At 38.9% G+C, this 57205-nt stretch overlaps 1 protein-coding gene across 12 annotated transcripts; it reads left to right on the top strand.

Moving 5' to 3' along the window:
- Window positions 1-806: 806 nt before the first annotated feature.
- TCAF1 (TRPM8 channel associated factor 1) lies at window positions 807-52425 on the top strand. Of its 12 annotated transcripts, none has more exons than XM_015135165.3 (10): window positions 807-1022; window positions 20685-20855; window positions 26114-26747; window positions 40134-41128; window positions 41417-41514; window positions 42645-42858; window positions 43510-43749; window positions 44606-44943; window positions 46421-46671; window positions 49634-52425. In XM_015135165.3, exons 3-10 carry the CDS (start codon window positions 26128-26130, stop codon window positions 49641-49643), a joined length of 2766 nt encoding a protein of 921 aa, XP_014990651.2. In that variant the 5' UTR covers window positions 807-1022; window positions 20685-20855; window positions 26114-26127; the 3' UTR covers window positions 49644-52425. The 12 variants fall into 12 exon arrangements, with proteins under 12 accessions (XP_014990651.2, XP_077853739.1, XP_014990650.2 ...); XM_077997613.1 differs by having other exon boundaries at window positions 46421-46697; window positions 49634-50909; XM_015135167.3 differs by lacking the exon at window positions 807-1022 and adding an exon at window positions 17178-17291.
- The last annotated feature ends 4780 nt before the right edge of the window (window positions 52426-57205 follow it).

Here is a 57205-nt window from a genome sequence, read left to right as displayed (position 1 = left end):
TAAAAAAACAATTCAGTGGTTGTGAAAGTAAGAATCAACAGACAATTTCTCCACCGTTAGCCCCGCCTCTTACATAAGCACATGCAGCATGTCTTCTTCATACAAGAATTTAATGCTAAAGCTGGTGCGGTGGCTCAGGCCTGCTATCCCAGCACTTTGGGATGCCGAGGCAGGAGGATCACTTGAGCCCTGGTGTTCGAGACCAGCCTGGGCAACAAAGTGAAACCCCCTCTCTAACAAAAAATCAAAAACTTAGCTGGGCGCGGTGGCGGAGCACTTGTGGTCCCAGCCACTGAGGAGGTGGAAGGATCGCTTGAGCCTGGGAGGTTGAGGCTGCAGTGAGCTATGACTGCACCACTGCACTCCAGCCTGGGTGGCAGAACCAGACCCAGCCCCCGAAGAAAAAAAAAAAAAAAGGAAATTAAGAAAGAAAGAAAGAAAGAAAGAGATCCTACTCTCAATTTTAATACAACTTGCTTTTTTAATTAAAAAATATATCTAGAACCGATAGATTTTACTCGTCCTTAAAAACAGTCGTGTATTATTTTATATAAACATCTCTCGCTATTTATCAAGGCCCTCACTTGTTCAGAAATAGTCTCACTTTTGTTTTGTTTTCAACAATTTACTCCCTATATTCCTGGGCGGGCGCCTAGGCCTGCATCCGGGATTCGGAGCCACATCTGGGGGCAGGGCCTCTGATGTCTAGGGGTGGGGCGGCAACGCCCAAGCCCCGCCCCCGTGCGCATCGACCAATCAGCTCCCGGGACGGCACCTCCTCGCCACCCCCCGCCCCCGCAGTCTCCGCCTACGGTTTTCCACATCCTGCAGTCTCCAGCCCGCCGCCCTGTCACTCCTGGGCAGAGAAGCTGCTTCCTCCTGGGAACAACTGCCTGCCGCTCCTAGCAGGTTCCTACTGCCCCGAACCCGCGCTGCAGGGAACAGCGGGGCAAACAGTGAGTGGGGTTCAGCGTAGACTCTGGACCAGGAGAGGCCCGCGGTGACCAAGGCCTGGGCTCCGGGTTAGTGTCCGGGGCGGGGAGCGGTGAGCGGGGTGCGATGCTGAGCGTCTGGGGAGGGCCGGGCGTAGACTGCGGCCTCTCCGCGCTCCCCCAGGTGATAGAGCCGTTCCACCGAGGATCCCTTCCTTAGTCTCTACCCCGTTGATGATTTTTCTCTGCAGCTCGGTCCCTATTTCATCTCGCCGCATTGTTATGCCCTCTGCTGGGCGGGAGGCGATGACCCTCCCTATTTTCGTAGGATTTGTTTTTTGCTCCCAAGAAGCCATTAAGATCTAGATCTGAGCTAGCAGGCACCCTCGAGGCGATTTGATCTCGCCTGCTGGGGGCTTGCATTCTTCTAGGCTAGCTTGTCTCTGTTAAGCCCAGGTGGAAGTTCTTATCCACCCCAGTGCTCTAGGCGCCCACGGGCTGGCTGTGGGTTTGTGGTGGGGGAAGGGACCTGGGGAGGGGTTGCGGTGAGAGCCGCGCGGGGATTCAGGCTGAATGTTAGTCTGGAATGCATTTGGCCTGAAGCAGCAAGTGCTGGATGATACAGTTCGCTGGTAAACAGCCGACAGCTGGCCGCTGGTTTGGCCCAACCTGCAACGGAAGAAGGCCTTGAGTACAGGAGAAAAAGATCTTTGCGAATTGGATAATCATGGAAATTTAGAAGAAGTACAGCTCGAACTAGACATAAAGGACATAATGTGTCTGTCTAGCTGACCAGCCAACCATCGGTCCATCACTTTCATCTTCCAAACTAGTGATTTGTTGATGAATTGGTTTCAATACTTGGTTTTTAAAATGTTTAATAAAAAGTACATGAAACATCTCAGAATGGTCTAAAAATAATGAAACGAATGCCTGACCATCTCCTTGGGTCAGGAAATAGGGTGCCACAGTACCTTAGAAGCCCATGAGTCCAAACTGATGCCCATTCTCCTCCCTTCTCTGAGATGTGACATCTTTCGTGATTTTTGTCTTAATGATTCCCTTGCTTTTCTTTTTAGTTTTACCATATTTGTGTGTGTATTCCTAAAACATACGTGTTTGCTTTCTCAATTTTGTACTTTTATATCAATGACATTATCCTGTACGTATTCCTAAGTTTTATAGATTCATCTTTCATGCTTCCTTCCATTTTCGTCGTTTATGGTGTAAGTGTACATAATTTATCCATTCTACTGCTGATGGACATTGGATTGTTTCTAGTTTTGGAGGTGTATGAATTATCTATAAGCTATGTAACAAATTACCGCAACACCTAGCAGCTTCAAACCAAAGCGAACAAGCAAAATAAATCATGTTACCTCCTATCTTACAGTTTCTGTGATTAGGAATCCAGGAGGGGCTTAGCTGGGAGTCTCTGACTCAGGGTCTCTCACAGGCTGTATCAACAATCAAGGTATTGACTGGGCCTCAGTCATTTCAAGACTAGGTGTAGGGTCGAGGACCTCGCCCAGGCTTACTCACGTGATTGCTGGCAGGCCGATTGGCCTCAATGACCCTGGCTGGATACATCAGTTCTTTGCCACATGGGCCTCTGTGTAAAGAATGGTTGCAACATGGCAGCTTACTCCCCCCAGGGTGAAGGCTCCCACAGAGAAAAAGAGAAGACAGAAGTCAGATTCTTTTTGTAACCTTAGAAGCGACATTCCATTATTTTTGCCATTTTTTATCCATTAGAAGTGAGTCCCTAGGTCCATCTCACACTGAAGGGAAGGGGGTGATACAAGGACATGAACACGTGGAGGCAGGGATTATTGGGGCCACTTTAAAGCCTGCCCACGTCCTCTAATATTCAAGTACACTTGCGTGGGAGCTTCCCTAGAGTATACAGCTGGGAGTAGAATTGCTGAATTATAAGATTTATGTATATTCAATTTTATTAGGTCATTTCTAAACTGTTTCCAAAGTGTTAAACCAGTTTGCACTCCCTCCAGCAGTGGATGAACGTTTGTTGCTTTACATACTTGCCATAGCTTGGTCTTGTAAAATTTCATTTTTTGTCAGTCTGGCAGGTATGAAATAACATTTCACTGTGATTTTAATTAGCATTTTCCCATAACTAATGAGATTGGCTGTCTTTTTATATGTTGATCAGTTTTTGTGCTCTTTGTGAAATTTTGATTCCTGTCTCGTATTCATTTTTATATTGGATTGTTTACCTTTTTTATTGACTCATTGGAATGCTTTCTTTATATAATCTAGGTACTAAACAATAATTGTTAGCTATATATGCCACAGACATCTTTCCGAATTGCTTTTGAGGTTTTTTTTTTCTCTGTCTTTATGTCAGTTTCTTTCTCTGTCTCTATCAATGAATCTAAGTTTTGAATTTAATTTCAAGTTAGTAGTACTTTCTTTTATAGCTTGTCTTGTTTGATAATTATTTTCTCAAGATCATAGATTAATTTTAGTGTATCGTTTTCTAAAAGTGTTATGGTTTTGCCTTTGGCTGTTAGACTTAATTCACATGGAAACTGATTTTTATGTTGTTTATTCCATATGGATAATCAATTGCCCCAGCACCAGTGATTTGCATGAATCAGGATTTCCATATAAGCATGAATTTGTTTTAAGCCCATTCTTATTTTCTATTTGTCTAACTCTGCCTCAATACTAATAATTTTTAACCACTATAGTTTTATTAAAAGCCTTGAAATTTGGTAGGAAAAGTCCTATCACCTGTTTTTTCTTCGTTAAGAGTGTTTTAGTTTTACTTGGACCTTTGACCTTCCATATAAATATTTAAATAAACTTATCAAGTTCTCCAAAACAAGAAACAAACAAGCAAATAAACCTGCTGGAATTCTGATTGATATTGGATCAACTCTGTGTCTTAGTCTGTTTTGCGCTACCGTAGCAAAATACCTGAGACTGAGTAATGTATAAGAAACTGAAATTTATCAGCTCACAGTTCTGGAGGCTGGGAAGTCCAAGATTGACTGGCTGGCATCTGGCAGGAGCCTTCTTACTGTGTCATCATGGCATAAAGGCAGAAAAAGGGCGAAAGAAAGTAAAAGGAGGGTGAACGCCGCCTTTTATAATGAACTCACTCCCGTAGTGACGGCATTAATTCATACACTCTGCCGTCATGGCCTGATGGCCTCTCATTAAGCCCACCTCTCAACACGGTTACATTGGGGATTAAGTTTCCAACACCTGCTTTTTGAGGGACACATTCAAACCATTGCGCTATAAATCATTTTGGGAAGAAATTACTTCTAAGACATTGGCTCTCTTCCTCAATGATCATGGTTTATGACACTATTTATGTCATCTTCAATGTTTTGTACTATTTTTTATTGTTTTCTTTTGGCTCAGTTTTTGTTAAATTTCTAGGCACGTTATATTTTTACTGCTATTGTAAGTATTTCCTTTTGTAAAAGTTATATTTTGTAGCTTATTGTTGCTGGCATACAGAAATTCAGTTGCCTTTTATATATTATATATCAGTCAAACTTGAAAATTAATAATTCTAAATTTACCTGTAGCTTCTTTCAGATTTGCAACATAGGCAATCATCTGAAAATAAGGATAATTTTGTTTATTCCTTTCCAATTCTTATACCTTTAATTTCTTTTTTCTGTCTTATGACAATGACTAGGAGCTCCAGTACACTGTTGAATGAAAGTAGTAAAGGGCATCTTGTTTTGTCCTTAAGATAATAAAGAGAAATATTTCACTATATCAACTTAAAAATGGCATTTGCTATAGTTACTTTGTAACCATCTTCCCCATGATAAGAAAGTTCTGTTCTTCTTTTGGTAAGCACTTTTATTATAAATGGATGTTTTTTCAAATGGTTTTCCTGTAGCTGTTGAGAATATATATACTTTTTTCCTTTAACTATATTAAGAACATAGTATAGTATTTAATTTCTGATATTAAACCAATTTTGTATTCTTGGAATAAACCTTTCCTGGTAAATATGTAGTAACTTCTGTATGTGGATATAGATACAAAGGTAAACATTAGATATTTATATTTATATGTGTGATTTAAGATTGGCATGTAATTATACTTTTCTGTACTATCCTTTTCTGATATTGGTATTATCATAAAATAATATGAATAGTATTCTCCCTTATGCTATTCTTTGGAAGAATTTGTGCAAGATTGGGATTATCTGGTCCTTGAATATTTCCTTGAATCACCTGTAAAATCATCTGCGTTTGGAGTGTTTTTTGTCAGAAGATTTTAATGATTGTAGAACTACTTAGGTTTCCCTATGGAGTCAGTAGTGATAAATTGTATTTTCCAAGATATGTAACAATTTCACATATACATGAGTGTATTAGTATACATATATGTTTATGTTTATTCAATATATAAAAATACATTTGACCATTGAAGAATGCAGTAGTTGGGATACTGACCCCTGTCAGAATTGAAAATTTGTATATAACTTTTGAGTCCTCTAAAACTCAATACTAATAGGCTACTGGTGAGTGGAAGTCTTACTGTTAACGTAAGCAGTTGATTAACACATATTTTATATGTTATATTCTTAACCAGAGAAAAGAGAATGTTATTAAGAAAATCATAAGGAAGAGAAACATATTTCTCGTTCATTAAGTAAAAGTGAATCATCATGAAGGTCTTCCTTGTCATCTTCACATTGAGTGGGCTGAGGATGAGGAGGAAGGGGAGGGATTGGTGTTGCTGTCTCTGGGGTGGCAGAGATAGAAGAAAATCCAGATATAAGTGGACCAAGGCAGTTCAAACCTGCATTGTTCAAGGGTCAAATGTATATACATGAATATATATATTCAAGATCAATAAAATTGTTTATAATATCCTCTTATTCTGTTTATAAATCTTTCCATTATCTGTTGATATGGCCACTTTTTTATTATTAGTATGTGTATATTTTCTTTCTCTTTTTGTTTTATTTTTTCCAGAACTTGGTCTACTTTATTAGTTGTTCAAACAGCAACATAAAAGCTTTATGTCTTTTTCATATTTTTACTTATTTTATTACTTCTTCCTTCTTTCTTGGAATTTTTTCTATGATTTATATTCTAAGCTTTTATATGCTTAGCTCATTAATGTTGAGCTTTTCTTCATATGTAAGTTTTTAAAGCTATAAATTTCTATCACTACTTTTTAGCTACATCTTACAAGTTTTGATATGATTATTTTTGATCATGTAGCTTTAATTATAATTTTCCTTATAGTCTCTTCTTTCAGACATGAATTTTTTAGATAAGTACCTTTTAAATTCCGTTTGGCCATTTGAAGTTTCTTTTGTTATCTTGTGGCTGTAGTTGCCTAATTTATATCGTAGTCAGAGATTGCATGGTACCAATTCTTTTAAATTCACTGAAGCTAGCTTTAAAACCCAGTAAGTTTTCTTTGTGTGCGTAAAAAGAATGTGTCGCCTGTAATTACATGATGCTCTGTGTATATCTTTAAAACAACTTTTAATTATACAGCCCAATCTTACATATCTTTAATTTTTTATTTGCTTGAATCGTCAATTACAGAAATAGGTATGTTAAATATTCTCACTATGATGGTGGATTTGACAATTTCTCATTAATCTATATATTTTTGCTTCATATATTTTGAGGCTATGTTATCAGTGAGTTGTTGTAAATTGAACATTTTATAATATGGGGACCTTACATTATGATACCTGTTAATGATTTTTGTTTTAAAATCCTATTTTTTTTTCAAAGATCAAATCAAGGTTTCTTTGGTTTTTGCCTCATTTATCTCTCTTTTATCATTTGGCTCTAAATCTTCTGAATCTATGTTTCAAGTATATATGTAGTAAACTTACTTGCATTTTTTTAAAGTTTGGATTTTAAAAATATTGTTTGACAATTTATAACTTGTCATTGAATAATTCATGTATATTTATTGTGACTAGTAATACATTTAGATTTATTTCTACCATCTTATTATTTGCTTTTTATTTTTCCTGCCTTTTATGTTTCTTTTTTCTTCCTCTCCCCACCTTTTCTTCTAACTTTCTTTGTTTGCCCATTTTTTCCTTTCTATTATTTGGACGTTACATGTTTTAGTTCTGATGTTTTAATTTTATAATATATTTAACCCATATAATTCCTATTTTTTAAGATGTTTAACTAGTTTTATAACAGATTTAATTTAGCATACTTAAGTTAAATTGATCCTTAGTACTTTGTCTCTTACCCTGCAAGTATCAAATGTTGATTGTTATTTAATACCATCAGTGTATTAAATATGTGTTTACCAATGTGTGTTTACAGATTTTTCTTTTTACAAAAAAGCCCAAGGTATAACGTAGAGTAAGGTTGACAAATACTAAGTGTACAGCTCAATAAGTTTTAAATATGTATATGGTCAGATCAAGATATAGAATATTTACAGCACTTCGGAAGACTTTGATTTTCCCTACTCCAGGTAATTTTCACTCTCAGAAATAACCACTATTCAGAACTCTGTCATGATATTGGTCCAATCTTGATCTTCACATAAATTGAGTCATAAATAGGTATCCTTTTGTGTTTGTTTTATGCAGCATTAGTTCGATGAAGATTCTTCCATATAGTGGCATATAGCAGTACTTTTTTCTATAGTAATGTATGGTTATTTATCCATTCTACTGTTGATGGACTTTTATTTTTTCCAGTTTTTGACTATTACAAATAAATCTCATTTGAACATATCTTTGGTAGACATAAAAACTTACTTTTCATGAACATACATCTAATCAGCCTAAGTAATGTCAAACAGTTTAGCCACATAGCTGTATCAGTTTACACTCCCATCAGAAATATATATAAGTCCCATCAGCTCCAGATCCTTATCACCATTTGATATTGTCACTATAATTAATTTTAGCCACCTGGAATGGATATAGGTATCTTACTATGGTTTTAATTTGCATTGTTTTGATGACTAATTAAGCATCATTTTTGTATGCTTACTGGCCATTTGAATGCCATATTTTGTGATGCACCTGTAGATGTATTTTGTCCATTTGGGGGTAAAGGGATAGTTTCTTTTTTAAATCAATTTCGTGAGTGTGTTAAATTATATTCTGGATAGGCATATACGTTTTTTCTTGTATCAGCGATTTGCAGATATCCTCTTCCAATCTTTGACTTGCCTTTTCACATTGGCAATTATGTCTTTTAATGAAAATAACCTCTTTATTTAATTTTTATAATATCTAATTTTTTTGTTAGTAAACCCAAACATTTATGCTTAGGACTTGAGTTGTATTGAAGAGAATTTTGCCTACCTCTAGATCACAAAAAGATTCCCTATGCTTAATAGTTCTGTCATTCACATTTTGTTTTATAATTTAGATTATTTTTTGTATATGATATGAGGGATGGGTTAGAGTTCATTGGTTTTTATACAGACATCCAATCGATCAAGAATTACTTATTGAAAGGCCTTTCACACCATTAGACTTTTTGAATCTATGTTCATTGAGTAATATTCGTCTCTAGCTTTTTGTTCTTGTAATGTACATATGTGATTTTGCTATCAAAGTTATGCTGGGTGTAATAAAAATGAGTTGGGAAGGATTTCTTTGTTTACTATTCTCTGGAAGAAGTTTTATAATATTAGTATTATATTTTTCTCAAGTGTTTAGGAAAATTCGCCATAAAAATCCTTTTGGGCCCAAACTCTTTTGCGGAATGTTTTGATTTTGGACTACATTTTTTTGATGTATAGGATTATTTATACTTTGTTTCTTCTTGCCATTTTGGATAAATTATGTTGTTTAAGGAATTTGAAAATTCATCTGAATTTGTTAAATTTATTGGCATATGGTTACTCATAATAGCACTTTGTTATATTTTTAATGTCTTTTGGGATTGTAATAACATCCCCTGATAATTATAATGGATTCACTCTCTGTGTCTCTTTATTGATCATTCTTAGTTTGGTTCATTAAAACCAACTTTTGGTTTTACTGAATTTCTAAATATTTTTGAATTTGATTCTTGCTTTTATGTTTATTATATTCTTTGATTTACTTCAAATTTGTTGTTCTTTTTCTAATATTTTGAAATAGTTTACTTTCAGTCTTTCCCTTTTACTAATGTAGGCATTTAGAGCTATATAGTTTTCCTTTATTAAGTAATTGCTCTTGCTGCCTCCCACAAATTTTGATAAATTGTATTTTAATTATTATTTAATTAAAATATTTTCTAATTTCTCTTGTGATTTCTTATCTGACCTTAGGAGTGTTCAGAAGTGTACTCCTTAATTTCCAAACATGGGAATTTTCTAATTAACTTAGGGTTATTTATTTCTGGTTTAATTCCATTAAGATCAGAGAATATATTCTACACCTTTTTGAGTTTCTTGAGACTTGCTTCATGCCAATATATGTTTTATTTGAGAAAATGTTTGACATACACTAAAAATCAAGTATATTCTGTTGTTGGTGGGTGTATATGTACCATATGTGTCAACAGGGTCAAATTTGTTAATTATGTCATTCAAATCCTGTATATCCTTACTGATTTTTTATGCACATGTTTTATCAGATTACTGAGAAAGATGTACTTAAATCTTCAACTATGCTTGTGGACTTGTCTGTTACTTCTTTTATTATTGTCAACTTTGCTTTATAAATTTTGAAGTTGTATTATTAGGGATACAAATTTAAAATTTTTGTATTGCTGTACTGAATTGATCCTTTTATCATTATGAAATGTGTTTTATATCTATAGTAACACTTGTTGACAGTAATGTTTACTTTGCCCATTGTACATCTAGCCATACTAGCTTTCTTTTGGTTAACGTTTGCATGGTATACCTTTTTCCATCCTTTTACTTTCAATATTTCTCTTCTAAATGAACTCTTTTTCTAATTGGATTTTTTAATCCATTTATATTTAGTATAATTATTTACATAGTTGGTATCTTAGTCGTTTCGGGCTGCTGTGACACAAATGTGACAGACTGGTAGTTAAACAAAAAACATTTAAAGATAAACCAGCAGATTTAATGTCTGGTGAGGGCTGGCCTCCTAGCTTATAGACAGCTACCTTTCTCACTGTATTTTCACATGGCCAAGAGAGGGAGCTCTAGTCACTTTCTCTTCTTAGAAAGATACTAATCCCATCATGAGTGTTTCACACTAATTACCTACATCTAATTACCTCCCAAAGGCCCACTTCCTAATACCATTCCACTGGGGGTTAGAATTTCAACATACAAATTTTGGAGGGACACAAACATGCAATCTATAAAAATTGGGTTTAAGCAAGGTTGCAGTGAGCAAAGATCGTACCACTGCACTCTAGCCTGGCAACAGAGCGACACGCTGTCTCAAAAAAAAAAAAAAAAAAAAAATTGGGTTCAAGTCTACCAATTTGCACAGTTTTCTCTTTGTCCAATCTCTTCTTTCTTATTTTCTCTTTTCTTGATTTCTTTTGAATTCAACACCTTCTATTAATTTTTCTTCTATATTTTGAATTATAAATTTTTTTATTATTTTATTGGTTACTTGAGATATTACAGTTCACCTTACTGATTTGTTATGACCTACTTTAAATTATTACTTCTGTGTACTCTCAATGTAAAATTTTAAAAGTTTATCTCCATCTTGCAGCTGTACTGATTTCTGTTTTTTTTTATATGCTTCTATATTCCATAAGGAATTATATTTGTTTATTTAAACAGTCAGTATTCATTTATATTTGCCTGTGTATTTACTCTTTTCAGTGTTCTCTATTAATTCCTAAAGCACTGTGCTTCTATGAGGAATAATTGTCCTTAATCATGAAAAAATAGTTTTAGTTGTTATATTCTGCTGGGAATACATTCTTTCAGCTTTGGTATATCTAAAATTATCTTTACATTGCCTTTATTTTGGGGGAATATTTTTCTTATGTATAGAATTTTAGGTTGGCAGATTTTTCTTTTTCTGCTTTTAGGAATTCTGTTGTGTTCTCATTTTCATCGTTGTTTTGAAAACTTAGCTGTATTTTTTGTTCATTTAAATGAGAAGTATCCTTTATCTCTGGCAGCTTTTCAGATTTTCTCTATGAATTTGGTTTTCAGCAGTTTGAATGTGATGTGTCTGAATGTAGTTTTCTTTCTGTTTATTCTGCTTGGGAAACGTAAAGTTTCTTCAGCTTGTGGTTTGATATTTTTCAAATCATTAATTAATAACATTTTGCTTGTTTTATTATCTCTCTCCTTTCCTTCTGGGACTCTGATTACTCATATGTCACAACTTTTCACCCTGTCTTGTAATCCTGTTACACTCTTTCTGTATCTTTTGATCTCTTTGTATATCATGTTTTCTTTCCTCTTATGTATGAATACTTTCTACTTACCTTTGCTATACTTCATGAATTCTCTGGTCTTTTGTGTTTAATATGCTATTAAAGCAATCTATCAAGTACCAATTTTAATTATTATTTTTCTTTTTTAATTTTTTATTTTACTTTTTTATGAGTTTTATTTCTGTGCTGAAATTCCACAGCCTTGTTTCTATAGAATTTCTTAACATATTTATCCCAGTTGCTTTGAACCACTTATGCCCATGTCTGTTTTCTGTTCTCTTGAGTTATTGGCAATTTATTCTGTTTTTTAACCTCTTTCTTAATTTTTGATTGAATGCAGAATATTGTGGATGAAAAAATATTAAGGTTTTGGTTGATGTTATTTTCTTTCAAGGGGATTTTTTGGGGAAGTGGGCAGATAAAGTACCAGCAGATTACTTTGATGCTATCAAAGATTAGTTTTAGGCTTTGTTAGGACTAGCCCATTTAAGGTTTGATCTTTCTCCAAGAACATAGTCCTTAAACCATAAGATATGCTTCTTCTTCATATGTCAGGGATTTTCTTATGTGTCAACTGAAATCATGGAGTGTTTATAAGAACCTTTCTTTTTGTTGGGGCATAAACTCCATTGCTTTTCTCAGAACAATATAACCACTGAAATGACTGCTCAAATGTTTAGCTTTTTGGCCACTATTTCCTACAAGTAGCCCTGAGGTCTCTCCTCTTGCATGTATAGCTTAGGAATAAGCCAGTGACATTAGGAGAATTCATATATAAAATTTTATATTAACTTCTCTGGTTTCTTCATGTCTGAAACTTTGCCCTTTGAGCTCCAACTGGTTTGATAGTCTTGAACCAGTAAGACTGACACTTCCTGTTCAGCCTCAGTAACCCTGCACTGTAAAATGGAAAATGTCCCAAAGTAAAAAGCCATAGCAAATATACAACTCATGTCCTGTTTTGTGTTCATCAAGGATTATAGTCCTCTTGTCCTGTTTATGTTGTTTACTTTTCCGAGTCTTCAGTTGTTTCCTATATTTTGTTAAGATTTTATTATTGTTTCCAATGGGAGGATTGTTCCAAAGATATGAGGGAATTTCAAGAAGTTTGTGGAAAAAATGGAATTAAACAATTAAAAAAAATGTTGCCTCAACATAAGCCCTTTCAAGTTCAAGACACTTTTATAAGCAGTGATAAAAGCAATTTCATCCCTCACTAAGAAACTGAAGGTCTGGGAATTTAGCCATGTAGATACAGTCTTTTTACATTATTAACTAAAGAAAAATGGGTGCCCTTCACAGATTTTTTAAGATAAGGAAACAAAAGTCAGAAGGAGCCAAATCAGGATTCTAAGGTGGATGCCTAGTGATTCCCCATTGAAACTCTTTCAAAATTGCCCTTACTTGATGAGAGGAATGGGCAAAGTCATTGCCATGGTGGAGGAGGACTGTCTGGTGAAGCTTTCATGGGTGTTTTCCTGCTAAAGCTATGGCTGACTTTCTCAGAGCACTACAGTAATAAGCAGATGTTATCATTCTTTGGTCTTCCAGAAAGTCAACAAGCAAAACACCTCGAGCATCTCAAAAAACTGTCGCCATGGCCTTTGCTTTTGACCAATCTGCTTTTGCTTTGACTGGACCACTTCTGCCTCTTGGTAGCCATTGCTTTGATTCTGCTTTGTCTTCAGGATCACACTGGTAAAGCCGTGTTTCCTCTCCTGTTACAGTTCTTTGAGGATATGCTTCAGAATCTTGATCTTACTTGTTTAAAATCTCCATTGAAAGTTCTTCTCTTTTCTGCAGCTGATCTTGATGCATCCCCTCAAGTGGAGAATTTGCTCAACTTTCATTTTTCAGTCAGAATTGTGTAAGCTGAACCAATTGAGATGTCTTTGGTGTCTTCTCTTCTTTGATTCACTACAAATATTTAGATGAGTATTTCTTTTTATCATTTTAGGATTTGTTAGACTCCCTGGATCTGAGGATTGGTGTCTTTCAAGATCTCTGGAAAATTCAATCTTTTATTTCAATAATAGCTCTCCCACAATCTTTCTGTTCCATCTCTTTGAACCTCAGATCAGATGTGTCTTAGGTCTTCTCACTATACGTTCTATGTCATCTATCCTTTTTCATATTTTCCATCATTTTTTCGATTTTAGACTAAATTATGGATAATTTCCTCTACTCCAGATCCAGCTCGGTAATTCTTTCTTCAACTTTAATCTTCTATTTAGTCTCTTCAATAATTTTTTTGAATTATTTTATTTCAATTATTTTTTATTTCTAGTTTTATTTGATTCTTTTTATAAATACAATTATTTTCTGTTCAAGTTTCTAGTTTCTATTTTATTTTTCAAATGTACAAAACATAGCTATTCTATATTCTGTGACTAGTAATTCATGCGTTTCTGATTCTCTTGTTTGTAATGGCTCTCTTTCATTGTGCTTTATTTCCTGAGTGTTATGTGATTTTAAAAATTATTAATGTGAGCTTCTCCTTTCATGTGAATTTTTGTCCTAGAAATTATTTCTAGACATATTAAAGTTAAATTTCTCTAGAAAAGATATGCATGTGCATCTTCCAATTGAATACATTAGCAAATCGGGACCACCTCAAATTATTTGCTTAGGGTTTTTCAATCCACAGACGTAGCATGAATTAATATTGCAAACCTACATGGAAAACTGGTTTGTGGTTATTCATTCTCATTGATCTTTTTCCCCTTCATCTTTCATCAGGGTCAGGACAAGCAAATTGCATCGATTTCTTGTGTGATACAAATTTACTTACTATTTACCTTTACCCTGTTGGAATACCCCTTTGGTGTCTGAGCTTTGTGCCGGGATGTCACTTTAAATTAAATTCTTTATGTGAGCTTGGTCCTAATGTCCTAGGCTGGAAACTCCATAGAGTCACTCCCCATACATTCTCCAGGGTTTTGTGGAAGCATTGTGGTGACAGCCAGCTTTCATGCTTGCTTCCTTCAATGTTTCCTGCTTTTAGTTTGTTTCTGGCTTTGTGTACTCTTCAATATCATCTCAGTGATGAATTTATAATATTTTGTGTATATATGTTGTTTGCATCGGTAGTATGTTTTGGGACATTTATCTACATTTCTAGAACTAAAACATTATTTTTAACACCTTATTAAAGTTAGATATTTGCATGTGTGGTTATATATCAGTATATCATAAATGTACAGCTTGATACATTTTTACAAACTGAACACGACCTTGGGCCAGCACCTAAATTGATTAAGAGAACATTACCAGTGACCCAGAAGTCTCCTTTGTGTTCCTCTCTAGTCACTACCTGGCCCAAGAGTAAATATTATTCTGAGTCTTAGTATCAAATATTAGTTTCACCTGTTTTTATATTTATGTAAATATAACAATATAGTATGTACTCTCTTGTTTCTGGCTTAGTTCACTACAATATGTTGGTGAGATTCAGCTATATTGTGAAAAATGCAAATCATTCATTCTCATTGCTGTACCATATTTCATTGTGAATATGCCACAATTTATTTAAACATTCTACTGTTGATGGTACCCAGCTGATAGAGAGCAGGGTGGATTAGAGCTGAGAAAGCAGGGAGGGTAGGATTTGAGTAGTTTCCAGTTTTAGACTATATTGGATGGTGACGCTTTGAGGATTCCATTGTCCTTCAGTAAAAATGTGTATATTGGGTGCACACCTAAGAGTGGTATTACTGAATAGTCTTATTTTGCGTTTCAAAATGATACTTGTAACATTTTCAAAATACGAAGTGTCTAAAGAAAAAAATTACTGCTCAACCCTCCCCCACTTTCTGAAGCAGCGAAATTTGTCCTTATGTTTTCTGTGCTTAGGTAAACAGAAACACGCAATTACAGTTTTTTCCCCTGCAAAAAGTAGGGTCATACTTTTATTGCTGAAAATATACATTAAGACAATTTCTCAAGGTATGAATTGAGCTCATTTTAAAGAATTGCATAATATTTTTAATATGGATTTTTAGTTGTTCATTTATTCACATGTTGTGGAATATTTACCAAACTTAGTATCTCAAAAGTTATTTGAATACTTTCAGGATTTCATGGCAGTCTTCATTACTCAGAGCTACTCCAAGCAGAACATTAGAAAGGAGAAAAAACTCAAGGGGAAGTAGAAATAAGAAAGGATCCAGGATTTAAAATTGAGCTTGTAATGTGGTGTCTGAGACTGAGAAAGAGGAGATGGAACCAGCTCAATTTGAGGAAGCAGACAGACAGGGTGGCTTATACCTGTAATCCCAGTACTTTGGGAGGGGAAGCAGGAGGATCACTTGAGCCCAGGACTTCAAGACCAGCCTGGGCAACAAAGTGAGACCCCATCTCTACAAAAAAAAAAAAAAAAAAAAAAAAACTCCCTGGGCATGATGGCACAGGCATCTGTAGTCCCAACTACTGGGGAGGCTGAGGTGGGCGGATCGATTGACCCGAGAGGTGGAGGTTGCTGTGAGCCTCGCTCCATTGCACTCCAGCACAAGACCCTGTCTCAAAAAAAAAAAAAAAAAAAAAAAAAGTAAAATTTGAGGAAGCATTAAAACAAAAGAGCATGAAGGAAGGAGAAAACTTACAGCACAAGAAGTTTGTAGTTTGATCCATTTTGTGCGTTAGGCTGCTGTTTGTTTTGTTGAGGAATGATTCTAAGGATTTTCTTACTCCATTTCATCCATCCATCCAGTGGACATTACAGAGCACCTGTTTGTGATCTAGGTGAAGTGGGGGAATAGAAAGAATAAAATCCAGTTCTTAACCTATGCTTCTCTAGTTGGTGCAGTTGAAATGAAACCGTTAATTTATACGGGATGTCGTACCCCATCCTCTTCACCTCTAAAGCCACCTTCCCCTGGAAGGTCCACTCTGGACACTACACTTTTGTAGTAGGGGAGAAGGCTTTGTGATGGTCTCTTCCTGAGAACAGTTTGGTCCCAGGACAACCCTTCCTTAGGTACCCAGCAAACAGGGGCCAGGGCAGTGAGGGGTGAGGAATCTGGAGACAGGACAGGGGCCATGCAAATCTCCCTGGGTCCCTGGGGACCAGCCATAAGAAGAGACTCCAGGTTTTACAGTTGAGCTCTGCAGGTTAGATAAGCAGATGCGAGTGCAGGACCTGGTCAGGCATAAAGCCAGTTCCTGGTTCCATGGTAAGGTCTCCTGTTCCACTCAAATAACATGGATCAGAATTAGGAACAAAGTTCAAGAACCCTTTCCACAGAGAGAAATCTTATTTGTTGAGAAGCTGCTGCCAGCCGCTTGTGCGAGGATATTTCATGTCGTGTTTTAGTTGATTAAATTTATTTTTATTACAAAATAATACGTGTGACTGTTGAAACGCTAATGAGGTGTATCAAGAAAAAAATAACAAGTAATCCACTTTCCTGTTTGAAGTAACTGGTTCAAGTAGTCTATCTTCCATACAATTTCTGTGTTTATATAAGTACATATGAACAGTTTTGAAGTTTTTTTACACAAAATGGAACGTTTTTTACTATGTTAAATGTTTATTTTAAAAATAGTATATAAACATATATATATATAGATAGAGGCAATATATAAGTAGATTTATGTAAGTAGATTTAACCCATCCTTGGAAATAGTTGCATATTATTTTATATAGAGATCGTCATTATTTATCTATCGCTCCCTTGTTAATAGTCTCAACGATTTACTTTGAAACAAATGGTCCTGCCGCACCCTCGGGGCGGGCGCCTGGGCCTCCATCCCGGATCTGGGGCTGCATCTTGAGGTAGAAACTGACACAAAGCGGGGCCTCAGCGCTCCGGGGGCGGCGGCCAAGCTCCGCCCCCACCCGCGGCAGCCAATCAGCTCCCGGGGACGCTCCCACCCCCACAGTCTGCACTGCAGCCCACCTCCCCCCACACGCCGCTTCCCAGCCACTTCACTACCAATTTGCAAATCCCCAAGGCGTCTGCCCGGGCGCCTTCCCCTACCTCTGTGGAAGACTCCCCTGCTCCGAAGTAGCCCGGTGTGGAAATTGCTGGACGAAAGGGTGAGTCTCGTCCAAAGCTGGTTTCTGGGACTAGAGCAGGCCCGGGCACACGGACCAATTCAGGGGCGGCTCCCGATGCAGTCCGCTGAGGTGCGGGTGGGAGGAGGAGGCACTCGGTCGGGCTCCCTGGGGAGTGGCAGCTGGGCTGCCAAAGTGGTCGCGTTTTGGGCCTGAGACTCGTTGGGTTTTGGGTCCAGGGAGATAGATGTCTTTCAAAGAGGGTTCCCTACGCTTCTCCATTGCTGTTTCTGTTTCAGCTTCTTTCTACCCGTCTCTTATTTCTTTCGTACTGCATTTCTTCTCCAGGAACCTAACCAGCAAGTCTGCCCCTTATAAACATGTTTTATTGTGAAATATATTTCAAAGCTACGCACAGAAGATAATATGACAGATTTATTATATGCTGACATTTTATCACCTTTGCTTCAGCACTCCCTCTCTTCCTCCACCCCCCTTTCTTTCTAAGAAATAAAACAATTAAAACCTCTTCCCCCCCGCCAAATCTCATGCCCCTATCCTCCGAGGTAAGTTAGCTTGCATCCCTTCCCTTGTATATTTCGTCCTTTATAAATAATGTTTATTTTTAGGTAACCAATATATGCGTTTTTGTTCTGAATTTAAAATTTTTGCACGAGATTCAGTATTACAGGGTTTTAACCTGTGGTGCTGTTAGTCCTGACATTGCAGACCCGGAAGGGACTTAGTGGGTGCCAGTCACCAGCCCATCTCATTTAGCTGAAAAATCTGAACGCTGAAGAAGATAAAAGATGTGTTCACTGTCTCTCAGGTGGCCCGTGACTTGGCAGGATCCTGAATTCAGGTTCTCTTGATATCTCTCCCTGCCATTTCTTTTACATAAAACCTGCCGCTGACTTGTTCCTAATGATCCAATTTGGAGAAAAGGAGTTGAAGGAAGATGGGGAAAGGGAGTATGGCTTGGGTTGGGACTCAAACCCTAGTCAGGATTAAAAGGTATGCATTTTCCTGAAATATGGAATATTGAATCTTAGGATGATTTGAATATTTATCAGGCACTCATCCAGTTTTACCGTATACCAAACTTTTTTTTTTTTTTTTTTTTTTTTGAGACGGAGTCTCGCTTGTCGCCCAGGCTGGAGTGCAGTGGCACGATCTCAGCTCACTGCAAGCTCCGCCTCCCGGGTTCGCGCCATTCTCCTGCCTCAGCCTCCAGAGTAGCTGGGACTACAGGTGCCGCCACCACGCCCGACTAATTTTTTGTATTTTTAGTAGAGACGGGGTTTCACCGTGTTAGCCAGGATGGTCTCGATCTCCTGACCTCATGATCCGCCCGCCTCGACCGCCCAAAGTGCTGGGATTACAGGCATGAGCCACCGCGCCCGGCCCGTATACCAAACATTGATTCAAGAACTTTACAAGCATAAACTCACCTAACTGAAGCCTTATAATAAGGCTTAGTATAGGTATTGATTTTTTTTATCCCCGTTGTGTAGGTAATAGCACTGAGGCACTGAGGAATTAGGTAACTTGCCCAAAGTCACACCGTTGGTAAAGTGTAGCTCTGGGATTTGAATCCAGTCCACCTAGTCTGGGTCCCTGTCACCACCCTGCATTTCCCATGCTGGAGCCAGCACCTGTGAAAGGTGAAGTGGCCACACACACAAGAGAGAGGAGCAGCTCTCAGCTGATATCAGAAAGGAAAGAAATGGGGAGCGGGTGTGATGGCTCACACCTGTAATCCCAACATTTTGGGAGGCCGAAGCGGGCGGATCATTCGAGGTCAGCAATTTGAGACCAGCCTGGCCAACTTGGTGAAATCCCGTCTCTACAAAAATACAAAAATTAGCCAGGCGTGATGGCGGGCGCCTGTAATCCCAGCTATTTCGGAGACTGAGGCAGGAGAATCTCTTGAACTCGGAAGGCGGAGGTTGCAGAGAGCGGAGATCGCGCCGTTGCACTCCAGCCTGGGCGACAGAGCGAGACTCCGTCTCCAAAGAAAAAGAAAAAAAGGAAACAGGAAAGAAAGAAATGCGATTTGAACTGTACACCGAAGAATACATTTTAGTTAACTATTGTTTGAACTGTATATTATTTTTAATTTACAGAAGTAACACGTAACTGCAAACAGTGCAGTTATATAAAAAGTTGCACCTCTCTTATTTCTCAAGTTAAACAATACTAACGGGTAGAAATAGCCTTGCGTTCTCCCCACCATAATACAAATATATACAGGGTTTGTTTTTCTTATAAAAACAAAAGCATATTCAACAATTTCTACAATTTGTATTTTCCCTTTGGCAATATATCACTGTGTATTCACCGACTAAATGGAGATTCAGGCTCTTCCTAAGAACTGAATAATACTAAGCATAATGTTTGTCCCACAATTTGCTCAGCCTTTCCCTTACTAATGGAGAGTCCGAGAAGTTTGTATCTTTAATGAAACGGCCATCCACACTGCCAGGATGGGGTCGCCAGGCGTCCCTAAGCCGCAGCAATACCAAGCCACCAGGGCCGGCGACACAAAGAAGCGCTGTCCCCCGCCAAGCGCCGCCCTCTCGAGGTCCCACTCCAGCCTGGGAGGAAGTGGGGAGGAGGGGACTCCAGTGGAAACCCCTCCTCTCCTCCTGCTCCGGTCTCCTCCCCGCTCCCAAATCCCGGCTCGGTCGCCCAGTCACTGTGGTACAGGGAAGCCTCTTCCCTGTGCGACCGTCTCTACGCCAGGCTGCCCGCTCCCACCTGCCCCCGTGGAAATCGCAGGGTAACCTGGTGAGTGGCCCTCTCCAAAAGCCTCGCAGGCTGGAGAAGGGGCCAGCGATGGTGGACTCGGCCTGGGTGCTTGGGGAGGGTGGTGCGGGAGGCCGGGGCGGGGGTGCGGGGCGCGATCGGCGCGCTGTGGGTCTGGGTGTGCTGAAGTCGGGGACAGAGAATCCCCTTTGTGTCCGTGTTTCTGCTGGTGATTTTCCTCTGCACTCGGGCCCTGCATCCCCCTGCCGCATTGCTCCTCCCCTCCAGGTTCTGACATCTGATGTTTGTGTGTGCTTGCTTTGTGTGGTTGAGTTACCTAAGGGCCTGACCTAGAGAACTGCGTCTAATCCGCTGTTTTGTCGGATGAGAATGCCCGGAGCTTGAGCAGGGTCGCGGGTAGCTGGGACAGAGCATCGCTTGTGGCCTACTGTCCTACTGCCCTTTGATCTTTGTGAACACTATCTTCGGGACTGAGATCTGTCCCCCACTGGCACTGGCCCCTGGAGACTGGAGTGAGCGTTCGTGTGTGTGTGTGTGTGTGTGTGTGTGTGCGCGTGTGTGTGTGTGTGTGTTTACGCGCACGGAGGAGCGCCCCTCCTCCCTGCCGGCTGCCCCCCACTCCCCAGCCCTCTCCCTCCTCAGACGTCACCGTTGTGCTCTTTGCAGACTGGCTTTGGGCCTGGGAGGAAAAGAGTGGAGCCCCGCCAGACTCCAAGCTGAGTGCTGACAGCCCCTGGGAGTTTAGAACATCCCTTCTCACACACCGTGCATTGGATAGAACACTCCCTGAGGCACGCAGATCCACAGCTGGGGGAGGCAGCACCCACATTTAAAAAGGTAGTAATACCCAGGTCTTCTCACTCCTGGGCTTTTGCTCCTCAATTATGTCATCCTCTTGAGTGACCTGGGAGGGAAGTGAGCGAATAGGAGTGAAAGCAGAGCCTCCGGGGAACTCGAGAATTAAGTAGGCAGTTTGGTAAGGTAGAAATAGAGGACTAGAAGAAGCAAAGACCCCAACCCTGCTTACTCCTATGGGGATAGTGGAGGGGCTGAATGGGGAGGATCACCGAAGGGGCTTCAAAGATGGTGGTAAAAGTCTATTTTTTAAGCTGAATGGTAGGTATATGGGAGTTTAATTTTTCAGATTGTTTTATTGTTATTTTACCATCTATATCCCTCCACATGTATTATATACTCTTACAGATGTATGAATTAAACAATCTTAAGTGAAAAATAAATAAGACTGAGCTGGGAATGTCTAGGACAGAATTCAAAAAAGGAGTTGAACTAGCCCCCAATATCTTGGAAAAGATACTGGATGTAGAAAGAAAAAGAAACAGAAGGTTCATGAGAAAACAAAACAAAACAAAACAAAAAAACATGGAGGAGAGAAGACCCATAGAATTGAATGTCTGTAATAAAAACCAATTTTCAAGGTCAGGTTAGCCATTTGCTGAAAAAATGATCCTGGGTTTACCCTTATACCCTCATCTGTCATGTAATCATCCAGACATGGAATATCTATTCATCCAAAGAATACAATGTATACTCTGGCCTCACACACTTACTCTAGGTTCAGGATTTGAAATCACACTACCATACGGGACATGGGTGGCGCAGCATCCAGCAGGGCCCTCCGTCCACCTGCCCTTCCACGCATTTCTCAAAGGGAAACCAGGTTTACGAGCCATGGCGCTGCTCTGTGGTAGGAGTGGAAGCTCTGCTCTCTCCCTGAGTTACAGGTTGTGCCTTTAATACCTTCTGCTTTGGCAGTGGCTTTGTTTCCAGCAAGCTAAAAGGGGCCAGAGGTGGGCCCAGGAGAAAGAAAGCAGGAACCATGGGAGGGGTTAGGGAGAGAAATAAAAGGACATTTCTTCCAGGTTTTATTCATTTGAGCTTACCAAGATTGAAGGACAAATATGGATTCGGGCATAAAGAGGGGGCATTTGGTTCAAAAATCAAGTGATGAAGTCACTGATAGCTGGTTAAAGTGGGGACACAACCAGCTGCAGAGTTCAAGGAACCCCCGTAGGGGAGGAAATCAAATTCATAGGTGGGCAGATGCACAACCCGATCAGAGATGAAGGAAGACCTTTTAGGTCCAGTGAGCCAGGATCAGTTGATCAGTCTACCTCATCATGTAAAAACTGTATCTAATATTTTAATGTGTGTTTACATGCTTTGACTAAATTTGTATTAACTCGGTGTTGTTTCTCGTTGTAGTAGCAATACAATTTAAAGGATGCAGATTTGTATAAAGGCAGAGAGAATGGTTCACCTCTCTTCCTAATGTAATCAATGTGATTATGTTGAAATGTGGCCTCCATAGATTTTCAATGCCTATAAAGCCTGGTATGTAACAGATACTTTTGTATTCCTGGTGCTTGAGAGTATGGACTCCAGCACTGGGTTTCCTGGATTTGAATCCTAGATCCACCACCACTTACCACCTGTGTGATTTTGAGCAAATAACTAATTCTCTGGGCATTATGATTTTGGAGTTTTTGTTTTGCCCATCCATAAAATGGGGATAGTGATAGTAAATACCTCATAGGTTTATTGTCAGCATTAAATAAGTTACAGAAATCACGTGTAGTAATGCCAGGAACCTGGTAAGCATTGTGTTGTTACTACTACTAATAATAATTATACTACTGCTACTAATTACTACTACTACTATTATTATCTTTGCCCATACAAAAATGACTTCATGTTCTGCATATCATAGTGACTTGAAATTTTCACTTAAAATGTATCTAGGACATTCTTCTAGGTGGATGTAAAATTTATTCAACTCATCCTTGAACTAGCTCAGAAAACAAGTAGTGAGACAGATATGTGAGGTCTCTGTTCTGGTTGTACTTGTGCCAGCACTAGAGGCAGCAGAGGCTGAGGGAGAAGGGTTCTAATGGGCAACTCTTTAGGGGGTGTGTATGGGTAGATGATTGGGGGCAGTGCTACAGGGTCTTATGCTGTGTACAATGGGATATCTGGGGGCTATGTGAAAGCTGGATAGGTGTGGGTTTGGGTTAGAGATGCTGCACCCACAAGAATCAAAAATGGTTCTAGGAAACATTCTTTGTCATTAGTCTATCTATCTGTACTTCTAGGTTTTCATTTATCTCCATTTGTAATTTGGTGTAGCAGTAAGCATCCCTGTACATATATCTTTGATACTGTCCTTATTTCTGTAAGAAGGGTTATTAGAAGAAGGGTTGTTGGGTCTAAATATAGGCACACCTTTGAAGCCAAGTAGGCACCATAAAATTGTTTTTGAAAAAGAGTGCAGACATTCTCCGTCGTTCTTGCAGATTGTGATGGTCTTTCAGTATTGAACATTATTAGCCTTTCAAATATTAAACCTTATTAGCCACCTTTGTCATCTTCATCTTCATTTTCTTCCCCTTCTCCTCCTCCACTTTCTCCTAGAAAGGAGTATTGTCTTTTTTGACAATATTATGAGCAACACACAATATATTTTCCATTACTTGACTACTAGTGAGATTGAGCATCTTTTCCACAGAAGTGGCCATTTAAATTTTCTTTTCTGTGCCATATCTGCTCTTGGAAGGATAGTATTTCCATAGATAGAAAGATTTGGGAGAGGGAACGGAATGGAAAGAGAATGGGAAGATCATCTAAAATGAAAGCAGGGCATGTCCAGGGGCACCTGGCGACTGGATGCTGCAGGGAGACAGGCAGCAGGAGAAAAGGCAGGAGAAGCCAGGGAGTGGCCAGCTCTGCAGGCAGTCCACACCAGAAGGCAGTAGATTGTCCCTAGAGACCAAGATGGAGCTTTGAGAGTAAATAACATGGTTAGAGTGGTTTTAGAAAAGTAAAGGGTGGGAACAGGTCCTGGTAACTTTGAAATTGGGTCAGTTGAGTCCAGGCATGAATTACTAAGGACCTAAACTAGGTTAATGGCAGTGTGATTGGAAACCATGAACAAGGACATTGATAAGACTTGTGACCAGCTGGATATGGGAGCAGCAGGGAGAAGGGACATACGGTGACACTGTGCGCTTTGCTGTCCTGATTATTTATGAGCACCAGGAGGAGCAGGGAAGAGACAAGCTTCTTGCTTACCAAATGTTCATGTCAGTATCTTCTCAATAGTTCCCTGAGATAGGTAGGTTATTAATGCTTCTGTTTAACTACTAGAAACATTGAGCTTATGTCATTTGCCTTAAAAGAGCTCCCTTAGAGGGAAATTAATAAATTTAAGACTTTTTTAGTTTAGAGACTGGCTATAAATGGCCAGTGGGGTCTTGAACTCGTTACCTCAAGACTGGGGCTATTTTATCCTGGCTTGCGGAAGGCATATAGAGATACATGAGAAATGAATGTAATAGTAGTTAGCATTAGTGTTAGTATTAATATTGGTAACAAAGTATGAAAACTATTAAATCAGAATCAGTACATGCTCAATTCAGTGCTTATAAAACCTATGTTAGGTTAAATTCTTTTTCCACTTTGCAAGAATTCTCTATTACTCACATACTTAAATGGTTTATTCTTAACCAAATAATTATAAGCATATATGAGTATGCATATATAAATAATTGAATACTTATGAAAAGGCATTTAACCTATGTTATTTCCTTTAATCCTCAGGACAAGCTTATATGGCAGATATTATAATTCCTATTTAATTAACAAGGAAACTAAATCTGAGATGTGTTGTCTAAGTCTCACAATTGTTAAGTAGCAGAGCTGAAATTCAAACTCAGACTGCCATAAGTCCAAAGCCCAAGTTTATAACCATGTTGCGTATTATGTTGAGAGTGAGCATGTTATCTGACAAGGGAAATAGACAAGTGGTAAGGGCCAAAGATTAAAATGTAAGGACTATCTGCATATTCCAAGAGGAGGTCAGAAAAGGACAGAAAGTAAGTGGTTCTAGAGGTTGGATACAAAGAGGTTACCTTGGGCCATACTGACAGAGGTGGTTCAGCCTCATGGACTGGGAGAGCAGTGGTGTCCTGTGCTGCTGAGGGGTCACTGAAGATGAGACACACTGCATGACCTGACCATGAAAACACATCTGCCCTTGGAGGAAGTGTTTCAGTACAGCGCTTGTAGCAGAGGTCAGACCATAGAGCATCGTTAGTGGGGATCTCATTGTGAAGAAGCAGAGGATATTTGTGAGTTCACCTCCACACTGTTGTCAGCTGCATCCCAGGTGCAATTAGGATTCTGCAATAATTTCATATCTTGTTACCTTCTGCTCCTGGTGGTAGGAGACTTGCATTTAAACCACAGAGGACTTCCACTTTCCTCTTACCTAGCCTGTGACATTGACCAAAGAACCTTCTCTGAAAGCCCAGGCATTTCACATGGAAGTTCTGAGTAATCTGATTAGTGTGGGAGCCAAGAGGGATGGAATGGGCAGGGAGCACAACATGCCGCTCCACTCTATGAATTCCCAGCAGCTGCTGAAGCAAATGACCACAAATGGGGTGGCTTAAAATAACAGGAAGACATCATTTCACAGTTCTGAAGGCTTAGAAGTTTGAAATCCAGGTGTCAGCAGTGTGGAGATTCTGAGGCAGAATCTGTTCCATGCCTCTCTCTTAGCTCCTGGTGTTTGCCGGCAATTCTTGGTCTTCCTTGGCTTGTAGACTCATCACTCCAATCTCTGTCCCCATTTTCTGATAGCATTCTCCCCTGTGTTTCCAAATGTCCTCTTACGAGGATATCAGTCATTAGACTATGACCCATTTGAATCACCTATGACCTCATCTTAGCTTCATTACATCTATGAAAACCTCTTTCCAAATAAGTCCTATGGGTTAGGATTTCAAATGTCTCTTTGGGGGACACAATTCCATGTTCATTCCTTCCTTCTGTTTGTTTCCGTCTGTGATGGAAAAGCATCAAGCTCTCTAAGTTTGACCATAGAGTTTAAGAGGAGAGGGCCCAGTGGGGTCTCCTGGACTTCAGTCACTAACACCGAGTGCTTGAATCGTTTCCCAGTGTCAACCTCATCTGCATAGTGGGAAGAATCGCCCAGCTACTGGAAGAGTGAACTGCTCTATTTGTTTCTTTGTTTATCCATTGTTCGCCAAGCTGAGCCTTTGCTTTCTTCTCTGCAGAAACCAACAGAGCCATGGCGACTCCTTCTGCTGCCTTTGAGGCCCTTATGAATGGCGTGACAAGCTGGGATGTACCTGAAGATGCCGTTCCATGTGAACTGCTTCTTATTGGAGAGGCTTCATTTCCTGTGATGGTGAATGACATGGGCCAGGTCCTCATTGCTGCCTCCTCCTATGGCCGCGGCCGCCTGGTGGTCATGTCCCATGAGGACTACCTGGTGGAAGCCCAACTCACGCCCTTTCTCCTGAACGCAGTGGGGTGGCTTTGCTCTTCCCCTGGGGCTCCCATTGGTGTACACCCATCCCTGGCACCTTTGGCCAAAATCCTCGAGGGCTCTGGAATGGATGCAAAGATTGAGCCAGAAGTGAAAGACTCCCTGGGGGTTTACTGTATTGATGCCTACAATGAAACCATGACAGAAAAGCTGGTCAAGTTCATGAAACGTGGTGGCGGCTTGCTCATAGGAGGACAAGCCTGGGACTGGGCCAACCAGGGTGATGATGAAAGGGTTCTCTTCACATTCCCTGGGAACCTCGTGACCAGTGTGGCTGGCATTTACTTTACTGACAACAAAGGGGACACGAGTTTCTTTAAAGTCTCCAAGAAGATGCCCAAGATCCCAGTGTTGGTTAGGTGAGTACCTTACCCCCACTCGGGAGTTGGCTCCAGGGTTAAAAAGCAGACCCGGTTCTTAGCTTCAGGTTGCTCCAAGGCTAACGGAAGAGTGCTCCCCCACACTCAGTTATGGAATCACTACATATCAACTAGATTTTTTAAATGCCCTGAGGCATAGGAGGGGCAAGGTCCTCACTGCCCCTGTCTTCCCAGACCAGACCATTTGGCTCTTTGATAGTTGGAACTTACTGATGGCTATGGTCCCAGTGTCTTGCATAATCAAAACTGTGCTGTTGACCCCAACAGTTGGCGTAGTTAATCCACATGGTTTATAAGAGAGGTTGCTTTCAACAGGAATGTGAAGAAAAGGAAAACAGGCATGAAGGACCCCATGAACCAAAGCCTAGAGATGTGTGGGAAAGGTTTTAAAATGTCCTTCCAGGTGAGGTTAGGATGCGATAGGAAGTAGAAGCCTTCAGAAGTTAAGATATCAGAAAAGATGGTCCAAGTTATATGTGCTAAATCTAGGATTTAGGAGGGGCAAAAGATTGATGATCAGTAATGAAGGAGTCAGGTGATGGGTACAGGACAGCCTGCACGGGAAGTTATTGGAGTGTACTGCCCTGTCTGCTTTGCTCTCATTGCACTCCAGCACCACATATAGTGCCTAACAGATAGCAGGTCAGTAGGTGCTCAGTAAACATCTCTTACATGCATGACTGCATGAATGAATGAGAGGGATTAGAAGCTGGATTAGTCCCAGGAGCAGAAAAAGTACATTAGGTCACTCTTTATATTCTATATTAGCATTCTCAGCATCCTCAGAACAAACAACACTGATATTTCTGACTGATGGGAATGGAGCAAGGAAGGATTGGGTGAGGAAGACACACTAAGGGTACCACGAAGGTGTGGGAAATGAGCTATGACTTCTCCTTGGCATGGTACTTTTAGGGAAGTTTTAGGAAGATCAACCAGAATAGTTAGTCTACTCTGGTTTTGGACAAAAAGATGACTCGTATCATTTTAGCCCAAATATTGGGCTTCTGCAAAGGAGTTCAAACTCTGTTCATTCATCCATTTATTTAGCCAGAGTTTATTGAATAGATTATATATCCCAGGCATTATTTCTTATTTCAAGAACCTGATTTGCAAAGATCTGAGAATTAGGGGTGCAGGAACATCTCCAATTATAAGACTTGGAAACAAAAGTTGAAAACCAAGTAACTGTTGTAGGAAGAGGGCTATGCTGTCAGTGTTCATAAAACCTGGAAACCTGGATCTAATCTACAACCAGTAATTGCACAGTGTGACCTTAGCATGTCCTTTCAATTCTCTTTTTCTCTCTAAAGGAAAGCGTTGGCATAGAAGCTCCTACTGTCCCTTGTAGCTATTATTCCATTTTTCAATCTACAGTGATCTCCGTATATTCACAAAGTCATCAGAGATGCATAGAAAAGAACGCCGTGCAAATGGTCATACTCTAAATGCCCAAATGCTCCAATAAATTTGGTTTGAAAATACCCCCACGAAACCTGAATTGATCAACCTTATAAATTAATGCTATCCATGCCCCCTTCAGTTTGAAAAACGGTGAAGGGATATTAGACACACAAGAGACTTGGTTGTAAGTTTATTTCTAATAAGCATCTTGCACAGCCTTGGAGGTCACTGCTGGTTATTGCTGGTTATATGTTAGGCATATATAGAATCCTAATTAGAGGTTTTAGGTCAGAATCAATGCTCAAGCATGGTGGGTGAATGTATTTACCTAACTCATGCTTTGTACTTCTTACTATTTTCTTAGCCATATATACTAAAGTTGTTTTAACTGATTTTCACAAAATAGAACTTTTTAGAGAGTGAGCACAAGTGGCAAAATATGCTATTTTATACGAGAGATTGCCTCATCACAATTGTTTTCTTTTCCTTTTAATGAACATTTTTTCCTTTTTAATTTTAAAATACGTGCTTCTTGGGAAAAAAGTAAAATAATTCAGAAGCATACAAAGTAAAAAGTGAAAGAACTTTGTTCTCCACCTCATCCTCTGCCTCTCGCTAATTCTTTTCTTCCCCCCTTCCCAAGAAATGATCACTGCTAATGGTTTGGATGGTATCTTTTCTGATGTTTTTCCTCCATTTATGTATTGGAGTTAGAGTTGGGAGAGCTGGACTGGTAGAAAGAGAGAGAGAGAAAAAGAGAGAGATCTGCAACTTGCTCTTTCATTTACTATATCCTGAGCATTTTTTCATATCCCTATAAGAAGATGGGCATCATCCTTTTGAAAACCATCTTGCATTCATTTGGATTGTCCTGAAATTCATTTAACCATTTGCCTATTAGCACATTAATGTTATTTCTAGTTTTTTTCTTATAAATAATAATACATTGACTATCTTTTCACTACAATCCCTAAGCTTGACGTACCCCTTTTCATTTTAAAGACTTGGCAATTTCCTTTTAGAAACATCTAATTTTGGAAATTTTTAAATACATAACAGAAATAGAAATAGAACAATGAGCACATGTACTCATCACCCAGGTGATGGTATCAAATCACACCCCACCCACTCCTCCACCTTTCCCGTTTGTTTTGAAGCCAGTCTCCAACAGTGTATCGTTTTACCCATAAAACAGTATATCTCCAAAAGATAAAGACAAATTTTTAAATATAGTCACAATACTGTTAGCCCATTTTTAAAACTATCACTATTTTTCTGTCCTAACAAAATGTCAATAACCATATCATTTTCAAAAGGATTCCATAAGTGTCATCTGTTATGTATGTATGTCTGTACTTACTCTTTAAATCAACTGATTATATAATCAGTTAAGTCATGGAAATATAAATAATATATTTATATTATATATTGATCTAAAGGTTAAGTATAGAGATATGTATATCACAATTGTTTGATACTCTCAATGTGATTTTAGAACTGAATTTGGCTTTTGCTTTATATATTTTCAAAGCTATATTTTACGTTTATAAAAACTCATGACTTTTTTATGGCTCATACATTTTTGACATCTAAAATATTATTTCTTGCATTTAGTATTTTTCACCTTACACTCTATTTTGTCTAACATAATTATGACTCCTACTTTGTTTTATTTGTTGATCTTTTTATTCTGTCGTCTGTTTTTAAAGATATATCTCTTAGTACAAATCTGATTTTTTAACCCAATTAAGAGTTAAAAATGTATATAATTAAGGACATTGATGTTTTTATATAATTAAAGACATTGATGTTTTTCTTCTAGGTCCATCATCTTATTTGATGTTCTTTGTTAAACATCCTTGTTGCTTCTTTTTAAATTTTCCTTTGATGCCTTTAGCTTGATTGGAGTTTCTTTTCTCCTTCTCTCTGTTTGGAAATTATACACAATTTTTGTATCATTATTGTAGCTACCTTTAATTTTTCCCAGCTCTTTCTTTTAAATTTTTCACACTTAAGGAAAAGTCAGAATAACATAATAATCACGACACCCTTTACCTAGATTCACCAGTGGTTACGTTTTGTCACATATACTGCATAAGTATACATAGGAAGAGATTATTTGGCCTAGCCATTTGAGAGTAACCTACAGATCTCAAGAATGAAGGATGCAGGTGATAGGTATGACACATCATACCTGACTACTTCAGCCTGTAGCTCCTAACAAGGACATTCTCCCATATAACCACAATACAGTTATCTCGCTCAAAACATGTAACATTGATAGAATGCTGTTATCTAATGTCCATGTTCAAATGTCTCTAATTGTTCCAAAAATATCCCTTTTTTTAGATTTTTAAAAATATAGGATTTAATCAAGTTTCTGTATCATGTTTCTTTAGTCTCCTTTAATCAAAATAGTTCCCTAGCTTTTTAAAAATCTTCCAGGACATTAGTATTTTTGAAGTCTGCAGTTCAGTTGTTTTATGGAATGGCCTTCAATTTGGCTTTGCCTAATTGTTTTTTTTTTTCCATGATTACACTCAGTTCACACATTTTTGGCGAGAAAATAATTTATGTTGCTTTCATCACAGTGTCACAAATTAAAGGCACATGAGCTCAGTTTGTCCAATTATTGGTGATGTTCAAATTGATCATTTAATTAAATTGGAGTTTGCCAGATTTTCCTATTTTACTGATTTTATTTATTATATTTTATTTCTATTTATTTTATTCCTTTTCCCCTTTTTTAAAAAACTAATTTAGTGTGTGGTGTGACAATTTGAGATCTGTACGAATATCCTGTTTGCCAACAACCTTTCACCCAGTGGTTTTAGCTTTCATTGGTGATCTGTGCCTGAGTAAATATTTATGAAAGTGGCTACTTCTACCACTTCTGAACCTTTCTTCAAAATTCATCTCAGGTATCACATCTTTAGAAAGCTGTCCCTACTCCTCTCCTCTCATTCTGATATAGATGAGTCTTTTGTGCTCCTATATTAACCTAATATCATAGCACTTACCTCAGGCTACGTGTTGGTTTACTTGTAAATTTCTCCAAGAACTGATTGACATCCTTTGGTAAATAAGACCTTTGCCTCCCCACCTTCACATTTACTGTTAGGTTTGTTCTTTTTAAATGTTTGTTTTAGTATCACTCTATACTCATGGATCCTTTTCTTTTAAGATCGAATTTTTTTACAATCCATTTATAGTCAGTATTTTTTAAAGGTCAAGTTGTCTCACATTTGGCAAGTTAAAGCCTCATTAAGCTGTCTCCTGGGCCCATCAGTTTTTTTTTTTTTTTAGTATTTACTTAATTTCTGACATAAAACGATGTTGCAAGTTTATGTTGTACTTTTCTGGTTCAAAACCTGGATTCAGCCATTTCCTCAAGGAATGCTAGTTCCTTTTAGTGGTGAATGGTATTTAGAAACCAAGATCTAAAGCATGCTCACTGCTATGGTGTCATCATTTCTGGGTTCCTCAGAAGAGACAGCCATGATATCTTTTAATCATACATTCATACTGATACCCCCAATTTTAATTCAAAACCACAGGATTCTTCTTCTCTTTCACTCATTCCATATTAGTATTCTTCTGCCATAGTGAGAATCCTGGTTTCAGCAGCTTCAGCATTTCCTTATTTGCCCAGTCCAGTAATACACACAAATGAGTTTCATGATTACTATACCCATACTATTACCAATAACAAACTTGATAAGTTATTTTTACCTTCCGAATATACCACCCTGAGCATATAGAGTCCAGCAAGTACTATATTCAAAAGTATTTGAGTTGCTTTTTACATTTGGGCCTGTTTTTATTCCATGTGGGGTTTTCTCCATATTTGTTTATTTAATTTTATTTTATGAATGCTAACAGTTAGCATGGCTACCATAGCAGAATACACATTCTTTTATGTGCACATGAAATATTCATGAAGATAGACCATTTGCTGTGCTATAAAATAAGCCTTAGCAAGAGTAAAAGAATTGAAATCATACCATGTATGTCCTCATCACAGTGGAATTAAATTAGAATTAAATAACATAAAACATATCTGAAAAATTCCTAAATATTTGTAAATTTAAAAACGTGTTTCTAAATACTCCTTAAGTCAAAGCAGAAATTACAAAGGAAATTAGAAAATATTTAGAACTGAATAAAAATGAAAGCATAACATGTAGAATTCTATTAAAACATTGCTAAGAAAGATATGCCTTTAAATACTTTTATTAGGAAAGAAGAAAAGTTGAAACTCAATTAACTATGTTTCCATATTAAGAATCTAAAAAAGGAAATTGAATTAAACCAAAATTTGTAGAAGAAACAAGGAAATAATAAAGAGAGCAGAAATCTGTGAAACAACTTAAAAAAAAAAAAAGTAAATCACTAAAACCAAAAGCTGATTAGTTGAAAAAAAGTCATTAGAAGTGATTAACCTCTAGATAGACTATGACAATAGGAGAGATAACACAAATTATGAATTTCAGGAATAGAAGAAGGAACATTAGTACTGATCCTACAGACATTACAAGGATAATAAGGGAATATTACAACTTTATGCCAATGAATTTGACAACTTAGATGAGATAGACCAATTTCCTGACAGACAAAAATTACCAAAATTGGTACAAAAAGAAACTTGAAATATATGCTAAATAAATTTAATTGTAATTTTAAACATTCCAACACTAAATGCAATGTGGTATCCTGGATTGGGTCCTAAAAGACATTGGTGTGAAGACTGATGATATTTATATAAAATCTGGAGTTTAGTTAGTAGTATTTGATCACTGTTGACTTCTTAGTTTTGACAAATGTGCAATGGATGTTTTACTATTGCAAGTTTTCAATTTTCTTACACTTCAAAATAGAAATTGTATTTAAAATCAACAACACAAAGAAAATTCCAGGCCCAGACAGCTTCATTGATGAATTTTATCAAACATTCAAGGAACAAATAATACAAATCCTACATAAACTTTTTAAAAATAGAAAAGGAGGGAAGATTTTCCAACTTGATTTATTAAAACAGCATTTCTCTAATACTGAAACCAGAAAAGGACATGGTAAGAAAGCTACAAAACAATATCCTTCATAAATATAGATGAAAAAGTTCTTAATAAAATATTAATAGAATACAGAAATATATAAAAAGAATAATACATTATGACCAAGTAAGGCTATCCTAGGATGAATGACTGGTTTAACATTCAATAATCAGATTAACTCACCATATTAATAGAATGAATGAGAAAAACCGGGCATGGTGGCTCACACCTGTAATCCCAGCACTTTGGGAGGCCAAGGTGAGTGGATCATTTGAGATCAGGAGTTTATTTGAGACCGGCCTGACCACCATGGTGAAACACTGCCTCTATTAAAATATAAAAGTTAGCTGGGCATGGTGGTGTGTGCCTGCAGCCCCAGCTACTGGGGAGGCTGAGGCGTGAGAATTATTTGAACCTGGGAGGCGGAGGTTGCAGTGAGCTGAGATCGTGCCTCTGTACTAAGCCTGGGCAACAGAGTGAGACTGTCTCAAAAAAAAAAAAAAAAAAAAAAAGAAGAAGAAAAACCATATAATTCAATAATACACATACAAAATATTGACCGAATTCAATACCAAATCATACCAAATTATGATAAAATTTCAGCAAATGAGAAATAAAAAGGAACTTCTTCAACCTGATAAAAATGTCTATGAAAAATATATAGTTAAAAATATTCTTAATGGTGAATACTGAACATTTCCCCCTAAGACTGAGAACAAGACAAGGAATAATACCTGCTCTCACCTCTTCTATTCAACATTGTGCTACAGGTCCTACCCAGTGTAATAAGGCAAGGAAAATGAGGCATAGAGATTGGAAACTAAAAATAAAAATTTATATATGTGTTTTGTTTTTCTAGAACACTGAGCCAAAAGACAGGAAATGATTGAATCTTGGTGTCAGAAAACAAATTTAAAAGAAAAAAGTATTTTACACATTTAGAAGATTTTTAAATGACAAGATCCATTTAAACATGAAGTCAGCAGAGCATTTCCTAGAATGGAATTATTTTATTTTTATAAGTATTTGCAAAAAGCATGATCATCTGTGTAAAAAAAAATCCTAAAATATCTACAGAAAAACTATAATAATTAATTTTAACATGGTTGTAAGATACAAAAATCAATTTACAAAAACCAATTACTTTTTTAATATATTAGCAACCAACAATTGGTAATTAAAATTTAAAAATACAACATTTAGAATAGAACCCAAATTATGAAGTAATAAGTGTTAAAGTTAACAAGATATGTCATGAGACCTGTATGGTGAAAACTACAAAACATCTTTGAGAGAAATTAAATAAAACCTAAAGAGATGGAGAAATATACCATGTTGATGGATCAGAAAACTTGATATTTTAAGATGTCAGTTTCCCCCCATTAACCTACAGATTTAATGCAGTCCATAGTTCAAATTGATTCTAAAAATATACAAATGAAATAGAACTAACACAGGCTAGTTTTAAGACTTTTTACAGAGATGAAGTAGTCAAAACACTTTGATATTGGCATAAAGATAGACATGCAGATCAATGAAACAGACCAGATAGTTTAGAGATAGACCCACAGATTTATGGTCAATTGTTTTTTGACAAAGTTGCTCAGGTAATTCAATGAGGAAATGACAGTCTTTTCAACATATGGTTCTGGAACAACTGGTGAATTGTGACCCTCACCCCACTCCATAAAAGCAAATATTTAAAAATAGATCTAGACCTAAATGCAAAAGCTAAATTTTAAAAACTTCTAAATGAAAACATAGGAGAAAATATCTGTGACCTTGACCTTTGCAATTTTTGCCTACATAGAACACAAAAAGTACATAAACCATAAAAGGAAAAGATTAATAAATTGAGCGTTGTTTTTTTTTTTTTTTTTTTTTTTGGGACGGAGTCTCACTCTGTCGCCCAGGCTGGAGTGCAGTGGCCGGATCTCAGCTCACTGCAAGCTCCGCCTCCCGGGTTCACGCCATTCTCCTGCCTCAGCCTCCCGAGTAGCTGGGACTACAGGCGCCCGCCACCTCGCCCGGCTAGTTTTTCGTGTTTTTTTAGTAGAGACGGGGTTTCACCGTGTTAGCCAGGATGGTCTCGAACTCCTGACCTCGTGATCCGCCCGTCTCGGCCTCCCAAAGTGCTGGGATTACAGGCTTGAGCCACCGCGCCCGGCCTGAGCGTTATTTTTTAAAAGTAAATAGCTTCTTCAGTTCAATAGTCAGTATTAAGGAAACAAAAAGGCAAGCCGCAGACTGGAAAAAAAATATTCGCAATACTTATATCTGACAATGGACTTGCATTCAGAATACACAGAGAACTCTTACATTCCAATAATAAGACCACCCATGTTTGTTTGTTTTTGTTTCTGTTTCCTGAGACAGGGTCTCCCTTTCTGTCCCAGGCTGAAGTGCAGTGGCACAAACATGGCACTCATGCAGTCCTTTCTCCTCAGTCTCCTGAGTAGCCGGGACTACAGGTGCACACCACCACACCTGGCCATTTAAAAAATTTTTTGTAGACATGGAGTCTCGCCATATTGCCCAGGCTGTTCTCAGCCTCCTGGGCTCAAGCAGTCCTGCCTTGGCCTCCCAAAGTGCTGGGATTATAGGCATGAGATACCACATCCTGCAAGTTTGTTTTTTTTTTAAGCCTAAATATTTTAACACATTTCACAAAAGATAAAATATAAAAGGCCAAAAAGCCCATATGATTGTATCATTAATCCTCAGAGAAATGCAAAAACTAAAATCACAATGAAATACCCTATGGCGCCATAAAAATGGCTAAAATTAAAGACTCACTATATGAATTGTTGACAAGAATGTGGTTTTATACATCGCCAGTGGGAATATAAAATGACACAACCACTTTGGAAGATGGTTTGGCAATTTCATATAAAGTTAACTGACAATTAACATACAATTTAGCCATTTCATCACCCTTTATCCAAGAGAAAGGAAAACATGTCCACACAAAAACTTGTACATTAATGTTTAGGGCAGCAAGCCCAAACCAAAGACTACCCAAATGTCCATCAACAGATGACAGGATTAACAAAGTGAAGACTATCCCCAGGATGGCATAATACACAGCTGTAGATGAGGATGCATTACGGATAGTGCCACAGTATGCATGGTTCTCACGAAGTTATTCTGAGTGAAAGAAGCCAAACTCAAAGGAGTACATACTTTATTATTACATTATATGAAGCTTTAGAAAAGACAAATCTAATGTTTATGGATAGAAAGTACATCAGTAGTTGCCTGTGGTTGTGTGTGGGACCTGGATTGATCATACTGGGGCAAAAGGTAGCTTTTGAGAGTGATAAAAAAGTTGTATATTTTCACTGTGGTGGTGGTAGTGGTGGTTACTCAGATGTATAAACTTAGCAAAAGCTCATCAAGATGTACTTTGTGAATTTTATCACATCAATGAAGATGATTGTTAAAAATGGGCATGTTTGAAATTTCAACACCATTTAAATGGGTGCAATTAAAGAAGTCTCATTCTCTTCCCTATTACTTGTAATCTGTTCCCAGTAACTCCTGTAGGTACCCAATTTCATTAGTTTCTTTATTTTTTTTCTCTGTTTGTTTTTGATGGAAGTATATGTGCATAGATACATATTGTTCCAGATATTTCACAAATTAAACATAGCATACAATGCATAAATTTTTGAAACTTGCACTTTTCTTTTTTATATTTAAATCAACCCATTTACCATTTTTAATTTACTTTACTATATATATTTAAGTGTACAACAAGTTTTGATATACAGAGCAAAATGGTTACCATAATCAGACAAATTTACATATCCATCACCTTCCGTAGTTACTTCTGTTCAATATGTGTGTGGTAAAAGCACCCTACTCTCTTAGCAAAATTTCAGTATACATTATTCAAGATAGTCTTCATGTCATCCATAGTTATCTAGGCTTACTCATTCTACCTAAGTGAAAATTTCCACCCTCTGACGTTCTCCTCCCTGTTTCCTCCCCTCCTCATCCCTAGTAACCACCATTGTTTTATTCTCTTTTCCTATTTATTTGACTTTTTTTGTTTCTTTGTTTTTGTTTTTGTTGTTGTTTGAGACGGAGTCTTGCTCTGTCACCCAGGCCGGAATGCAGTGGCGTGATCTCGGCTCACTGCAAGCTCTGCCTCCCCAGTTCACGCCATTCTCCTGCCTCAACCTCCTGAGTAGCAGGAGGCGCCCGCCACCGCGCCTGGCTATTTTTTTTGTATTTTTAGTAGAGACAGGGTTTCACCGTGTTAGCCAGATGGTCTTAGTCTCCAGACCTTGTGATCCGCCCGCCTCGGCCTCCCAAAATGCTGGGATTACAGGCGTGAGCCACCGCGCCCGGCCTAATCAATAACTTTTTAGAGTAGCCTGTCCCATTTTTCCAAGAGAGAGGTAATATATCTTCTTAGAACTTTCTGATGACATGCAATTCATACTTAGAACGTTCTTCTCCATTTGTTGCTGTTGTTCCCTTGGGAGTTTAGTTGGGTGCTTCTCTTTCATGCTGTTAATTCTCGTCAAATATTTTGTGGTTCTTGTCTATTTAAATTTTAAATTACATTTAAATCCTAGGTTGATCATTATTGATTACTGCAGAGCATTTTCTTGGGACAAATGATAATCCTTGGTCCTTTGTTCTCCTGATCTTCTCTTTCACATGTATACAGTTAGAGTCTTCTGTTCTCATGGCTTTCTGATCAATCAGATTCCATTTGATTTATATTTTTTATAAATGTCCCCACTATCCCAGTTTGCAGATGGCACTCTTCTCAAAATCCCGTGCTATTATGGATTTATTTATTTATTTATTTATTTATTTATTTATTTATATTGAGACGGAGTTTCACTCTGTCGCCCAGGCTGGAGTGCATTGGCACGATCTCAGCTCACTGCAACCTCCACCTCCTGGGTTCAAGCAATTCTGCTGCCTCAGCCTCCTGAATAGCTGGGATTATAGGCACCTGCCATCATGCCCAGCTAATTTTTGTATTTTTGTAGAGACAGGGTTTCACCAGGATTTATTTTTTTAAATAACTTTTGTTTCACTTCAGAAGAGGGTAAGGAAGAAAAGTAAAATCCAACTCATTTTTTCAATATATGAAAGAACTACTTAGCCCCTACTGTATATAAATCATGGCTGTTGGAACTAATAGACAGATGCCTCCCAGGGTGCCCCCTGGCTAAGCACTGAGCAAGACCTCATGTAGTCTCATTGTTCAGATGAAGTTCTAATAACTCAGTGTCTGAATCTCAGCTTTGCAGGTTTAATATCTCTCATCTTGTCAGTAGACTTGTGTAGAAATCCTGAAGCTGATGTATTCACTTAGAGCACAGTAGCCCACCTCTTCACTGATTTTACTCTTAAAAAAAAATAATTGCATGAAATCTGTAAAGAAGGCCAGGTGCCATGGCTCATGCCTACAATCCCAGCACTTTGGGAGGCCAAGGCAGGAGGATTGCTTGAGCCCAGGAGTTCAAGACCAATCTGAGCAACATAGTGAGCCCTCCTCTCCATTAAATTAAAAAATCAAAAATAAAAGAGAAAAAAATGTATAAACAGAACTCTAATTATGAGAACTAAAACACATTTTTCATTAAATTTTGCATACATGTTTAAAGTACTACAATTAAAAATGAATTTAAAAAAAATTTTAGAGTCACCAAATTAAATACAGACTATCCAAAATGTTGCTTGAATAAAATAAATAAATGTTACAAATCTAGAATATTCTGGTTGGCCTAGCCAGTGACTTCTTTCTCTCATTAGGCAGGTGATCATGGAAAGCAATATTATAATCACAGAGTTGTTTGGTAAGCCTCAAAACAGAGCAAGAAGAGATAGTTGAATGATGTTAATGATAGTTGTTTATGGAGTTAGAGACTCATCTGCCAATTAGTATGGTGGTAGCTGTATCTTTAGTAAAGGTTTGTACTTGCTAAGACAACCATAGCTTTCCCATCGGTAGAGCTCTGCCAGCCATAGAGAGTACAGCACGAATACTGCAAATTTGTTGTCTACCTGACCCCTATTTTTTGGTGTTATCTTACAGCTGCATCCTGCTATACAATTGCCATAGCTTTACCTAACAAAAGTGACAGAACCAACTCTGGAATCTCAAGCTAGAGAAGCCACTCTACTCCTTAACCCCACCTTATCCAGTGTTCCATCTCAGTTCGGATCTGTGGGCATCTTGAGGACTTCTAGGGCTGGGTTACTACCCACAGACAGTAAACAGATGGTGCTGAGCAAAACCTTATAGCATGGATGTGCATCGCTTCTGTTGGGCAGGCAGTGAACAAGTGGAGTTCTAGATGCAGACAGTAAAGTCCTCTTGGGCTCCAGTAACCAGAAGTTCCCACTAGAGTTGAGGCCAGTCAGTTCCCCTACCCCACCTTTTGAGATAATGATTCTTCACTAGCACTACTGACTTGGCCTTCCAGACTTTATTTGTAGGAAATTAGCAGCAATTTCCTGCATTTATAAATAAGACGCCTTACAAGGAAAAAAAAAAAAACCACGATTTCCCATTCTTTTTTTTATATATGTATTGCTTAGAGGGTTGAAATAACCATGAACTTAAATCTGGAGTATTTAAGACATGGTATTGGGTAAACACAGCAGGGCTCCCTTTGCAATTTCCATTGGAGAATTTGTGCTCTAAGAATGAGCAGAGCAGAATTAACACTGAGTCCCTCTGCCACCCCTCCAACAAGTCTCCATACCCAGTGAGGTCAGATGTGTCCATTTTGTTCTCCCAACTTTCCCCTAAGAACTCAAAACAACAATATTAGCAAAGTTAACACATCTATAGCACTCACTGTATGCTGTCCACTGTTCTAACAGCTTTGTACAGAACTGTACCTCTCATAAAGAATGCATGTGTCTTTTGCAGTTGTGAAGATGACCTCTCCGAGGACAGAGAGGAGCTTCTGCATGGGATTTCAGAGCTGGACATCAGCAACTCGGATTGTTTCCCATCCCAGCTGCTAGTGCATGGGGCTTTAGCCTTTCCTCTAGGGTTAGATTCCTACCATGGCTGTGTTATAGCGGCTGCCCGCTATGGCCGGGGCCGGGTGGTTGTGACTGGCCATAAGGTATTATTCACTGTTGGTAAACTGGGCCCCTTTCTGCTCAATGCCGTCCGCTGGCTGGATGGGGGCCGCAGAGGCAAGATCGTGGTGCAGACAGAGCTGAGAACCCTGAGTGGCCTCCTCGCAGTGGGGGGCATAGACACCAGCATCGAGCCCAATCTGACCAGTGATGCAAGTGTCTATTGCTTTGAACCCGTGAGCGAAGTGGGGGTCAAAGAACTGCAGGAGTTTGTAGCAGAGGGTGGCGGGCTGTTTGTTGGAGCCCAAGCCTGGTGGTGGGCCTTCAAGAATCCCGGAGTGTCCCCTTTGGCTCGATTCCCAGGAAACCTCCTCCTCAACCCCTTTGGCATCAGCATTACAAGCCAAAGCCTCAATCCAGGGCCCTTTCGTACTCCTAAAGCAGGGATAAGGACCTATCACTTCCGCTCCACCTTGGCCGAGTTCCAGGTTATAATGGGCAGGAAGAGAGGAAATGTGGAAAAGGGCTGGTTGGCAAAGCTGGGACCAGATGGTGCAGCTTTCCTGCAGATTCCCGCAGAAGAGATCCCTGCCTACATGTCTGTGCATCGACTCCTGAGGAAGCTGCTAAGTCGATACCGGCTCCCAGTAGCAACCCGAGAGAACCCTGTTATCAATGACTGCTGCAGGGGTGCTATGCTTTCCCTGGCCACAGGGCTGGCCCACTCCGGAAGTGACCTCTCTCTGTTAGTCCCAGAAATTGAAGATATGTACAGCAGCCCCTATCTGCGCCCCTCAGAATCTCCTATCACCGTCGAGGTCAACTGCACCAATCCAGGTAAGGAACAAGGGTTGGGAGCTCAGTATTACGGGAACGGAGGAACGGGGACAGGCTGACGTCAGCAGTCCATTTCACGGACCCGATCATGTCCAGAGGGTGGTCTCCATTTTTTACCATGAACTTTGAAGAAGATAAGGGTTGGGATTTTAAGTACTGTTTGGAAGAGTTGAGTCGGGGCAGCACGAAGGGGAAGATATGTGCTTATGAGGGGTCTCTGGTGACGCTGGGTGGAGATGGCATCATGGAGGAGGGATAAAGTCTGCCTACCCCTCCTGCTTTTGGCAGGCACCAGATATTGCTGGATGAGTACTGGGCTCTACATACCTGGAAGGCAAATTATAGAAGTCTCACTGCCTGAAGCTGCTGCCTCTGCTGACCTGAAGGTAAGGCCATGCCCCACCTCACCATGTGACATGCAACCCAAAGGCTTTTCCTAGCACAGTCAGTATCTTATTTGATCCTCACAAAGCCCTGTTGGTAATACAGAGCAGGTGATTTTACCCTTGTTTTAAGGATGAAGTAACTAAGGTGCAGAAAAGCTGATTGATTGATTGATTGATTGAAATGTATAGAGCTAATACAAATAAGTGCCCAGGACTCATACCTAACTAATTTCTGGCTCTTAAGTTTTGTGCTTTTGACTTACATCCTAGAGTAGGGAATAAGAGATATGAAATGGAAGGTAACCTCGCACAGAGTAGGCATTCAGTAAATCTGAGTTCACTGTTCATCTCCGTATCCATTCCCATGGTAGCACAAGGTCTTTCTGACTTTGGCTTCTTCCCCGTGACACCCAAGACCATTCCTCAATTGCCCAGTTCACCTTCCCTCTGTCAGTTTCACGTAGAGATACACCCCATTTGCAAAATGAGCTTGCTGTCCTTCCCTATCCCCCTTGAGGGTCACTGTGATGGTTAGCATCTATTCTGTGCCTGTGCCTATCCTGGAACTTGGTGAGCATAAACCCAGGGAAAAGAATCCTAGGACTCTGCCAAGTACCTGCCCAGGAAGAGAGCTTGGAGAAAGGGGAGAAACTGAATCAACCCTCCACTATCTTAGCCAGATTACACCGCCTCCCACTGGGCCCTCTCTCTGATCAGCAAAAGGCAGGGTTCCCTCTGCCCCATTCCAAATGCCGGAATCACCACCATGAGATAGGAGACCGAGTGTTCTATTTGTTAGCAACACCAGAGGACTGGGCATGGGAGTCAGCCCTCCTCAGAATTGGCCTTATAGGTTACACCTGGCACTCCTCACATTAATATCTATCTAACATGACCCATTATGGAGCTGTTTGAATGCCTTGGGAAAATATTTATACATTCTTCAGCCCATATGCCCCAAGGAATGCTACAGTTTCGCGGGGGTATCACACATGGTTCATCAGTGGTGGGAAGGCTGGGCTCGCGTGGGGTCATGGCTGAATGACCCATCCTGAGTCCCTTGCTGGGCTCTCTTCTTCCACCCATTCGTGTCCCATGGTGACTCTGTGGGGGGAATCTCTCTGCTCCAGATACAGATCGGCTGCCACACAGATGACCTGACCAGGGCCAGCAAGCTTTTCCGAGGCCCACTCGTAATTAACCGGTGCTGCTTGGACAAACCCACAAAATCGATCACGTGCCTCTGGGGTGGACTCCTCTATATAATTGTGCCTCAGAACAGCAAACTGGGTTCTGTGCCCATCACCGTGAAGGGGGCTGTGCATGCTCCATACTACAAGCTGGGTGAGTGGAAGCCCTGGGTGCTCCCAAGGGAAGGGGAAGAACTGGGATGACTCCAGAGAGCGTGGGAGTCCACGAGGTGACTAAAGCCTGTTTAATGCACAAGGAGAGAGACATGGACTAATAGAGGAAGGAGGGTCAGCTTCCTTAGATTCGGCTTTGGGGTTGTACAGATAAAGACCAAACCACATCCTTGGGGACTTCATAGAAAAAGCATAGAGAAAAGGGATATGGCCTCAGCAAACTAATGCAGGAACAGAAAACCAAACACGACGTGTTCTTACTTGTAAGTGGGAGCTGAAGAGTGAGAACACATGGACACAGGGAGGGTAACAACACACATGGGGGCATATCAGTGGGGTGGGTAGCAGGGCAGATGGAGGGAAAGCATCAGGATAAATAGCTAATGCATGCTAGGCTTAATACCTAGGTGATGGGTTGATAGGTGCAGCAAACCACCATCACACACTTTCACCTATGGAACAAACCTGCATGTCCTGCACACGTATCCCGGAACTTTAAATTAATTTTTTTCAAAAAGAGGAGGGATGTGGCAGTTCATGATTTTGGTGTTCTCTTCCTGGAGTCCAAGCTGTATGTTGTCATTTGTGGGATTTGGGAAAGGATTTCAAGCTCCATGATCTCTCTTCCTAGGGGAGACCACCCTGGAGGAGTGGAAGAGGCGTATCCAGGAGAATCCAGGGCCCTGGGGAGAGCTGGCCACGGACAACATCATTCTGACCGTGCCGACCGCAAATCTTCGTACTCTGGAGAACCCTGAGCCGCTGCTCCGCCTCTGGGACGAGGTGATGCAGGCTGTGGCGCGACTGGGAGCTGAGCCCTTCCCTCTGCGCCTGCCTCAGAGGATTGTTGCCGACGTGCAGATCTCAGTGGGTGGGTGCTCCAAGCAAACCCTCTGTGCATGCTGCCTCCGAGCGCCTTCCTGTGCTTCATCAGCCATGCAGTAGGCAGCCATTAGGGGAAACATATTTTGCTAGCAAGACATATAGATGTATCCTTGATATTTAAATGGGAAGGAAATATATATATAATATATATATAACAGTTTATGTCAGCATGTCAAGGACATCAAGAAATGTCACCTGAGCTTTCACAGGCATTCATCAGGGACTTCAAGCCGGTAAAAATGGCAGAGGGCCTTGACCTAGGTCAGAATTGTTGGGTTGGAACAGGGATATTTTACAACTTTATGAACACACTGAATAAAGTGATCTTTGCCTATGGTCAAGTAACATGAAAAATGAGGGAAATATACAGACATTAAAGAAACATGGGAATTTCTCTGGACCCTCATTTTCTTCTCTTATACAGATGCTCACTGTAAACTTGTGTTGATGTGGCAACGCCATATCTGAACAGTGAGAGAGGAGCTACCTTAAAGAGCTCTGAATTTTGAGAAAAGGTTATAGTGACACACGTTCCCATGGATAAGGCATCCTCATCAAAATAGAAAAATTGAATGGTAACATGAATGGCTCCTTATCTCTAAGCTGCGTCTCCTTCCATAGTCGCACTATTTTGTGTCAGAGTGAAGATGAAGGAATTCTTACAGAATGAGAAGAGGAGAAGGAACACCTAGCAGGGTTTGGGTTTGGGTTGCTTTTCTGAGCGTTATGGTGTGCTGGAATTTGGCTGGGGTTACTGTTTTCAAACAGACACAATACACAGAAGAATGTTACCAGTTAAATGGGGAGGACCCTAACTCTCTCTTCCCTCCTGCATTTTCCAGGCTGGATGCATGCAGGGTACCCCATCATGTGCCATCTGGAGTCAGTGCAGGAGCTCATCAACGAGAAGCTCATCAGAACCAAGGGGCTGTGGGGCCCCGTCCACGAGCTGGGCCGCAACCAGCAGCGGCAGGAGTGGGAGTTCCCACCACACACCACCGAGGCCACTTGCAACCTGTGGTGTGTGTATGTGCATGAGACGGTCTTGGGCATTCCTCGAAGCCGTGCCAATATTGCTCTGTGGCCCCCAGTTCGGGAGAAAAGAGTCAGAATCTACCTGAGCAAGGGTCCCAATGTGAAAAACTGGAATGCATGGACCGCACTGGAAACGTATTTACAGGTACTGGGCAAGAATGGCAGGTGACGGGGGACCCCTACTGTGGGGACCATCTGGGGAACTGTCAGATAATATTCTAGTGGCCCAGAAGACCTCCCATGGCCCCTGTCTCCCACACCAGGATATGGGGGCCCTGACAAAGTCCAACTGTGACAGTCGTATTGATGATGTCTCTCCGTGTATCGCTTTGCATGACCCTCAAGTGGATTTAATTGCCTGAGCCTCACCTTCCACCCCATAGAGCTACATGATAGTAAATAGAAAGCACTGAGAAAGGTTAAAAATGGTAGAGGCAAATAAAGTACTATACATGTACTCACTGTCTCTGGCTTTAAAGCCAGACATACCTGAGACTGAAGCCAAACTCTCCTACTTGATAGCTATCTAAAACCAGTCTCCCCTCCCCCATACACATAATCCATAGGCTATGACTTACGTTTTTTTCCTTAGATGAATGTACCATCTTCTCATTATGCCTTGGCCATGCCTCAGAGTCCCCGTTATGTAGGCAGTCCAAGAGTCCTCACTGACCTGGACAAGGAGGTGGCCTTGCCTTTGACCAGTTGTTTAATGCCCAGTTCCCTCCCTGCAATGCCTGGATCAGTTCCTGGCATGAAACTGGAGAGTTTCATCACCTTGAATTTCAGAACTCAGTCTCAGGCCAAGCATGCGCTATTCTGGTTCTTCCACCTGCTGGAGGCTCTCTTATTCATTCCCACTGCCATGAGAATTATGGGAAACAGCCAGCGAGGCTCCACTTCAACCTTGTTATGGCTGCTTTGCCCCAGGAACACCAAGTTTCTCACTGGTGAAATAAATGTGAAGTTGGTCTGGAGAGCTGCTCAAGTGCTTCATAATTCAAGCTCTGTAACTCAACAGCCTCAGGATGGCTGCCTTTATCAAAAATTACAACTCACTCTTAATTCTAGTTACCCAGACAATCTGTAGTCTTCTACTTCTATCCAAGTCACTTTTTTCCCCAAAGGCCATTTTAATAGCCTTGCACATTGACAAAGATCTATGATTAATGAGGATTTCTTTGTGCCAGGATGAGGTGGAAGTTTCCCTATTATTGAGGTTTCACTTTTCAACTCTTGAGAGATAAGAGGATTTTTCCAATTCTGCCCATTTTAAATCCTTGTGTAATATCGTATCTCCATTTGCATGATCTAGTGGGATATATGGATAATGACAGTGGTAGAAAATATTGATATTAAGCATTGCAGTTATTACCATGGCCCTCACTGATTGAGTGTTCACTTGGTGTTGAGCACCGTGCTGGTCCCAAGGCCCTTCCTAAGATTAGAATGTGGGAGAGCAGGGCATGAGGCCAGTAGGCAAAATGGAGGAGAGCAGGTCGGTGATAGACGTGAAGCTGATGGGTAAGGGGTTACATACACTAAGTTCACTTACTATAGTGGTTCTTGTTGGACCCTCTTTTATTTCTCAATCTCACCTGTATTTTTCTTTCTCTTTCCAGCTACAGGAAGCCTTTGGTTGGGAGCCATTCATCCGTCTCTTCACCGAGTACAGGAACCAGACCAACTTACCCACAGATAATGTTGACAAAATGAATCTGTGGGTCAAGATGTTCTCCCACCAAGTGCAGAAGAACCTGGCTCCGTTCTTTGAGGCCTGGGCCTGGCCCATCCAGAAGGAAGTGGCTACCAGCCTGGCCTATCTGCCTGAATGGAAGGAAAATATTATGAAATTGTACCTCCTCACACAGATGTAAGGAGTGCCCATCGAGGTGGCAGGTAGAGAGGTTTGGGGAGGTAGGCAGAGGTGGGGATTCATTCCTCTACCTCTGCCTCCCAGGGTCTGGCCTTGTCCTCTTAGTTCACTGCCGTATACCTTATTACCGACTTCTGTCTCTAGGAAGTGGGTTCAGAACACAGCCAAAAGTGGAATCAGAATTTCTCAGGTACAAGGGCTTCTGTTTCTGCATCTTATTCCTCTGCTCTCAGCTGCCACATTCCCTCCTAACCCTGCACTGGCCCAGTTCCGAGAGCTTTGGCACCTGCTTCTATATCAGCCCTGATTCACCATCATAGGCCATAGCCCAGAGGGGGTAGTTCTCATGTTGGCATCCTGAGGACTCCCTTTGGGCTTTTGTTTTTGATCAGTTGTTCCAAAAACTTGACCATAAAACTCAACTGGAACACAAATTTACCATGAGACCCAGACAGCTCCCGGATGGGCGCATATATTTTGTGACTTGAGCAGTTTTCAAAGTGCTAGACAAGCATTCTGGTATAGTGGGAAGAGCCCAGAACTAGGTAGGGTTAGCTCTTGGGAAAGTCATTTCAACTTGGTACTCTCATTTCCTGTGTGTAAAATGGGGATAAAAATTCCCAGTTCACAGGGTTGTCTGGAGGTTCAGACTGATAAATTCTGAAGAAGCTTGTGAGGTCTGCAGAGCATGTCATCTAAGGGGTTTTTCTATTTTATGCTGGTCCACAGGATAATGAGCTTACTATTTTCCATCCTCTCTCCAGAATTTAGAGGTTAGGATAACTCTTTCTACAAGTAGCTTGCCTGTGTTCAAATTCTGGTTCTTTCACCCACGAATTGTATAACCCTGGCAATTTCCTTAACTTCACTTGATTTAGTTTTCTCATCTTTAAAATAGTATCTATCTCATAGGATTATTGTGAAGATTACATTTTATAAGACCTTTAAAAAGCAATGGAACAGTCCCTGGCAGGTAGTAGGTGTTGAGAAAACGTCTGCTGCCATTATTATTATCGAATTGACTGATCATTTTTATGAGCTAGACTTGACTTTTAGATTATATTTACAGAGGCGGTTGTAGTTAATCCTAGCCCATGTTGCACTTTATACAGCAACCTCTGAAAGGATTCTGCTATGTTGCCTTATGAATCTAAAGGAAGAGCTCTAGAGAAGAGAGGAAAGGAAGAGAATTTAGAAATTAACAATAGGTTTTTTAAAAATAGCTAAAAATTTTAGTTTTTTAAACTTAGATTTGTAAAGCTATTTATAAGAACCCCATTGTGAATTTGGAGCTCTTCCTTGGATCTCCTTACCCAGTTCTATCTTACAGATCCAATTCCTTCTTTGATTAAATCAAGACTAGATGTCTTGAAGAAACGAGATCAATTCCATAATGACATTTGGCCTTAACAAACAGAGTGTATCTGGTTTCATGACAGTGTTTATATTTCTGTAACGCAGATTCAAGACACAGTCCCTGTCGAGTTACTCACCAGTTTGGCAGACAAAGTCCACACACATAGAGGACTTTACTTTGAAACAAGATAATTGGATAGAGTTCACCCAAACTTACTTCCTTTTAATTTTATTCAGAATCCCCTATTTCTTTATAGTTTTAACTAAAGTTGGCTCCTTTTGATTGCTGTCATATACATCCAGCCAGTTTTTCTTTAGCTCACTGTTTATTTTAATTATTTTAATATATCATTTTATTTGCTTAATTGGTAATTGGGTAGATATGTAGACTGTAAGATTTGACCTATAGAGTTTTTTCTTTGGATTTTTTTTTTTCTTGAGATGGAGTATCACTCTTGTCGCCCAGGCTGGAGTGCAATGGCACGGTCTCAGCTCACTGCAACCTCCACCTCCCAGGTTCAAGCGATTCTCCTGCCTCAACCTCCCGAGTCGCTGGGATGACAGGCGCCCACCACCACACCCAGCTAATTTTTTTGTATTTTTAGCAGAGATGGGGTTTCGCCGTGTTGGCCAGGCTGGTCTCAAACTCCTGATCTAGGTGATTCACCCACCTCGGCCTCCCAGTAGATTTCTTTATCATGTTATTTGTCAGTCCTGGGATTATTTCTCCTGATTGCATGAATATCCATTGCCTAGCTGCTTTAAACATTAGACATTGGATATTTGTTCAACATTTAAAATAATTGTTATCAATTATTAGGTGTATACCAGTTATTGTAGTGATTCCTTTATATAGATTGTTTCATTTAATCTTCACAATAATCTCATGACATGGCAACTATTATCACTCTCATTTTATTTTATGAAACAGAACTGAATTTAATGAAGATAAGGTAAATTATCTGAGGCTATATTGCTAATAAGTGGTTGATCTGGGATTTGAATTCAGGCATTCTGATTATAGAATGGGCATTCATAACTACAGTGCTTTGAATGACCCAATCAATGGGTAAATAAATAAGCCAACCAGCAAACCAAAGGATCATTATGTCCCTACTTGCCAGAGCTTTGGCTGCATATACTTACCCATCATCTATTTTTATCAGAACAAAAAGTCATTTTGTTTATCCCAAATGACAGTTCAAAGAATTTAAGGTAGGCTCCTGAAGTGCTTCCCAATATATAGTGCTGGAGTGAGCCCTTTAGCATCAGCCACATCTTTTAGGTTCTGGGTTATTCTTTCTAGGGTACCATGAAAGTGTTCTCTAGTTTGTTGGATTTTGAATGATGGACTATTTCGGTGAAGTACCTGACTCCCAAAGATCCCAAACACTGCAGGTTCTCAGAGAGGAAATTAGAACCTCCATCTTTGAGAATATGTGTATCCATTCTTGCCCTCTTTAATATATTTTTAGCAGTACATCCCAGGGATATATTTAAAATATAAAGTTATCCATGTTACTTCCGTGTCTAAAAGCCTCCAGTGGAATTTCTAATTTGAGATAATGAACTAAACATAAGTTTACCTTCCCTCCCTCCCCAGGCCCCACTGAAATTGAAGTCAAGAAATGCAAAAAGGAATTGACACATCTCAGCAAAGAAAACTGAAGGGATTTGGTTATAAGTGGAGAAGATCTCAGCACATTTCTGGAAGAGAGAAAGTGGATGAAACATGATAATGAAAGAGTGAAGAACCTTTCAGATAAAATATAAGCTGATCTGAACAACATAACCCCAAAGAGACTTGAGCACCTGAAAAGTTTGTCTACTGAAGAATTACTCCGGTTGTAAAATTGAGCCCTCTCCTACTCTTCCCCAACTCTTATGCACAGAACACAGGCAGTCTCCACTATTGATACCCGTTAAAAATGTCTTGTTATTGTTGCTGTTGTTTGTATAAAGGAATTGAACAGACTGCCTGCAGAGACATAAGAGTTGGTGCTCCAGAAAAAAATTTCTCTTCTAGTGGAAATAAGTGCCCCCAGCCAGTAGCTGATTCTCTACTGACAGCTGAGACCTCCTACTCAAGTGCCTGTTGCCTTCAGGTATAGAAGAGATTTGCTGAAGAAACAGACCTAACCGTACAACAGCAGAGGAAACCCATGCTGACTGTTATAGAACTTAACAGTTATGTTGATTCTTAAATGGGAATAGTGAGTTAGAAATTCCCAGACATGGGTGATGGGGAGGGAAGAGGAATAAGAAAAGTCACCAGATAGAATTAGGGGCCTTGAAGATATGACAAACTCTGAGGGAAACAAAGACAATGTAGAAAGAATAACTTAATTTTAATTCCATCTTCAGAGAGAGTTGAGGTGTATTTAAGATGAAAAACAGGATACTACAAAGAAACAGAAAACTCAGGAGTTCGAGACCAGCCTAGGCAAGATGGCAACACCCTGTCTCTACAAAATAATTTTTAAAAATTAGCCAAGCATGGTAGCATGTGCCTGTGGTCCTAGCTACTTGGGAGGCTGAGATGGGAAGATCACTTGAGCCCAGAAGTTCAGGGCTACAGTGAACCATGATGGTGCCACTGTACTCCAGCCTGGGGGACAGAGTGAGACCCTGTCTCTTAAAAAGCAGCAAAAGAAAGAGGAAACTGAGAATAAGAAGATCTCTTTGAAAATAAAATAAGACTGCTATAAGTATTTGGTATACGGTCTGGAAAATAAAGTTGAGGGAATCTCTCCAGATAAAGAGCAAAAAGAGATAGAAAATATAAAGAAAGAAAAGAGACATAGACAATCAATATTTAATGTTAGGAGTTCCTGGAAGAGAGAACAGAGACAATGTAGGTGAAGAAGTAAAAAGAAAAAGAATTGAAGAACAGAGCAAGCTAAGTCTCCAGATTTAGAGGTCCCAATAAAATCTACATCTAGACACAATATTGTAAAATTTTGGAATATTAAGAATAGAAGGAAGAGATTAAAGTGGCCAGGGAGAAAACAAATGAGGTCATCACAATTAGCTCAACACAAAAATGGATGAGAAATAGACTGCTGACAGATTTATCATCAGCAACACTGAATGCCAGAAGTCAATGGGTCAACATCTTCACATAGCTTATGGAAAATTTTTATACCTAGAATTTCACAGTAAGGCAAACTGTCAAGAAGAATATCAAAGTGAAGACATTTTCTGACAGGCAAATTTTCAGAAAGTCTCCCTCCTTTGCACCCTTACTGAGGAAGTATCTTGAGGAAGCTCTCCAGCAAAATGAGGATGAAAACCAGGAAAGAAGAAGGAATGGGATCCATAAAACAGCAGAAAGAAGAAGAAATGGGATCTATAAAACAGTGGACCTTACTTAGGATGTCTCATTCTAGAGTGACAGTTATCCAAAAGGATGTCTTACTCTAGAGTGACAGCTATCCAGCAGACTAATTTCAGATGAGAACACAGTCTTGGGCTTTCTGGGAAGAATGTGCATTCAGTGCCATAGATGGTATCATTGAGAAGCTGGGATGCTTGAGAAGGTTATTTAGTCAAGAAAAAGACAAATCAACAATATGTCAAAAAATTCAGGTCCAATTATAGAGCAAAATAAAATGAGGCATGATTTTGAGTTATTCATGAAAAATAAGAAGAGGCTTGATAGGTACATTTCCTTTTCTGTGGCACAGGCATGATGATATTGGGTGTGTAGGGAAGAAAATATCCTAGAAAGAAAATATAGTAAGCTCTCAGTAAGAAGTATCTAGCCAAAATAATGTTGATATCATTATTAGTATTCAGTGTTCAGATCAGCCTATTGACAAACTGTGAAAGGCTTCATTTTTTATTCAGAACTGAAGTTGAAAGTAATTAATGCTGACAAAGGGAAAGAAAGCAGAAAGAGATTGAGAATTAGAGGAAGATAGGTGGAATCAACGGTAGAGATACTTATATATTCAAAGTGGGGATGAAAAGATCTTCAGTTAATGGAACAAGAACTAGAGGATTAGTATATTGTTCAAAGCTATAAATCAAACCAATAGATGTATTAAAAAGTGATGTAACTATCAGACATTTGGAGAGAGATGGACAAAGGAAAGTGGAGATAGTGTAAGTTAAATCCTTATCTTTTGTAATGGGGAATTATTAAAGATGGTGTAAAGTCACTAAGTCAGGAAATTATTGCTCAAACATATTATTTAAAGTTAGAAAGTTAGTTACCAGACGATCTAAAATAAATATTGTTAAAAGCATTACCTCTAGGGAATGGGACTAGATGTAAAAAGGGTGGGATGGGAAACTGTGTTTTTCATTTTAAGTCCTTCTGTACTATTTAATTTTTTACCTTGTGCATGTATTACTTTGAAAAAATTTCTAATAAACCCAAATAAAAATCTTCCAGTGACTTCACATTGATTAAGATGCAACCCAGCTAAAGCTTTTAACATGGTTTTCAAGGTCCTCAAGTACCTAGGTCCACTTGATGTGTCCAGGCTCATGATATCTCCCCACTAGTCTCTTAAGTATCTTCCAGTTGTTAAAACACATTAAGTATCTTCCAGTTATTAAAACACACTTCACATTCTTTTGTTTGTACAGGTGTTCCACAAAAAACAAAGCCTACTGCTGATCTCACCATGTCTGCTGAGTAAGCTTACCAGCTAGTGGTTTTTTTAATATTTGTTGCATGAAAGAATGTCCAATACAACATTGAATGAAGTTTGCCAACTTTATTCTTTTCCAAGAAGGCCTTTGATGTTTGCCCCTTTTCTGGGAAACATTTCAAGAAGGACCCTCCAGGGCCCTAAGCTTTCCTGCACTCCTCTTCATTTGACAGTTTTAATAAGTTTTAGTCTTACATGAGGCCAGCTGGTGTCAGAGGATTTCTGTCCACCTGTCAGTCTCCCTGGTGTACTCTTTGCTACTTTCCCTGAACATCATAACCTCTTTTCAGCTATTTTTAACCCTGTACTTTGGAGAAACAGCCAACTATCTAATGGAAATCTTTAGGCCACCAAGTTTCTTTTTTTAAAAAAAAAAAAAGTTTTATTTTACTTTTAATTGACTCATAATAATTGTACGTACTTATAGGGTATAGTGTGATGTTTTCATACATGTATACATTTTGTGATGATCAAATCAGGGTATTTAGCATATTTTTCACCTCAAACATTTATCATCCCTTTGTGGTAAGAACATTCAAAATCCTCTCTTCTAGCTATTTTGAAATATACAATATACTATTGTTAACTATAGTCACCCTACTGTGCAATAGAACACCAGAACTTGTTCCTATCTAACTGAACCTCTGTACCTGTTGACCAGTCTATCCCCATCTCCCCTGCCCCACTACCCTACCCTCCCAAGCCTCTGGTAACCACTATTCTACTCTCTACTGCTATGAAATCAAGTTTTAAAATTATAGAATCTACTTTTGTGTGAGATTGTATAGTAGTCATCTTTACATGCCTTGCTTATTTCACTTAACATAATGTCCTCTGGGCCCAATCATGTTGCCACAAATGACAAAATTTCTTTTTACAGTTGAATAGTATTCCATTGTGTATATACACCACATTTTCTTTATCCATTCATCCACTGATGGACACTTAGGTTGATTCCATGCAGCTATTGTGAATAATGCTGCAGTAAACATGGGAATGCAGATATCCTTCCACATAACTGATTTTATTTCCTTTGGATATATGCTCAGTAGTGGGATTCAGGATCATATGGTACCTCCATTTTTTAATTTTTTTAAGGAAACTTCATTCTGTTTTCCATCATTGCTGGACTAATTTACAACAGCATATAAGACTTCCTCTTTCTTCACATTTACCCCAACATTTGTTATTTTTTGTCTTTTTGATAATAGCCATTCTAACTGAACTGAGGTGATATGTCATTATGGTTTTAATTTGCATTTCCCTGATGATTAGTGATGCTAAGCATTAGTATGTCTTCTTTAGAGAAATGTCTATTCAGGCATTTTGCCCATTTTTAAATGGAATTATTTATTCTTCTGCTATTGAGTTGAGTTTTCTATATAATCTGGGCATTAACCCCTTGTCAGATGCATAGTTTGCATATGTTTTCTCCCATTCCTTAAGTTACCTTCAATCTGTTTCTTTTGCTGTACATTTGAATTTTAATTTACTGTAGTACCATTTCTCTATATTTGCTTTTGTTGTATGCTTTTGAGGTCTTACTCAAAAAACCAATGTCATGAATTGTTTCTCCCATGTTTTCTTCTAGTATGCTTACAGTTTCAGCTCTTAAAGTTTTTAATAAATTTTGAACTGATTTTTATATATGGTGAGAGATAGGGGTCTAATTTTATTCTTCTACATGTGGATATTCAGTTCTCCCAGTGCCATCTATTGAAGAGCCTCTTCTTTTCCTAATGCATGTTGCTGACACTTTTGTTGAAAATCAGTTGGCTGTAAATGCATGGATTTATTTCTGTTCTGTATTCTGTTTCAGTTATCTATGTGTCTATTTTTATACCAGTACCATGTTGATTTGGTTACTATAGCTTTGTAGTATATTTTAAAGTCATGTAGTGCGATGCATCAAGCTTTACCTTTGCTCAGGATTGCTTTGGCTATTTGGGGTCTTTTGTGGTTCCATAGAAGTTTTAGGATTTTTTTCTATTTCTGTGAAGAGTAGGGATTGCATTGAATTAGTAAATTGCTTTGGATAATATGGACATTTTGACAATGTTAATTTTTGCAATTCATTGTTATCTTTCCATTTATATGTGTGCTCTTCAATTTCTTTTATCCGTATTTTATAGTTTCCACTCGAGATCTTTCACCTCCTTGGTTTACTATATTCCTGGGTATTTATTGTATAGCTATTGTCAATGGATTGCTTTCTTGATATCTTTTTTTAGGTAGCTTGCTGTTGGCATATAGAAACACTACTGATTTTTGCATGTTGATTTTGTATCCTGCAACTTTATTGAATTTATTTATTCTAACAATTTTTTTGTGGAATCTTTAGGATTTTCTATATATAAGATCATGTTATCTGCAAACAAGGACAATTTGACTTCCCCCTTTCCTATTTGGATGCCTTTCATTTCTCTTGCCTAATTGTTCTGACCAGGACTTCCAGTAATATACTGAACAAAAGTGGTAAATGTGGCATCCTTGTCTTGTTGCATATCACAGAGGAATAGCTTTCAACTTTTTCAGTATGATGTTATCTATGAGCTTGTCATCTATGGCCTTTATTGTGTTGAGGTATGTTACTTTCATATCTAATTTGTTGAGAATTTTTATCATGAAGGGATGTTAAATTTTATCAAATTTTTTTTCTTTGTTGAAACGATTATGTCATTTTTGTCCTTCATTCTGTTAATGTGATGTATCACATTTATTGACTTACATATGTTGAACCATCCTTGCATCCCTGGGACAAATCCCACTTGATTGTGGTGAATTATCTTTTCAATATGCTGTTGAATTTGTTTCACTTGATTTCATTAAAGATTTTTGCATCTATGTTGATAAAGGAGATTGGCCTATAGTTTTCTTTTTGTGATGTATCCTTGTCTAGTTTTGATAATGTTGGCCTCATAGAATGAGTTTTGAAGAATTTCCACCTCTTCAACTTTTCAAAATAGTTTAAAAAGAAGTGATATTATTCTTTATATGTTTGGTAGAACTTAGCAGTAAAGTCATCAGGTCCTGGGCTTTTCTTTGATGGGAGACTTATTGCTGATTCATTCTTGTTACACATTATTGACCTGTTTAGGTATTTTATTTCTTCATAGTAGTTAAATTTTGGTAGGTTTCATGTGTTCAGGAATTTATGTAGTTCTTTTAGGTTTTCCAATTTATTGGCATATAATTTCTCATAAAAGTCTTTTATGATCCTTTCTATTTCTGTGGCATCTGCTTTTTTTTAAATCTCTGATTGTATTTATTTGAGTCTTCTCTGTTTTGTTAGTCTAGCTAAAACATTTATCTTTTCAAAGAACCAACTCTTTGTTCTACTGATTTTTATGTTATTTTCAGTCTCTATTGCACTTCTGCCTGATCTTTATGAGTCTTCTGATAGTTTTGGGTTCAGCTGGCCCTTGTTTTTCTCATTTCTTGAGGTGCTGCATAAAGTTGTTTATGTAAGATTCTTATACTTTTTTGATATAGGCATCTATTGCTATAAACTCCCTCTTAGAACAGCTTTTGCTGTATCCCATAGGTTTTGGTATGTTATGTTTCCATTTTTATTTGTCTCAAGGAATTTTTAAATCTTCTTTTTAATTTCTTTATTGATGCTCTGGTTGTACAAAAACTTGTTTTTAGTATTCATGTATTTGTGTATGTTCCATAGTTCCTCTTGGTATTCATTTCTAGTTTTTACTACATTGTGGTAAGAGAAGATGCTTGATGTGATTTTGATTTTTTAAAATTTCTTCAAATATGTTTTGTGGACTAACATATATTCTATCCTGGAGAAAGTTCTATGTGCTATTGAGCAAAATATACATTCTGTAGTTATTGGGGGGAAGGTTTTGTAAATATCTGCTGGGTCTATTTGATCTAGAGTGTAATTTAAATCTGATAATTCTTTGTTGATTTTCTATCTGGATGATCCATCCATTGCTGAAAGATGGTGCTAAAGTCCTTTTTATTTTATTTCAATTTTTCTTTCCCTTTAGATCACATAATATATGCTTTATGTGTTGCTTTATATATTTACTTTATATATTGGGTGCTCTGGTGTTGTGTGCTCATATACTTACAACTGTCCTAACCTTTTGCTGAATTGAGTTATTATATAATGACCTTCTTTCCTCTTTTTACAGTTTTTTACTTAGAGTCTATTTTGTCTGATATAAGTATTACTACACCTGCTCTCTTTTGGTTTCCATTTTCACAGAATTTCATTTTCTATTCCTTCACTTCAGTCTATGTGTGGCCTTATAGGTGAAGTGAGTATCTGATAGGCAGCATGTTGCTGAATCTTTTTTTTTTTAATCCATTCAGCCACTGTATGTAATTTAATTGGGAATTTATTTCATTTACATTCAAAGTTATTATTGATAGGTAAGGACTTCTGCCATTTTGTTCATTATTTTCTGGTTCTTTTGTTTATCCTTTGTTCCTTCCTCTCGTGTTTATCTTTCTGGCTTGATGAGGGTATTTGTTGTGTTAAGCTTTTATTCCTT

The sequence above is a fragment of the Macaca mulatta genome, chromosome 3 (genome assembly GCF_049350105.2).
Source record: "Macaca mulatta isolate MMU2019108-1 chromosome 3, T2T-MMU8v2.0, whole genome shotgun sequence".
Classification (NCBI taxonomy): Eukaryota; Metazoa; Chordata; class Mammalia; order Primates; family Cercopithecidae; genus Macaca; species Macaca mulatta.
The sequence above is the reverse complement of the archived record's forward strand: the minus strand, read 5'-3'. Positions and strand labels throughout refer to the sequence as shown.

What these genes read in the sequence shown, in the direction of transcription:
- TCAF1 (XM_015135164.3), top strand. Translation starts at nt 26,128, where the DNA reads ATGGCGACTCCTTCTGCTGCCTTTGAGGCCCTTATGAATGGCGTGACA. An exon ending in CTGCCTCTGCTGACCTGAAG is followed by an intron (nt 41,515 to 42,644) that starts GTAAGGCCATGC and finishes TCTCTGCTCCAG; the next exon opens with ATACAGATCGGCTGCCACAC. An exon ending in CGACGTGCAGATCTCAGTGG is followed by an intron (nt 43,750 to 44,605) that starts GTGGGTGCTCCA and finishes TGCATTTTCCAG; the next exon opens with GCTGGATGCATGCAGGGTAC.